The sequence below is a fragment of the Chanos chanos genome, chromosome 3, assembly GCF_902362185.1.
Source record: "Chanos chanos chromosome 3, fChaCha1.1, whole genome shotgun sequence".
Lineage (NCBI taxonomy): Eukaryota > Metazoa > Chordata > Actinopteri > Gonorynchiformes > Chanidae > Chanos > Chanos chanos.
In genome coordinates, this window is record NC_044497.1 from 31,000,993 (window position 1) to 31,061,940 (window position 60,948).

Sequence of the window (60,948 nt, forward strand, 5' to 3'; positions counted from 1 at the left end):
AATATATTTAGTCAATTCAAAGAAGAGTTGATGATCAAAGAGGAAGGGTGGTCACTTGAGCCAGAAAAGGAGAAAACGCAGCATGGAAAAGAAGGTGATTCCTATAATCCCGAAAAAGATACGTGGAGAAGATCAGATACACAAAAGTCACCTGAAGTTGTGAAGACCACAAGTCCAATCCTGGCCAGGCGTAAAAACATGTCAGAACCAAAGTGTGAGGAGGAGACGGATCATCAGCCCCAAATGGGAGATAATTCTGACCCCAAGGAATCAGTGGTCACCCAGAGCCAGCCTTCCTCAGCCACTCCAAGGAGAAAAAGAAGGAAGAAAAAAAGAATGAGTGTTGAGGATGAATATAAAGATCAGTTCCAAGCCAATGAGAGCGATTCAGCTGATGAAAGTAAGTTCCAGAGGACAGAGGTAGACAGAGGCATACACATGTCTGGTGAATGTAGCACAACAAATATAACTGAAATGGGCAGGGAGCCCAGGAGCTTGTCACCACATTGTAAGATTGGGGGTTTGCATGAGAATTTTTCAACACATCCACAATCTGTCTTGGAAAAAGCCAGTTTCCCAGACCCTCTACGGATATCTGCAGCTAACATGTCAAGCGAACCATTAGGAAGTGGTCAGTCTACAAACATTGGAAGTGTTACTCTAAAGAGAGGAAAAGCAGACTTCCCTTTTGGGACCTATGATCTGACAGGGAAACCAGCATCAGCTGCACCATTTATTACAGAGTCTAATCACAACTCTCCAGAGACTGGCTTGCCCACAACTATCAAAGGGATAGAATACCCTGCACTTCAATCTGGTGACAACCAATCAACACCTATTCGTGAAGATAATGTGGGAGAGAATTTGCAGCTAAGTAGTTCTTTGCCCTTGGAGACATCAATTTGGGTAAAAGCTCCTGAAGTTGTATCAACATCCATTTCAAGCTGTCGTACTGGAAAGTCAGTTCCAGACCATAATGTCATAAATACAAGTGAGCACCTTTTTCCCAGAACAGAAGGAAGGAGTGATTCCTTTATACAACATAAGGGACAGACAATACCAGTGAAAAACACCACACCACTGTCACAAATGGACAGTGATGCTTTGAAATCCGAAGAGAAAGCCACTATGTCACACAAATGCACTGCGTTGATACAAGCAGAGCCAATGACCTGCCTTAAAGAGCCAAAGGTAGTGAATCTGTCTCAAAACTCAAAACAAAAGGACAGTCCTCCGAGTCAAAGCCAAGTGGAAAATGGAGCAAATTTACCTGTTATTCAGAAAAGTGAATGTGATGTTTTCTGCTCACAGAAAAACTCATACCCACCTAGTGATTCCAACACTGAAAAAGCAGATGCTTGTGCCTCACCTATCTCTGATGAACTTAAAGATATCAAAACAAAAGAAACTTCAGTTTGCCTACTGCCTGAGACAACAAAATTTAACACTGGGCATATTTCCCCAGTCAGAGAGTCTCTTTTACAGGCATCTTCTTCTGAATCCTTGGCACAAGAAACTGGACCATATGTACCAGAAAACAACAGACACACTGAGGCCTGTCCAGTTCAGTCAACAGAAGAAACCCGCCAAATGACCCAGAAATGTCCCTCAGATGCCCAAGGGGGGGTAAAAGATGCAATGGACATACAATTGCAGATGGCACAGATTTATACAACTTCTAAAAATACAAGTGAAGTCATGACCATGTCAAAAACTGAGACAGAAGTTGACACAGGTAGTTTTCCTGTTTCTGTAAATGGTGCCCATTCAAATGTTTGTGAAGATGGTGGGCTCCCCTCTCATCCTCAAAAAAAAGATCAGACAAATACCAAATCACTCACAGACTTAAAATCTGTAACTGCTACACCTTCCAGCTCTGAGTCAGATTTGGCCATAGGGCCTCTGCATAAAGGAGGTGTGTCTAATGAAATTTTGGATGGGAAATGTAGGAATTCGTCTGTTGTCGCTGTGATCAAAAAAGAAAGCCATTCACTTAGTGGACAGACTACAGGAAACCAGTCTTTAGAACAGAATGCTAGCCAGAATCATACAAATACAGAAGTCACAAGAGTAATAGACCCTCATTCTGATGTGAATTTTACTCTCAATAAGAAGATCACTACACTGCCCAGTGAGGACACATCACTGCAATGTATATCACATGTTCAAAACCTGGTACTTGAAACAAATGTTGATCTTCAGAATAGCACATCTTCTCTTCCTGAGTCAATGAATAGAGCCATAAATCCAGAGAGCTGTGTTGTAGGTGCCGTAGCTGAACCCACACGTCCTGTACATGCTATTTCTTCTTTTTGGAATGAAATGGAGAAGCTAACTATCAATGACATTTTACGGCTTCGTTTGGTTGGCCACGCCCAACACTCCGGTGTTCTTATTCAGCCAGAGGACAGTAGTGTAGTAGACTCTTCAGATGCAACTGACTCTGGGTACCTCACACCCCTAGATGAATCAAAACCTGACCGATCAAGTGGGGATATGTCCCTCATCTCAGATTTTGATGAAGATCTCTCACAGCTCATAACACACAACGGTTCCAAACCAGGGGAGCTGTCACCTGAACCTATCAACTCTGGAGATGTCACATGGGAAAATGACCCTGATACAGTGACCATGGGGCCTGGATTGGAAGATGCAGCATCACTGAGTTCTGAAACTTCCTTTCCCAACTCACTGTATATTGATGATTCACAACAATATTTCAGAAAGATGTATAAAAACATTAGTGTTCAAAACCTACAAGCTTTGGAGAATCAACCACTCAGACAAATATTGAGAAATGTCTCTCTACACTCCATTCACTCAGAAACTGAGGAAGAAAATCTAGAGACCTTCTGGCATTTGGACTCTTCACCACCAGGATGTCTCTCAGATGATGAGGAAATGGAAAGCTATGGCATCTCTTTTTCTGAGATCGTTGATTATTTTTTTGGCAAAGATGAACCAGAGCGCTGTGTATCACAGACAGACAACATTGCAGCCTCTTATATTGATTGCTCAGCAACTTCACTACCTGAAACGTATGATCATTTCTTCTCAGAGTTTGAAGCTGGAAGCTTTTTCTACCCTCTTGTTGAAGAATCTGTCAGCAATAAAGATGAGCTGGTTCCCATTTTCTCTTGCTCAAGGTCAACAAACAGGAACCTCCAGTTCCCAGAGGCCTATGATTATTTCTTCCCAGATGATTCACCTGTTCACTCAGACGAGGATGAGGACCGTGACCAGACCCCAATTCGGGTGGTGACAAGGTACAACAGCCAGGCAGCAGTCACCAAAGATGCTGCTGAAGGGCAGGCCATATTCCAACAGTTCTTTTCTGAAGAAGGCTCTCAAGGAAAAATCTTTTGGAATAATCCCCTTTCTTTGAGGAGAGTCCGTCGTACTGGCTTCCAGCAACCCACGTGGGGATCTGGCTCCTGGTCTCTCACTCCTTTAGCAGATAAAAGTGGAAGGTTGTTCAGGACAACCATTCAGCCCATCAACGCCATGGGCCCTGAGGGAAAACCATTTCCAGACCCACTGCTGCTTAGCCTTGACAGTCGCATCTTCAGACAGTTGACTGAACAGCAGAGGAGATGCCCTGAGATGCAGACCGCTGTTGCTGATCCACGTAAGGATATTTTGAAATATTTTAACTGGGTTTACTGTGTGATGTTTCACCCAATGAAAATATTAAAGACCCACTTTATTATATTATTGGCAATGCAGTGGGTCTTGGATTCCTTACAGTTGCAGTCCTCCCGTGTTAAAGAGTCAAGTCCCTGTGTGTTGTAATATTATATGGAATTAGCAACTCTCAGTATTTTCATTTAAGATTTTATCCCACAGCTCGTGTGTGTCAGCAGACTTAGATGAAATGTAATATTTGACTGTGTTTGAAGCCCCATTCACATTTTCATTGAACTTTAATGGAGTAGGTCTCCAGTATTGTGGCAAGTTAAAGCTATGGGTTAAGTTGCATTCATTTAACACCAAATCATTATTTTTAATACCAAGTGAAGACATGTCCGAAACAGAGACAACATACAAGCATGTAACAGTTCTTTAAATGAAGTTGCTTTGTTGGAAACTGCTCACCTTTGGCAGACCTGTAATTTTTTTCTCCATTATGCTCCTGGTTGACTCATTTACTTTAGTTGACAATGGATCCTGACTCTGAGCACGTAGTGACAGGCAGTGTGGTTTTCATGCCAGCAGAATAGCCATACATGAGAACTTGCTCTTGGCCACTCTTCTGAAAGCTGCCATGTGCCAGGAATTATTTACATATTTCACTTTGAAGTGCAAGTAAAAATAGAAATGCCTCAGTTACTTAAGGTTACACCTACTGATGTATATTTCCATCTGGAACACACCAAGTTGTTCAAATCAGGAGAGCAGGCCTTTTCTGCAAATGTGTTCAATAATTCAGCTTTTCAAAAATTTGGTAACAACTGCAACTTATTTATAATGTTTATATGAAACATGGGTTCATGTAACAAAAGAGACAGTGTGTTTATACAGCTTTAAGGTGTCCTGTTGTGTTCCTGAATGTTTTGAGTCTGTCCAGGCAACCATGTTCTCTGGCTGAATCTGATGAAGTCACACAGTGTCAGTACAGGAAATTTGCTGGCTTACAGAAAAGTAGTATGCAGCTGGCCAGGCATAAAGGCAACCTGATAATCCCATTGATCTTTTACCAGACATCCTTGCTGTGATCAGACTCACAATGATCCCATTTCCTCCGCTCTTTGCTCATTCATGTCTCATCCGCCAGAACTGGTCTTGTCCCTGATCCTGTCCCTTATCATTAGTGACACATCACCCCTTTTGGCCTGGATTGGCCTGGATCAGTGTAGACAACTTTCACACAGCAACAAGGAAACATACTGACTCAAGTGCTGTGTAGCCCTCTATGGTTGCTACCTCTGCTTTACCATGAGAACTTTCAGCTGCTAAAATACATAGCAATGTAATTTTACCTTTACCTTTACCGGGAGTCATTTTACTTGTGATCTCAATGAAGTTAGACTTGAAAAAACAGTATAGTGATTATTTTGAATTCTCTCTGTTCAATGGTAGGTGTGGATGCCCCTCTGTTGCCTCTTAAGCAGGCAGATATGGCCTTAGTTTGCATTGCTTTTGCCTCTTGGGTGCTGAAGTCGGCAAACCCTCAAGGAGTAGACACTTGGAAAGCTGGTATGTACACATTCTGCCTCAAAATCTTTGATGTTTGACTTGCAACCTTTTTTGTACAATCCCCTTTGTCTTTTGGTGAGATCCATCAAATTTTCATGAGTTCTAGCAATAGGTGACCGACAATGGCTACAATGATCATAAATACCAATATTTTCAAAGTAATGCTCATGTAATCAAGTGTTGAAAATGGAATTATACAGGCAACATGTCATATAAATAAATTAGGTTAAAAGAAATCAAATCAAACAATTTATTTTGTTTTTGAATTTCAGCCCTTCTGGCAAACATAAGCGCACTGTCTGCCATTCGATACCTAAGGCGATACATGAGGGAAGAAGCAGCTGGAAAAACGTCACAGTCTCAGATCCATCCTGCGTAAAGCCTTTTCCAGGAGCTCTGTTCCATTACGTCTCCCTGGCAGATGCCAACTTTCATTTCTCAACTCAAATTAACTCTTCTTTTTCCATCACGTCCCATGAGTGGGTGTGGTGAATGTATCATACATATTAGTGTGTGTGAACAGGATAAACACAGTGAGAATGTTCTCATTGTAATGGCCAGTTTTGTGTCTCAGGCTTATGTTGTTTCCTGTCATTGAATATAAGTAGGAGAACTCAGATTTTGAAAAATGTATACTGTGAACGTATGAGTTGAGCTTCAGCTACAGAGATGTTACATCTTGTGTTTTTTTCTGGTTGAACTGATTCAGCTGTAAAAGAAATAGTCATCCTGAATCAATCCAGCTGCATGTCTAGGCAAAAGCAATGCAATATGAAGAAGTGAAATGACCAAAACATTTCCCTTTATCGAATGTGTTTTATAATAGAGTAATATAATAGAATGAAAAAGGCAGTATTTACAGTATGTATGTGTATTCTTGTTGGAGAGAGCATTAGTAAGTATTTTAAAGGGTACATGAATGTGAGAAGAAAGTGCATTGAATAAGAATGCCACTGAAAGAGTTTTGTGACTGATTGAAAGACATACTTGGAGGTGACGATATTCAGTAAAATATCAAAATGATGCTAATGGGTCCAACAATAGAGAAATTATTATTTTTCCTGTTTGATTTCCAAAAGAGCAATCTTTTGAAGTACTTCACAAATTGAAATATGGAAGGGTAAAATGTGGATTTTTTTCCTAAATAAGTGAAGACTATCCTTTGATTACCAAGAATACTGTAAAGTTCTATTAAAGTAAATTAAAGTAATTACTAAACATATTAAGGCTTTCTTGTGTGCCCTTTGCAGCCATGCAGGGTTTTTTTTTGGGGGGGGGGGGGGCGGTTGGTAGTGAAACAATTGTGAACATTTGAAAATTTGTTGTATTTAAAAATAATGAATTAATAAATTTGTGCCATTTTTGGTAAGAATTGTGTTATTTTGTCACTTATTTTGGACTTATTTTGCAGTGTCACTCTCTGTCCAGTAGGGTGTGGTGGGTAACAAATCTCACCATTATTAGTGCTTTCCCTGAAGGAAAAAGGGTGTGATCTTTTGTAAGAGAATGAGTCTAGTCTGGGCACATTTAACATTTTCATTAGACAGTGACAGACAAGTGGTACCACACAGTTGCACTATGTAAAATGCTAGTATTCTCTAAAGACTTTTTTTTTTTTTAATTGACATTATTTGTGTACTGCGATGGAACCTGCCCAGGGTGCTTCCCCGCCTTTTGCCCGATGAGCACTGGGATAGGCTCCAGCACCCCTCGCAACCATAATTATGATAAGCGGCTTAGAAAAGGAATGAATGAATTATTTGAGTACAGATACTATTAATCAATCCAGCTTCAAAGTTCATGAACAGGGACAACCAGCAGGTGGCAATACCACACATGACCACAAAGCACAGCAAAGCAGGTCAGGTTTTTTTCTTTCTTTTTTTCTTTTTTAACATTAGTCTAGTTACAATATGGTGGCATGTTACTAATGTAACCAAAAATGATTAACAGTATTTCCACAACACAAACATGCACCATCAAAATGTTTGGTTTTGCTTGTACTGTTTGTGAAAATGATAGAATCTACAGAACATTATCTCATTTAATTTCAATGTTAACAAGACCTTCCCTCAGTCAGATACAGATACAGGCACTTGCTGCCTCTGTAACTTTTAAAAGAAAAGAGCTTGAGTCCCTGGCTTGTCTTCCTCATGATCATCACATCTAGAGCAGGGATATTCAGTTACAAATTTAAATGGGCTGGATTTCAGAAATGGGCAGCCTATTTACATTCTCATATTTACATTTATTTAAAACCATTTTTGCTTTACACAAATTTACATTTGTTCACAGCTTGAAATTGCCTCCAGGCCACTAGAGGTCGCACTTGGGCCAGATTTGGCCTTTAGGCTGTCAGTTGAATAAGACTGATCTAGAGAATTTAGTGGGATACAAAGTCTGTCCTTTATCTAATTGTTGCATATAGTGATTTGTCCATGTTTGCACTGATGTTTACAGAATCAAATAAAACTAATAGTGAAAGCTGTTGAAAAGTTTGTTGTCAGTGTTCGCTCACAGTTTTAGAGGAGACATGCTGCACTGCCGAGAAGTGCACTGCAGTGCGTCACGAGTGGCTATGTAAGCAATGTCAAGAGAATTTGACCAACAGCTTGTGTGAGAGGGTTCTACTCAATGGTGTATAAACATAGATCAGAATAAATTTCAGTGAATACAGATCTTGTTTTTATTCACATCAAACCAAAACCACTCACACTTTTTGACAAGTTCACTAAGACCAGATGAAGATGTTGGCATTTTGGCAACTGTTCTACTAAAATAATAACAAAGATGTTGATATTTTGGTAATGGAATGCGTATGTTTTCCGCAAAGATATGAAAAGAATTTGCCAGTTATTCACATTCATGTACAGCGAAAACAGCAGTATGTCCTATTTATTCCAGCAAAACTGTATAAATAAAATAAAATAAAAATAATAATACAATAAAATAAAATGCAAACAACAAATAGAAAGAGAACAAAATACAGTGCAAAAAACACACAGTAGTACAAACAAGCGCTCAGTAAATATTACTTACATTATGTACATTTTATGAAAACAAATATTTGACCATTATTTATAAAGGTTATGATATAACTGACAATGTTCATAAATGAAATCCCTTGATTTTAATGCCACCAGTTTTCATGGTACCAGTAAAGAAAATGTTCTTCTTGTTGGGCGCAGTCACACACCTGCATAAATATACTGAAGTTTTCAGATTTATGTTTCCATCTTCTTTTTCATTTCTAAAGCCTGGGTCAGTATACAGCTCTAACAATTCTTGTAATTACGTCTTTAATGTCTGTCTTTAATGTTTAAAGCTGTAGGTTTTACTCCCTTTCTTTTCTCTTTCTTTCTCTTTTTCTCTCTTTCACTACATCTCTCTGTATGTGATATTCCGTGTGCAGTGAGGCTCAGATTAGTCTGCTATGTGCACAAGTCCAGACGAGCATAAACCCATTGTTCTTTTTTATGACCATCTCTGCTGTGTTGCCACGGCGCTGAGGCCCCGAGCACCACAGTCAGCTACCGTCCGGTGTGGCGAAATTCCAGGCAGCGAATGTTGAATCATCCCATTATTGCAGTCCAACTCCCAAATGTTATCATAGTCCATTTCCTGGTCATCTGGCTCAGCTGGTTTAAGGTAGGAGTTGTCATCTGTGGAGACAAAAAGCTGTTAGTTTTGTGCGCTGGAATATCCGTTCACAGAGGAAGGCAAATGACACTTGGATATGTTTGTCATGAAATAAGATTCATGGTTTAGATTGAGCAATACTACAAGCATTGTTGAACAATGTCCAATTTTTCTCTTTGCTTTTTCAGAACAAGTACAGTGAGTAGCATGCCTGTGCCCGACTCCACCTCATAGCACAACATAATGAACTGAGATTATAATAATTCTCAAATATGAGGAAGTTACATTTCCCACGGGATCGACTCTTTTTAAGTTATACACAGCTAAATCATGTGGCTCTACATACACAACATGCTGAGATTTGGAAGATTTGGAATGAACTGTTGTGTGTTCTTTTTACTACAATGATCTTCTAAGAGAGGCATACGCATTCTCTGAATGATTTCCCAGTTGTGAGCATTAAATCATTTTTCGCAGTAACTCTGTCCCTGCCCTGGTCTTCCCCTCATATGCCACCTGTAGTCCTGTCATGTAAAATGAAGCAGCTAGGGCTCAGTTTCACACACACACACACACACACACACACACACACACACACACAAACAAGCACTTTCCCTAACTCTTATTTCCGCTGACTTTCACTGCCCATCCCTCATGTACAGTCTTGAGCTGCCACTTCCCACTGTGTGTGTGTGTGTGTGTGTGCAGTAACTTGTTGTAAAAGGTCAGTCTAAAATCATCGAGTGAGCTCTGTGTCTGAGTGGATGGTATGCCCGGCATATTGTCACCATGGAACCTCGTAAGCCTGAGAGCACTGACATCAGTAAACATTGCGGCAAAAGCAGAGGATTATGGTGTCGGTATTGTTTGACATATTCAAAGTCAGATGTCATATTGGTCGGCAGACTTCAATGTAATACAAATCTATAACATTGCATCATAGTTTATACATCATAGTTTATACTTTACAAACAAAACATGCGGTTTAACCAACTGGTCGCACAACTTGCGGTACGTATTTAGTTTCAGGCCGAGTAGATAAAAGTGTCATTGTGACACCACACTGCGGTGTAACGTTCACATTCTGGAGATTCTCACCTGGTGAGTAACCGTACGACATCTGTGTTGTATCCATGGCAGTATGGGGAGGGAAAACTCTCTGCGAAGGACGAAAGAACACAAGAGTTATTTTGCTGTATTGACTTAATCCTGGTTAAACATAGTCCGGGCATGTCCGTTCGGCGCTGAGCCGTATTTTCAGTTGTTGTGTGCTTGTGTGCATTCATGTAAGACAAATATGTAGTTCTTTATATTGAGTCTGTTCATTTAACCACGCCTAATCTGACATATTCCCTCTTATTTCAACTGTACACACTCCATTTATCTCTGTCTTTTTTGACCGTGCTCATTTGGAACAGAGCGGGTACCTACCTGTTGATAATTGTGCTCTGACACCTTGTTGGGAGGAGCTAACAGTTTTAGTCTGGACACGGCTTCAGCACGTTGCGCTGCGGCATGCTCGGCATTGACCAGCTCCGACTCCTTTGCAGGGTTGCCCCTGTTCTTACGGCCTAGAGGAGGTGTGCGTAGCTTGAAAGACGAGGGGAGAAGAGAGCCAGACTGTTGCTGTTGTGAGTGCTGTTCAACAAGAGAGACGCATTCAGTTACTGATCCATCAAACCAATCTGCTCATAATTTAGCGTTACTGGATTTAGGTTAATCTTGCTGATAAATTCACTAAGTGTAAAAAAAACGAAAAAGAAAAAGAAAAAAAGTTAGTAAAAGGTCATCGCAAAGTGTATTGTGTGTTGTACTGAGACAGTTCTCTGTAGGTAGATGTGACATAAAACAACACAGGGTATATCACTCTTTCATTCACCCTAGAGCCTTCTTAATTATGTATCTGGATTAATCAATTAGTAATCAGGGCTATAGGGACTTTCCACGGCATGGCTCTTCAAATCAGTGTACTTGTTCATGGGCTATTAGGTCACATCAGACCCAGGTGTAAAATGAGAGAGCAGATCTAATATCCTGACCCACTTACCACCGCCTTAACCACGTTCTCCTCCAGCGGGTAAATCCCGGGGGTGGTGGGGTCGTCATAAAGGGGAGAGAGGGGCTTTCGCAGGGCGTACATTTCAGAGTGACGCTGGGGGTTGGAAGGCTGATACTTTATGGATGTCTGCGGGGTGCTCCAGCTGTTTGACTAAACACAGAAAAGCAGACAAATCCTTGTCAGTCTTGTGTTTCCTGGAATGATTAATACTGAGTAAGTCTTACATTAGTTTCAGTCACTCCTGCTTAATACTGAAATTTGATGCCAGAGATTCTGGTGGCTGAAATAGGGAACAGCAAATTTATGGCGGAAAACTACAAATTGCCATCTAACAGAAAAAAAAAATGTTTTTCAAGCCAGGTCTACTACATCATCATTAATTTAAATCAACCTTACCACTAATTAAGAAGTGAGAAGCAGTTACCTTAATGAGTGGGGCTTTGACCATGCGTTGGACGGGGACATTGTGGTGAACTGACGTGTACGGGGTGTTATAGACAGGAGACATGGGTTCCTCGGAAGACAGATAGGAGACACGTTGAGGAGAGGAGTAGCGCAGTGATGGGGGTCGGAGGTCATGGTTGGGTCTGACATGAGAGGATAAACTGTTACTCCTGCTGCTCAGCCGAGCAGAGAACTGTGTTTCCGTGGAAGTGGGTCTGCTGGAGATGTACTGCACCAAAACAAACACAGAGACAACGTCAGATTGAAAGGTTTAACTTCAAATAATAAAGGAGTAAGAAGGGGTTTGGACACTAAAAATTTGATATTCCACAACTATTGCTGGGATTAAAACTCACTCTGAATCTGTTTCATTGGCATTTGTGAAACTGAGTAAACATAATCAAAGCAAAGAGCTTACAAGCAGTATGTCCTGCAAATGTACTACAGTATCTGTCCTGAATTTAGCCAATGCTGGTTAGGAATGAAAGATCCTACTACAATACGATAACGTGGCAGAAAACGTAAGATTTTAATTCGTCAGGTCATTTCTTGCGCAATGCTATGCCATGTGGACTTGCTATATCTTGTTTTGGAACATTTAAAACTTTGATGTAGACTTTAGGGATGTTTGCAAATCAGCCCAAACAACTTGCACCAAAAAGCTGCAAATCCTCAGTTAACTCACAATTCAAACATGAACATAAATTTTCACAGGTGAGCTCGGTGATTTTGCGTTATTAAGGGCGAACCATGGTTCGAATTACAGGGGGGATTGGGGGTGTGTGACCTCCCTGATTAAGAATTGAACCCCCCCCCCCGAAAAGAGGTAAAAACAACAGTTTGGGGGGGTCAAAACATTTATATATCCTATGCTATACAGCCCTGGAGGAAAAGTTGACCCCTCTGATTGTCAGTGTATAATTCGCACTCTGGGAAGAGCTAAATGAGGAACGGTTTCTTAAGATCTCTTCACAACACGATAACCTGAGTGTTTTTTTTTTTTCTTTTCATGGTAACAGGAGAAGTGAGGGCAGGGCAGGAGTTAATATTTAACTACCAAAGCTGTTCCTGATCACATCTTTCCATACTGCACCTCCAAAATAAACACATTTTCATCAGATAAGCATTAAGTAAACACACCACCAACTTGTCATGTTGGATATACAACACTGCTGCTTAAAAACTAGCCCTAGTGCAGAAGGCGACATGAGTTTCTTTGGTAATTCTGTGTGTTTACACAAACTTAATAACACGATTCTGAAATTCAAGGGTCAAAAGATGTTAAGGCTTACACAGAGAGGTTCAGTGTAACCAGGGGACATGGGGTTATCATCAACACATGGCAACTGGAGCTCATGGGATCTTCTTCCATTGTAAGAATGTTTAAGAGGGTCAGCTCCACTTCGACTACTACCACTCCATCTATCAAATTCTGGAGCCTGTGAAAGACAGAGGGTCAATTCGGCACTTCAAACAATTCACATATCTCGGTTATGACACAAAACACAGACACATTGGAAGAGTTTCTGCTGTGTCTTGTATGGAGATTTTATACCTCTCTGTGTGTTGGAGTGTAGATGATGTCATAGACAGGTGGAGGAGGGCTGAGAATGGGAACGTCGGAGGCTTTGAAATGCTGGATCCAGTCACGGAACTCGTTCATGTCCAGGCAGGTCACGATGATGGGGTTTATCAGTTTTCCTGACAACAAATACAAGAAGAGTGAGTCTTACTGCAGCTGAGAAAATTGTATTGTGCCGATTAGGAAATGTGTCGATTTCAGAAACATGATGTGCAGATCCAGGTACTTTAGACTACAGGTGATACAGGTGATGTATAACATCACCCATGAATAAATGTGGTCTTGCAGCTGAAAGAAAAATGGATTTTTTTTTAAACTTACCCTCAATCATGAATGTATTGGGCTTAACGTCTTGGCACGGGGTAGTTACTGTAATCATATCGAGAGCAAGTTTCCCCTGGAATCAAAATACATGATCATTGGCACCACAGCGTTTAGTTCATTAAAATCTCTTTAGAGGAAACCTAGCAGTAGTTTACACCTGTTTTGTTTGAATTGGGAGATGTCCTGCAAGTTACCTTGTAAAAGAGCCCATCGCTCTCCTCAGACAAGATGATCAGATTGTTTGGATACATCACCAGCAGTCTATCATACTGCTCCTGTGGAAGAAAAATATTACTCCAGTTACACTTCTGGTCTTATTCCATTTCCATCAGATATATATTTTAATGCACCCAGAATGGACAAATTTTTTAGCTTCAACAGGCTATTTAATTGACAGCCATGTTTTACTTTTCCATGTCTATGTCTTTACTTTTCCATGTCTTTCCCATGTCTTTCCTTATGAAACTACTGTCACATTTTTATTGTAATACAGTATATCTGAGACTTCTCATTGCGAGATACGCATTCTCACTTTTGAGACAGACAGCAGAGCTTTATATGATAGCAGTGGTTTTTCACAGCAGTTCTGTGTCTTGACTCTTAAGAGGGTGTGTCACAAAAACAGCTGTAGGGCGAGTCAAGTCAGTGCGTGAGCGAAGCAACTGGTTTACACACCCAGTTCACAGGTTGACACGCTTTCAAACCGCACTTTAAAAAAAGATTCGCTTTTATTCTATGCATGTGGACATTTTAGGGATCTGGTTACCTATACACAGTTAGGTATAGTTCAGATGAGCTGGTTTTATGTTTACACCATGTTTTTTCTAAAGAACTGAAGCAGTCTTTGTAGAAAAAATTATATTAGGCTATGTGCACTAGAAGATATAGTGTAAATAACAAAGCTGTTAATCTGAGCTGAAGTGAACAGCTTACTTAAACATTCCTCGGAATACGTGTGATTTATACCCTCCTACATGGGTACCAGCAGGTAACATGTATTGCTCACAGAGATGTGATGTAATTTCTGCTTGCGCAATGACACACTGTAATGTGTGTCACACTGTGTTTGTCTCAAAGTGGCATCTGAATTCTGTTATTCTCTCCCAGTTGTAGCTTACTGAGACATGATGTTTAATAACTCGAGCATTTACCGTAATATTCCATAGGGTTTTGTGTCATAGTGTGAGGATTATAAAAATAGAAACTGTTGCTTTGATCCAGCAGTTTGTAGACCATTCTGATCAGTCGTTAGGCACACTTCCAAACTAACTAATGAGTCTAAGTGAGGAAAACCTATTTAAAAAAACATCAAGTAAATTTAAACTTACTTGGCAAGGCATGTGCTGTAGCTTGACCTTGGTCACATATGTGATTGGTCCCAGACTCTCACGCTGGGATCCTTCCCATTCATAGATGGTTTCTTTACTGATGGAATTTCTCAGCTCCTCTTTCCCCTCTGTTGACTTTCTCAATGTAATGAGCCTTTTAACATCAAAGCAATATAACATTTAATTAGCTGTTAACACTATATTCACATTACACAGGCAGACTGCCATTACGTAGTTTACACAACGTTATTATAAAGCAATAAAGACAGTTACTGTCATAGAGTAATGATGCAATGACAAAGGATCAGACACTGTAATATTCTGCTGTAAGGGAGAACACTGATTTATGACCGCTGACTAGGCTAATTGTTGGCTCCAAAATGTAATCTGTTTCTTTTTTCTTTTCCATTTTGAAAGAAGTGGTGTGGTTGCAGTCCCTGTGGTCCTAGCCACTCCCTAATTAAATTTCCACATAAGGACAATAATATGTGTACGGCCCAAATTTATTGAGTGTTTCCTGCAATTAAATTGTTTATTATCCTCTGTTTGGCCATAGTTGTGGCACTAAAGTCAATGTGTCAGTAACCTATTACAAAGTCTTAGTCAGAACAAAGGATGAGCCATACCTTAACCCTGGTATATGTATCCGGCACTATAGCCGTGCCTCCATTGGCTTCTATGTTTTCCTTCAGCAAGCCAAACCAGTTGTCCATCTCCTCTTGGCTGGAGCAGTAGACGATAATGGGGTTCAGGCTGACACCTGCGGAGTCAAAGACATGAGGTCAGAGGCTATGGCAAAAAGCCACACAGGGAACGACCTCCCTGGGTTTCCTACTCTGTTACTCACGGCACTTTCAGGGCAGTTCCAAATACTTATAAACCTACTAATTAGTACATCTTTAAACAGAACTTCTCACTGATCCAGGTCATCTAGGTTTCTGGAAATATGGTGAGTGTTGATCTTAAAATAAAATAATATTTTAATAATAATTAATAATATTTTTGTAATATTTAACTTCCCATGTGGGAAGAAGTATAGTTCTTGGTCTTATACATCTAATCTTCCTGGACTCTTAACATTACTGCATTCCCCACTTGAGTGATAAATCAGGCCCTCAGATCTCCAGAATGCACCAGCCTGGAATCTCCCTTCTTTATCAGACTAACATACCAACGCTATCAGAAAAGTTATCAGCCTTCTGTCCTTCCCACCTTCGTCACTGCTTGAAAAGCCAAACTTATCTCCCGTTAGAGTGCGCCGACCTTGTAAGCTGACTCCTGATTTCATATTTCTTTCTTTTGTTTTTGTTTTGTTTTGTTTTTTTCCTTCGAAGTTTTTTCTCACAGTGCCAGAGGAAGATAATGAAAGCCAGTAATGTCTTTGGCAGATTGTAAATGTTCTCTCAGTTTGACCTTTTTGACCTGCCACAGAAGTGTGGGCAGGACCGTGAACACTCAGTCTGAGTGTAAATGGTGGTAGATATGACCTCTGTGATCACAGGTTTGACTGGAAGTTATACGCTTCTCATGCTATACCCTAACAGAAAATTGACTCATCCGTCTGGACAACAGAAAGTATTCATTTTGTCGCAGACAGAGATATGAATGTGCCAAGTTATTCTTTTGACTCATGCCTTGGTCATGTTTGCTCTCAACATTCCTTAGTAAGCGTGAGCAGCAAATGTCCTGACTGAATAACCTGGATTATCAGTGCGTGCTATCTGAGGAAGTCTAGAATCTTAACATTAATACTTTGCACATTTTTGAGGTTAATTGTTAATTTCTTGATATTACAAGCGTAGCACCACAACATACATTAAAAAAAAACCCAACCCGAAACATCAAATCCAACAGATGGGTACTGCAAAAACAATATTGTCTCTCCCAATTTTATATTAAAGATGTACTCAAAGGGTCTGTAGAGAATAATGTAGTACTATGATCTGTTTGGCTTGAGTGAGCTGGAATGCACAGCGGCTGAAGCAGGCCAAAGAGGGGACTGGAGCACTGACTCTCAGTGCAACAGCTGAGAGGGTTCAGGAGCACCTGTCATATAACAAGAGGGGCCTTGAAGGGTCATTTCACCGCTCTCTGACCGGTGGCAAATGGAGGCCCCTCTAGTTAGTCTTAGATAGGTGGCAGGGCAGGAAGGTCATGGTACTTTGGTATCACTGGAATGTCTCAACATAGGAACTGTCCAAAGCTGTGAATAGTGTAGCTGTCCAACATGTGCTTGTAGAGCACATTGATAAAACGGAGAGAGATTCTAATCACATTCACGTTCAGAAATCTCTTTGTCCCGAGCTACTTACCATTTATCTGGAATGCAAATTCCTGTGGATCCCCAAAGCTGTTCCTGTTTTGCACTTTGCAAATGGTGAGTTCTTTAAGTGGAAGAGTTCCCTGTTTTTAAACAAAACACATGAAAAATTCTTTTTTTTTTTCCTTTCTCTTTGGCACCGATGTCAATCTATCACCTACTTGGATATTAAGTTTACGCTCAGTTTCAACTCTCTGTGATGACTGTGAGTATTAAATCATCTGTTTCAGATTTACTGTCACTCCACTATCATTCTGGTCCTCTACATCACATGGGCCATACAGTGTTTTGCAATACCCTCAAGGAGCAATAAATATTTACACCATCGTCAAGTTACAGACACAGTTCTCTTAGTCATTAATGTCTACCCGAGTACAGGGAGAAGGAGCTGACTGGATTTATTACTGAGAGTAAATCCACAGAAAGAACGTCTGAATTATTTAACAGTCACATAGCTGAGGGATAATGATACATCTTCGTGTAGATTTTTACTGTCAAAGACGATTCAGATTCCTAACTGTGTATGTAAAAGGTGAACTCCCTGGTATCGCTATTTAAGAACTTGTACTATGTTTGGCATGCTTTCTCTTTTTCATCCAGGTGAATGGGTGTTTTATGTGCTTTATGACAAATGACTTACCTGGTAAGTGAGTCCAGTGGTGTTGTTTGAAACAAAGTGAAGGTGTGTTTGAAACAAGTCCAGGTAGCAGTCATGCACATCCTAAAAAGACACAAGACAATAAAACATCTCTAAACATCTGTTTAAAAGAATCAAAGTGATTAATTTTGTAAAGTGGATATTGACTGTGGAACATTCTTTGACTATTCTTAGGAAAAGTTTTAAAATAGCATTTTCCCTATTAATTTCCGAATAATAACTGACTTCCTGCTTTTCTGTGATATGTGAGCAAAACCTATCAGCTCTTTATCTCCTTTGATTTCACCAACAGCACCTGTTCCTGTTCTTCCCCATATTGTTCTATTTCAGTCTGCGCAACTATTTCATTCTGAACTCCCTTAAGTCATTATTACTCCAGTCATTATTACCCTAGATTACATACTGCCATGATGAGAGACCAATTACTGGAGCGGCTTAGTCTGAGCCTTTTTGCTGACAGCTATGGGCGATGATTATGAAACAATCTAATGGTCTAATGGTGCACCTACTTCATGGCTATTATCAAGACATTACACAAAGGGCTCTCATAGACTTATTACAGGTAGATCATTTCTTCTTGTTTAAAAGCACAGGGTTGGGCTATGGTCCCCAGCACTTGACTGTCAAGATGAAACAGGTAATATTTCCTTTTTGTCTTCTTGTGGGAATTCCACAGGTTGCAGAACAGTATGTTCTTTGAGTGACTTCATCCTGGTCTGTTTGTTACCTTACGTGTGTGTGTGTGTGTGTGTGTATGTGTGTGTTTTTTCTCCCTCCACTTTTTATTGTAAGTCACAGATGAAAAGTGTAAAGCAGATTAAGGTTCCCACGCTTGAGAGCAAATGAGTCCCCTATCAGGAAAAAGATCAGAGGCTGTCTCCCTCAAGGCTGATACTACAACACTGAGATGTTTCATAACCCTCCCAGCAAGCTGCATGTTCAAACAGAGCCAGAGGTTCACTCGCTGTACCACACTCGATTAGTCAGCCACAAAGAGTCATATAGAAACATAAAGTTTCTCACAGTCAGAGAGCAACATTTTGGTATCGAGTCTACTGCATTTCACACATCCCAGATGAGTAACCTGTAAAGTCATGGTTGGTTAGACCACCCTTGTTATCCATATGATAGCCAAGGGGTGTAGATGTGCAAAGTGCTTTCTTATCAAGTTTGTCCTGTTTTAAAGGTTTTGTCAGGAATGACGGTATAATGATAGTATTGTTATTGGTGTGGCCAAAGTTCAAAATATGACCGTTTGTGTTTGGGTATACGTGTGTTTGAGTCTGCGCATGTGTGGGTGTGTGTACGCTGAGGTTAACAGTTATATCTTACCTGGCAGTGGAGGAAACGGAAGCGTACTTTGGAGCTGTGGACCATCCGTCCATAGTTCTTCACGTTAATGCTACTTTTTTTCCAGCCACCGTTTGGATCATAGAGAAATGGTGGATCCCATTTAATATTCTCTATTGTCTCCAGATCTTTTGCAGACATATCCTGCAAACAGCAGTTTCAGAGTACAAACACTCAGTAAAATCATCACTTTTTATTTTCATCATAAAATAGTGTTATGTACAGGATATAGCAGCAGTTGAATCTATAAGAATGTGTCACTGAACAAAAATTTTTAAAAAATTTGCTTCTTGTCAGATTGCTCACCTTCCGTGGAGTGACAGTACAGAGAATGTTGATTATGCTGTTGGATTTCTCCTGTCCCTCCTGTGGGTTCTTCCTCCGGAACAAACGACTGCTACTCAGAATAAGGAAAGACAAGTGTCAAGATTTTTACAGTTTTAAACATCAATCTTAGTGCCCGAGATTCAGGGCCTGTACTTGTTTTAGGAAAAATGTATCAGTACTTTATATATCAATACATAAACACGTGTATCTCAGGAAGCCTATGTGCACATGCAGACAGCCTGAGTTTGTAGTATGTCTGATAAAGCAAAGTTTTGTCTCTGAAACCTTTTCAGTCAATGCATCAAGCAAAGCACAATAATGCCACTGTATGTCTGTTCTGTAGTTGGTTATTTATTTGTGAGCAGGTCATAGTCAGTTCTACTCTACACACAATTTGAACTGAGAGAACAATGGCGCTGCTGTGTCCAGACGCATCACTTGGACAGTGAAATAAAGCTCAGATGACATCCTCTGTCACCCATGACCCTCATTCGTAATCATTAGTGTCAAATCTTGATAATAGCCCTTCCTGGACATTGATCAAACAGGATGTTAACCTCAGCAATCCTCATCGTTCGTTGCTCTTTATCTATCCGTCTTCATTCTGAATACAATTAGCATAACAACACATGGTTCATTCATGCGGACAGTGATGGGAAGCATCCGTGGTATTCTTTACAAAGCTAAATGATGAGATGTGTAAGGCATCCGGAGAATGCAAACTGACAAAAGAACACGGTTAATAATCTGGTTGTTTCACACAAGATCATGATCGTAACTTACTCATACATTTGTCTTTGCCATTCAGTGTTAAAGCTTTACTTCAGTTTAGAAGCTCCCATAAAAAAAGAAAGAAAAAAAAAAGAAAAACTCCACTCTCTAACTGACCAGGGAATTGATACAGGAAAAGAGAACACTGAACGCATTGTTCTTGATAGACAAGCAATTCACCTGTCTTTCTCTCTCTCTCTCTCTCTCTCTCTCTCTCTCTCTCTCCCCCTCTCTCTCAGTTCTTTTTTTCACTACTCTCCTTCTCTTACAAACTTGGGAGTGGGTTGAACCACTGGATTTTGAATGTTAATGTCTTGTTTTCATTAAAACTGCAACTGTCACTTGTTTCAGTGATAACTGTTAAACATCTGTCACTTGTTTCAGTGATAACTGTTAAACATGTGTCCTATTTATCTCGTATCTGGGCACAGTATATGCAATAAAACATAATAAACTGAACAGACTTTGTCGTCTGTGAGGCTCTGTAATGACCATAACATTTTGAAAACAAACAGCTACTGAATAAAAAGTATAAAGCCCTGATTTAATAGAAACAAATAGCGTGTGTGCATTCACACACAAACTCACACACACCCATGCATTTAACACAGTTTACTAACATTTGTTCAGGAAAATGTACTCAGTGCTCTCCAGTGCTCTTAGACTAATAGGTGAACACAGGCATGTTTCCATACTCTAGAGATCAACATGGCAACAGACAAGTAACTCTAACTTTCTCACAGAGTTGAACACATCACATGAGAATGCCAATCACTGAACTGTGATCTTATCACTGCCCTAATGAGGTCGACACACATCCGAATCAAATCACACCATGGTTCTCATCTATACAAGCCATCATCTACCATTTAAAATATTTATATAGCCTATTCATACCGAAATGCAAAACTGACATGTAAATTCCAAGAGACTGAAAAAGTTGACACTAAAGTTGACATATTTAAAGGCAGAGCCAAAACATGAGCCAAGAAAAATGTACCTTTCCAATACCTGTCATGCACAGTACAGACACTGAGGGCATATGTTAGTAATTCCAGAATTCTTACCTGTTCCTGCGTATGAAACTCTTGCTGGAAAATGTTAAGTTGTGTTGAGGGACACATGACATACTACTCCCCATGCTGATCCTTTACAGTTTACAGTTCCTGTCGGAATGAGAATGTGTGTGAGTGTCTCTTATTGAGACAGGTCGTGAAGTATTTCCGCTCTGGCTTCTCTCTGTAATCCAAGCTCCGCTCTATGTGAATAGGTGTGTTCGTCTGTGAGGAGAAACTAACACTGAGAAAAGAGGGCTGGAAGAGGACTCTTTAGCCAGACAAGAGGGAGTGTGTCAGCTTGTGGGCGGGGACATTATGAGGTGTGTGTGAGTATGCGTATGTGTGTGTGTGTGTGTGTGTGTGTGTGTGAGTGTGTGCGTAAGCATGAGTGTGTATACAAGGCTAGAGAGGGGGAGGAGAGAGTCTGGGTCAGAGGAATGGAGTTGACACGTTGAGTGGGATCTGTCTACTTAATCAAGCCCCACGGTAAACAGAGGGGAGGTCATTAAACCTGTGGCTTTTCACACCTAGCATAAGGCAAATGGCACATGTATGAGTGTTTGAAGATGACCGTGAACCATGGTTAAGCCTGAATAAAGACTTGCTGGTGTCAATTATAAAGATTCTCAGAGACATGTTAGGACATGAACAGACGGCACGTGTTACCAGTTGGATGACAGATCACTTTAATGCTTTAAAGCCAATCAGAACAATGTTTCCGTTTAGCATTAGTGTATTTCCCACTTGTTTAGGAATACATAAAAGAAGTATGATCCGTATCACTCATTTCCATAAAATACATACAAAGAAATTAGTATTCATTATTTTGGTTCTCTGACTGATTTCATCTGAATAAACCCATACATAATAAATGCCTGTTTCACCAATAAAAAGTGTTTATCAAAATGTCACCAGCAAATTTAGAAATTCAGGGCTTGTTTTTAGTAAAGATTTGATTCCACTTGTCTCCACCTGATATACATCCTGCTCATAATAATGTCTCCCCAACATTTATATGACAATGAACGCTGATCACTAGTTTGTCCAGCTAAAAATCCAAGTTTCATGTTTTTGTCAAGCTTAATATCACCCTAACAATGTTCGCCCACAAAAAAACAAACAAAAAAAAACTTGTAATATGTTGAGACTGTTCAGCAATTCATGTCAAAGTATTTCAGATACCAAGAAATATGATTACCTTCATTATCATTACCTTCAATTTCTCCATTGTCCTCGATTGCTGATAACTGATTTATTGTTAAGTGTTGATATATTACCAAAGATCAAAAGGATGCTACTATTTGAGAAATGGGGTTGCGTTGTATTCACTCGCTCTTATATTTTTACAATACTCCGCACCTCTGTTTTTCTCATTGTATGTGCTCTATGCATTTTCAAAAATTATACACATCATCTAATCACATCGCCCAACATTACTATGGGCAGTCAGGAGGCATGCACAATGTAATCTGATCCTCTTGTGTATTTGCTCCAGAAAGTCCACTCTTATATGTCCCAAGTCATATGTGCATAAAAATATTAAAATACTCTCAGGAACAGCACAAGCATGATGTTATTCTGTGAAACTATGTTGCTTGTTACAGTATCAGCTATGTGGTCTGATTAGAACAACCTGTTTCAATCAATATGTTTAACAGCACTTCAACACTACAGTTTTTTGACTGTGTACTAAATGAATTACAGACAGATGTGCTGAACTTGTGGTTTCTCTCATTCCCCACGTGTTAGCTTGATTCCTGACCTTGTTCCACAACTTTCTACACAGGGAAAGACAATAATGTTCATGCCCAGAGCAACAGTTGAAGTGTCTGAAGATGTAAACTAGCTGAACAAGGATATGGAAGCGAGGTTTGCTTGAGGCAACCAACAGCCACAATCCTCCTTTCATGTTAGTATTTCCCAAGTTTCAGAAATGTCTAAACAGTTCCTGCTTTCAAACTGTCACTAATGTCAGTTAATGTTAAGTCAGTGTGGAAGTTTTACAGTGTGGAATTTGAGTTAAGCATTCAAGTCATGACAGCCAACGTTTCTGGAATGTCACATATTCCTTGGTAAATATGAAAACAGGAAACTCTGTTCCTGAGAAGAGTAAAGCTGGTATGTGAAGTGATATTTCTTTCCTTCAAAAATAACAACAAACAAATATGATCTATTAAATGACATGCAAACGGAGAGAAAAGAAAGAGGATATGATTGTGGAAGTAATCACACAGGGAGAACATGAAAGCAGGTTTTAGTGTTAGTCATATGGATTCATGGGAAACTCTTTGTCTCCAGAAAATCCATGAAGGTTAGGTCAAGAGTTGAGTCAGACTGTGGTTATCCCTCTATGTGTGCTGCTGCCATTACAGGAAGTTACAGTTCCCTAACAACTCATGGAAAACTCTGACATAGTCTGGGAAAGTTTCCAGTTATGTTAGTTCCTGCCTGTTTTTACTCTCCTACATGCAGTTTCGATACATTCCCAGCCAGAAAAAGGTCACTGGTTCAAATCCATGTAAAAATGAACAGGTGCTGAGAGGAACAGAATCTGAAAGAAAGAAACCACTGTTTGAGATTGAAACCAATGAAAAGCTCATTGCACCATTATGAGTGGAGGGAGAATTCAATCCCTGACTATCAATGATTGATTATGCTCTCTTAACTATACACAGTTCACAGAACCTTATTCTAACTTGTAATAATATGTGGTGAAAATGCTGGGAATATGGAGTGTTAATAATGGGTCACTAAAGACTTCTGATGGTTGCCTGTGTTTGTAGCACAGATAGAGTGAAAAAGCAGAGTGAAAAATAAAGATAGTGTGGTTGATCCATCATTATCTGTTACTCGCAGGGTAGCACTAACGTTGTTCACACTGTATGTAAATGCAGATTTGTATCTCGTGTCTGACTTGGAGATGTTTCAAAAAGAAAAGAAAAACAGAACAGAAAAAGAGAATCGAGTTAAAGTCTTGGTTTCAATTACAGCATATTTCCTGAAACACTGGGTGAAACATTTGGCTCTTGTCTCCAATAAAATATGATTTATGAATGATTTATGTGATTATTAATATGAAGAATTAAATGTGACATACAATCTATCACCCTGTGACACACACACACTAAATCATATATCTTCATGATAAATTTTCATAAAGCAAATAACATTAATGATAATATTCCAAAAGAGCAAAAGTGAAAGGGGGTCTTAAGGAAGGAAGAAGGAGTGAGCCATAAAAACAATATCATTCAGTGTGGTTTGACAAACATATTCTTCAAAACTGGCATTTCCCCCCACTGTTGTCTGAGTAATTTCCTTGAAACACCACTATATGTCTGTTGTTAACCCTGTAGGACTGGCAGCATAGCATACGAATACATAGCTTTTCCCTCTGAATGAATGAATGGAAATATATTGCCTGGCAAAAAGAAACTCAAACTCTAAGCACTCGGTCAGATTTCTAGACTTCTAGATTCCCAACAAAATATTTGCTTCTAGAGGAAATAAAAGCAAAGTTATATCTCAAGACATAATGATCATCCTGTCAATGGTCAATGGTCATCCTTCAGTGGTCAAATCCAAGAATATTCTATAGCATTCAAAGAATAATCTTTCGAGGAGAAAAAAAGAAAAATAACAACTAAGCAATGTTGCGAGTCATGCATAACACAGTTACACATTACAGATCATGTGCACACTTGTTATTTGATCTTCCCACTTTAGTCCCAAGAGGAACTGAAGTCTTCAAATGAATTTCATATTATTTTCTGTGTTGACACACTGCTGTCATGAGGCTTTGTGTAAGCTGTGAATCATAGCTTAAGAAACACACATCTATCCAAACTGTGCATCCTCTTAGCCGCTGAGCGCTTTGGAAATCACCCCTCCTTTGTTTTTCCAGACTCAGCAGGTGCTGCTGGGGTGCTAAATTCACACCTTTGCTTCTTTTAGTGGCCAGTATGTGACGAAGGCCCACCATCAGGTGTCGTAGAGAGAAAAACCCTGTGCCAAAATTCTCACACTACAAAAAAACCTTAAGTGCCCCAGATGGACTTGGTATTTCTTTGAAGAAAAGATCAATAAGATCCAGCAACACTCACTTTCTTTTTGAAAAAAATATTCCCAAATTTCTACTGAAAGGAGCATGTTGTGAAAGTTAGTTATAGGACTAAGATCTTGTTGCCCGGACATGTTGCCCTGTTTGTGACACACACTTTCTTTTTTCTGTTTCAGGAAGGCAGTTTCTCCCTCTTACGCACGATGGATTCGAAGGAAGTTCATTTCAAATGATTGACAAGCCACACCTACCAGTTATACACTGAGTCATTTTAACTGATGGATGAAGATGTCTATTTTTAGCAAAATGGTTTATAATCACAGTCAGGAGAAGAAAAGAGGTGAGAGTCCTACAGCTGGACAGATACATGAGAATATGCAGAACTTCAAGAGTGCTTGTTCATGGTCTACCCTCACCCTTCACTCTGACTTCTTTAGTATCTTAAAATGAGTTACCAAGCCTTTAACCAACTCTCCTTATACCATAGCTCCATTCACTGTCCTGTCTCTGATGACTGATTTATGTAGGCTTTATGACAGCAGACAGACAGCTGCAAGTGCCCTAGGCCCAAGGGTCCAGTGTGGGGCAGGAAAAAGACTGAGGGTTGTGTAGGTGTCCAGAGCTTTGAGAGACACATGCCTGAACCAGGGGGTGGGGGGTGGGGGGGGGTTTAGTGTTAGATGAAGGCTGGGAGGGCTGTGTGGTTGTCCTGTCCCTCCCGCGTGCAGTTGCCTGTCCAGGCTGTAAAGTCATTACATGCACATGTATCAGCGGAGCGGAGAGTGCTGCAGGGTTTCTAACGGGGTTGAGACGCTCAAAGGTATGCCAAAAACCTCCACCCCAGTCTCCCCCGTCTCCTCACGAATCTGCCCCTGTGAGAGAGGAGCAGACAGAATCCAGGCACACGCTCATTTCTAAAGGGTTAGAGAACCTCCTTTTACACGTTACAGAAAACTTCCTAGAGCAAACGACATACCTGATCTCTGTGTCTGATGCCACGTTGCTATCATCATGAGAGTGTGTGTCTGTGTGTTTGTGTGTGTGTGTTTGTGTGTGTGTGGGTGTGTGTTCGTATGCGTGTGTGCACAGGTGCGCATGCTATGTGACTGAGGTCATGGAGGGTAAAGTGAGAGTGCCCAGCTGTCATGCTGGATCAGTTAGATGGAACTGCAGGGAGAGTATGAAATGATACTGCGATACAGATTTGCACTGTCCTATCCACGCTTCCCATGTCTACAAATTAAAACGTTATTTATATATTCATATAACTATTAAAACAGTATTTCAAGTGTTCAGTTAAGTGAAATAAGAGGATATGAATAAATAAATGAATGGGCCCCATTAACTGACACTTTGATTTTGTATAATGTTGATGTTTAGTCATTTAGTAAAAAAGTAAATACATCCTGTCATTTTTAACATTAAATTCAGCATCAAATTCAACATTAATACTCGTAACTCAGTTTTAACCCGTAGTGAGTACATATTTCTTTTAATTCACATTCAGGATTTTCTCTATTTCAAATAATGTCAAAAAGCCAAATATCACACCTGAAAACAGCTTTATTTTTTATACTGTAGTGTATTGCTCCATTTGACAATAGTGCAAAAAATCATTTTAAGATTTTTCATAAATATAACAAACATAACCTGCACATTATAAATAAACAAGCACAACACATTTAACAACACTGAACAAAAATAAGCCACAGTTACAGTTCACCAACATTGCACAAGTGTTTCATTTGGTTATTTACAGTTTCTCTCCTATCATGAAGGCTCTGTGGTCCAGTGTCCCTGTGCAGTACTTATTCATATTCTTAATACCTATACACAAACAGGCCTCGTAGACTTTAATACCACCTGAAACCCTCAGAAAACATATTTCTCTACTCTCTCCCTGTAGCTTCATATCTACAGACCTGTACTGTGTTATTTTAAACAAATACACATACTTCTCTACTCTGTCCCTGTAGCTTCATATCTGCAGACCTGTACTGCGTTATTTTAAACAAACAAAATCCTTCAAAAAAAGGAAAAATTGTAACTTCTCAGAAGTTTGCAACCTTACCATGTTATGCTACATTTTGTGTGTGTGTGTGTGAGTGTGTGTGTGTGTGTGTGCGTGTGCATGTGCGTGTGTGTGTGTGCGTGTGTGTGTGTGTGTGTGTGTGCATGTGCGTGATGATGAAGACTATGAATAAAATTTGTTTACTGGTTTTACAAGCCTGCTCTTGTTTTGATGGGCCCCTGTCTTTATTCAAAAGCAATGCCTGCAACACACACACTCAATGCAGTGGGAAAGAATCCATCTGAAATCTGAATGGTAGTCTTTCCTGCCACTTTTAAAATAGTCTGTCCTTTTTCAGATCAACACAAGCACTGAAATGTAGCAACAGTGTCTAGGCGTTAATATGAGAAAAATCCACCAAAACACTTACAGCAAAGTTCAGGTGAATAAGTTACCTAACTTAAACAGAATCAACCCGTCTGAGTGCCTAGCATATAAGTAATCCATGTGACAAGACAAAGTATTTCAAACACAATGTGAAATCAGGACAAAACAAAAACTGTTTAAAAAAACAAAAACAAAAAAAAAACACTAGTTTTGGATGAATGTAATCAGAAACACTATACAGCAACTGAGAGGCTGATTTGCACCAAGAATTGAGAATGCAGGAGAATGTGTTAAAGTTAAGGTCACATTCACCTTTGTTTGGCTGTTGTGTTCCATATGGGAGCCTCTCCGATCTCACAACGCAGAAAAATGTACTTAAAAAAGACAGATTATTCCATACATCACATTAATGCTGATAATGTGAATAATCTCTGAGAGGCTTTCGCACATGGCTGTGTAAATATCAAAATTAAATTCACCATCTCATATAGATCAAAATAATCATCTTGCTATCTCATCAAACGATTATATTTTCTCTCAGACTCTTCTGTGCATCTCCATCACTGATATGTAAATAAGTTAAAAGAATATGACTCCTATCTCAAGGGTGGTAGAGGTCCGTCATCAGATCGTAAAACATCTTTGAAATAAGTTTTATATGTTATATTACATTTCATTAATAAATAAGAAAATACATTACACATATACTTTGTCAAAATGTTCTAACCCTAAAATGTATATAAGTGTCTGACCTCAGTCCACTTCTTTCAGCACATTTCTTCTTCTGGGTTTACTTCTGTGGCGATGGTGGGAAACATTGCGCATTACTGCCACCTAGTGTGGCATAGCGGCACTACTTTTTTTTTCTGCCAAGACAAAATCTCAGCAAACATGCATGGCAGAACCAATCAAGAGCTACATTCCTAATGATATCATTCAGTTTTTCATATATTATTGCAATATCATGAGCTCTTAAACACAAAACAGACAAAATTTAAAAAAAAAGGAGTTACAGTGTACACCATACACAAAATGACAGTAAAATGGCAGAGTGACAGTTATTCTGCACTTTCAAGCACAGAGGGTGCAAAAAGTGAAGTAGGACAGGAATAAATAGGGTTTTTTTTTTCCCTTTTTTTTTTTTTTTTTTTTTTTTATACCTCTCCTTCTGAGAAGAACATTATAGTGCCGGTCCGGGAAGGGGGCGACGGCTGCCTCGCCTCCATCAGGCCTCCTGCTAGACCTCACACCGAGCAGTTCCGTCTCTTCGCCACGCAGGGCAGGCTACTGGAGCTCAGCCGAGTCTTGACTCTTTGTCAAAGGCTGGTGGAGGAGACGGAGAGGGTGGGGGAGGAGGGTGGAGGGAAGTTGAGCAGCTCTAAGACAGCCACTCCCACGCTGCTGCGTCGCGTAAACATGCAGGATGCCGCCACCCACTTGTTGCTGCGTGGGTTGTACTTCTCGATGGAGTTGAGACTGGAGCTGCCGTCATTACCGCCGACTGCATACAGCCAGCCGTCCATTGCAACCAGGTCATGGGTGCTCCTGAATATAAACAAAAACATCAACGCTAAAGCGTTACGTTCAACCAACAAGGCACACTCCATTAACAGCATTTCAGGATTGAAGCTTTGAAAAGTGAAGTAAAAAAAAACCCCCAGCTCGGGGCCATTTCTACAATAGTATGTCATTCACAGTAAAAGGCAACATTTTTATAAGCATGCAAAGCTGATTACAGCTATGGATTATTTAAACTCTGGCTCCAGTCTTGTTGCTCTGTTTGCCGTCAAGTTTATTTGATTTCAGAACATTCAAAAGCACATGAGAAAATGTGAGTGCTTATCAGGCTTACTCCACGTCTTTGCACGCAATGATCCACCGACTTGACACTGGGGCTTTGTGAAATACGATCATGATACTTTGGCATTTTGTGGATTGAAACGGTAAAAAGTCGAGCCAAAGATTCCCAGGCGATGCTCTTACCTGCGGATGTTCATGGGGGCCACTCCTTCCCACGTGTTGGTTTTAGGATTGTACCTCTCTACGGAGTTAAGACAACTGGTTCCATCGTTGCCCCCAGCGACGTAGAGCATGCCCTCGAGCACTGCCACCCCTGCGCTGCTTCGCCGACTCAGCATGTTGGCTATGGCGGTCCACGAATTACTCTGAACAAGCCCACAACACAGCACGGCCAGGGTCAGTGAGAACCATCATGAACCAAGCAGGCAACTCATTTTACCTGAATCATCATTAGCAGAGTAGCTCTTACACAGATTTTGTCTGTCAAACTTGCAAAAACATCACACACGTAAGTTAGCCAAGAGTTCTGAAAATAAACTGCATTGTTTATTTAAGGGCTACTCAGGAGGTGCCACTCTTTAAATCTGTGTAAGAGCCAACCTACAGCTTTGTTTGATGATCCAGAGTCCAAGTGTGTCCAATAATTACGTACAACAGTAAAACCTCTCCATGTTAGCTTAGTAAAGAGAGGTGGGTATATACCTGTGGGTCATACTTCTCTACTGTAGCAAGATGTGAGGAACTGTCGTATCCCCCGACTGCATAAAGACTGCCATCTGAGAAAACACCAGGCAGACACAGAAATGTGGTTGTGTGTTGGGTCTGTGTCACAGCACCAAACTTGTTAGCAAGGTGCTAGAAAAGGGCAACTATCATTAGATAAGCTTTGGGACTTTGTAATTTATTGTAGATAACGTGTGGTTGACTGGAAATTAAATATCTACAAAACAAATACTGTGTGCTAAAAAGTCAGCACTTCTGGCATACATGCGGTGAATTGATTTGTCAGACAACATCGGAAGGTCTGAATGGTGCCTAGAATTTGCTTGTTCTCAAAGGAACACTGGGAGATGGTTACCAAGGAAGTTACAATTTACAATTCATCAATGTAGCAGTGCAGTTTAAGGGAGAGTGAGTAATGCGAACATAGGTAAATGAAGGATCTAATGCTGTGATATTTTTTTTAAGGATGCTACAGAGGGAGCGAGGAGCATGACTGACCCAGCGTGGCCACTCGGACGTATCTGCGCCTGGTACTCATGGCTGCGATGGAAGTCCACGTGCTGGTCAGTGGATCATATCTCTCAGCACTGCAGGCAGGCAGAGAGGATTGTGAGAAATAGTCAGAGTTCAAGTCATTAAACATATAAAAGTAAAATGACCTTTCAGATAAGATCACGTCTAGTCTTTACATACCAAAACAAAACCTCTAACTTAATGTTAATCATAAAAGGTTTATTTAACATTAAATGCTTTAGTCTTCTAGGGACAAAAAGGTTTCTGGGTTAAAGAAAAAAGAAAAACAAAAGGAAAAAGAAAACGAAAAAAGGTTCATGTGACTACCTTCCCACGGTCCGTAAGCTGTCAGGATTTACTACCTGTTCAGACATGATGCTCCATCATAACCTCCTGCTGCATACAACAGCCCATGGAGAACTGCCACGCCCAGACAGCTACGCCTGGTTCCCATGGAGACTTCTGGTTGCCACGCGTTGGTGACGGGGTCGTATGACTCAACGGTGGCTAAATCCGAGGTACCGTCATACCTGAGAAGGGAAAAGTGCCATGAACAGGACCATGACTGAGGTCACAGTCAGTCAAACTAACTAAACATAAGTCATGAGAATTTCATCAGAGCTAATTTCATCAACCACTAATTATGACAAGTATGACCGTTCACCTCATGATACTTTAACTGTAACTCTGAGGTTCAAATGTAATAGCTTTCTACACAGTCCTGTTAGTGCAGTGATCCTCCTCTTAAAATTTAAAATAATAAAAACATTGCTCCAGTACTGCTGATAAGCTTAGAGAAACCATTCCCTAATGTTTAACTGAGCTTTTCTTTTTTTTTTCCCTGGAGAGGCCCAGGGAACCCTTACCCGCCAACAGCATAGAGCTTGTTGCCAATGGCAGCGACGCCAACCCGTGCCCGCCGTGTTGACATGGATGCCACCATGTGCCAGCGGTCTGTCCGTGTGTCGTAGGCCTCACAGTCTCCATGAATGGCAAAAAGACTGCCCCCACCTGACAGAACACCACAGTGCCTCTGTTATTAACATCTACAACAGTCTTCAACGAACCAGGTATCAGGAACATAACAAAGATTCATTCTTTTAACAGTGTGCCTGACCTCTCCAGTATTTCAAACAAATAAAACCAACAGGTGGTTTACTGACCCACAGCGAAGAGCACAGGGCTTGCCCCCTCACAGCGGCGCGGGCGTGTCCGGCTGTTGCTCAGGACGCCCCTCTGCTCGGGCATCAGGTGGTACTTGAGCGCCTCGATCAGCAGGTCCTTACATTCTGAATGATGTCTTACCAACAGCTCCGTGTCCACGTTACTCATCAGGAAGTCTCGCGTCAGCAGGGGTAAACGGACACACTTCATTAGCTACAGAGAGAGAGAGAGAGAGAGGGAGACAGGGTGGGAGACAGGGAGGATGAGAACGGAGGATGAGGGAAAGGGGAGTGACAGGCAGGGTGAAGGAAAGAGGTAATGTGAAAAAAGAGCGGTATGTGAAGGGAGGAGAAGAGCGGAGAGATAAATGTGATTAAATTTAACCTTAGTGCATTTTTTAAAAATGATTTTGCTGACTGACTTGTTTCGACAGATGAGGCCATCCTTACCCTTGGTACATGCTGCCTCCGCCCATCAGTATCATGTTTGACCCAGCACAGCACCGCCCGGTATACCTCCTCCTCCGACGCCACGTTCAGATTGTCACTGGAGATCAGGTCCAGCACCTAAAGGGCCCATAGGAAGACTACAGTTTTAGTCTGCACAAAATTCCATTGAAACCCATATAATTTTCATAAGGTTCAAGAGTCCAGATCTATAGGGCTCCTCGAATCATTAAAACAAGTCGCATGTAAGTCTGCTTTATTTTGTACATGTGAAGTACAATAACTTTGAAAAATCATGTCTCAGCAGTTTAAATGGGTCTAACATCTGACACCAATAATCTAATAATCTTCAGATTGGTGTGGGCAGCTAAGCTGACACGTGCTATAGAGTGAGATTTAAAGTGCCTTAGCTTTTGCCAAAGCCCCACAGCTGCTGAGATAAAACCCTTCAGAGCAGAACAGCTTCAGTTAATCCACAACTACTGTGCTCTGTGTGGCCAGTCCCTACTCGCCCTGCCTACCGCACTGTACAAGCCACTGCAAAGTCTGGGCAGCAAGGACTGATGAATATGTGTGTGTGTGTGTGTGTGTGTGTGTATACGATGTGCTGCCAGGAGAGCAATCGACATGGATGTGAAGAGACACACACATGGTTTTCTCAAATGTTAAATCTTACATAATTGGAAAATTTTGGGAGGGATACATAGCCATTAGGCAGAGAGGTAAATCCCAAATTGCTGCAGTATTTACCCAGACCAGATGCTGAGAGAAAGAGATAAAAAGAGAGAGAGAGAGAGAGAGAGAGAGAGAGAGAGAGAGAGAGAGAGAGAAAGAGAGAGAGAAATGTGCCCTGCAGTGCATTTCATCAGCTGTAAGTCTCTGACGCTAATGATTCACTCCAGTCAATCCCTAAATGACAGAGTGTTTCAGCGAATCAAGCTCCTTTTCAGACCAACAGAAAGAGAACTAAACACGAGAACATCACTCATGAAGCCACACGGATTTAACAGATGATTCTGGTTTGAGGTTGACACAAAACAAAAGGAAGGACTATATGCCAAAATGAAGTGGTGTTTCGTTATTTACATAAGGTATGAAAGACGGTTACGGTCTGGCAGATGATTGAGGCTATACTGAAAAATGGTTTGTGACGCTGAATGACACAGCGTGCTGACATTTTTCTTTAAACGAGGTCACTGGCTGACACTGTTGTTTAACATTTTGACATTTGAGATTTGAAGATAAAGCCATAAGGTAAAGAGAGCTTCTCTTTTTGAAACAGGGAGAAGGCTGGCTTAAAGGCCAAGTCACACCCAGCTGGGCCACACGCTACTGAGGGAAGAGAAAGAGGGAAAAGGTGGTAGCACAAAGGTTAGGTCAGCGTCGGTTTTACATTAAAGGAAATTATGGCTTTGATTTGCAGGAAACAGCCTCGGCTTCAAAGGCGATACCCACATGACACTCCCATTTTTGTGGCACCCACCTCTGTCTGAGGGAACTATCACCACTGCAATAACAGAAATAGTACTATTTAAGAACTTTTTTTTCCCTCCAATAAATGAACTCATTTCCCTTCCTAACCTAAACACTACAAACTACATTAATAAACTGTGCTACTGACTGAAATAGCTTCATCAGCTATGAATTTGTAAACATTTTTCAATGGTCAAACGGGTAAAGAAACAAAGACTTATGACAGCATATCATTTTTTGAATGATGTGTATATGTGTTCGTTGTGTTCTCATTAGTTCTCAAAGAGGCTAGGATGAAGCAATGTCTATTACTACTGGTCTTTAAAACAGGATGTAAAACTGTTTTTTCCCTGTCACCTGCGTCCTGATATACCCACAATATATCAAAATGTATGGCAGAGAAATTGGTAAATATTGGTCTGCTGAAAAAATTGCCTTGGACAAACATCTGAGGATTTACCGACAATCCTGCATAAATCAAACTTGGTCCATTTGTCAGCTTTAATAACTGTTTCATAAGCTCATATCAAGCAGTTTTGCTCGACCTGTTTCAGTGGAAGCAGCATGAACTCCTCAGTCTTGGAAACCTCCACAAAGTGTTGGAGGACGTATTTGTGGGCGGACTTGAGCAGGTCGCTGCAGGAGTGTGTGTCGGCGAAACCCCGGATGCCCAGGCAGTTGGAAGGGTCCAGCTGGCTGAGGAGGAACTTGCAGCAGGCATCTCTCACTCCGTTGAGCTGGAGAAGACTGGCCGCGGGCAGCAACGTCTGGACGCAAAACACAGCCCGGCATGTCACATTAAGAGTCATGTCTAGAGATGACGCAACATGGCGTGTGATTGACGTAAAGTCCAGATATTTTATTTGGTAGACCTAATGTGAAAACGCTCTTGCCCAAACTGCACAGTGTTTGGGTAAATTTACTGCAACAAGACTAAATCAGCCTGATTTTTTTTCCCCAGTTAAAACACTACACAGTCAGTGGGTAAAAAAAAAACAAAAAAAAAACAGTTTTGCTACAGCTGGCACAAACACTCACATTTCTTGTTTGAGTGTGTTGGATTTGTGGGCAGAGTATGGCTATATCTGCACTTTTTTTAGACCTGAGGAGATGCCATGGAATTGCTTATGCTTGGAACAGTCTACCAACCTGCAACAATCTGCAAATCTCAATCATGATGTCTAGCCACTTAAACAGACAGACTGAGTCTACCAGTGATTATATAATGGATAAACTCCAGTGGATATGTACATAATCCAGTTTTTTTTTCTCAAAGCAAAAACAGTGTGTTCCTACAAGTCCAGTAAATACTGAGTTATACTTAGAACAAGAGACAAAATCTGAAAGATAACATATTGTGTGTAATCCACACAGATTTTTGACAGTGTTGCAACAGAGGCAAATCATTATTTCCAAACTTGTTTGTGATAATCGCAGTTGAGAAAAAATAATATGTAGAGAGTGGGCGTACCTGCACGTTGCCTTCCCCCACCACAATCTCAGCTGTGTAGGCATATTGCACCAGCTGCTCCAGAGCCTGAGGGTCGATGTCGTGCAGTGTCACATGGGTTTGACGACTCTCTGACATCTCATCTGTCCAATCAGAGAGACCATGTAGATCAATAGTGACATGTCCTCAGACTGAACCATGCACACAGTGAGTATGCAGCATTAAAGAGGAACGAGGACTTCAGGATACGAGAACAAGGAACCGTGCTGCCGGAGATTAGATGCACTGATCCTTGCAGCTGAAGCAGTTAAGATTGAGAGTGTGATGCATAAACTCACCACATGATTGTAGCCCTGGGGGGGAAGCTTGCAAAGTTAGTTAAAGTTTTAATTTTACTTCCAAATCAATTTCAAAAGCACACCATACACAGACTCTTGAGAATCCTGACGCACTCTGTTCATTAAAGGGCAGCTTTCAAATGAATGGAGATCTAAAGATTTTGGGCACTAGTTAGTCCAAAATAAGACGTTAATTTCAGTTCAGTCAAAGCCACACATTGGTAAGGTCAAATCGGGCATTGCAAGTTAATATCCACACTGTCCTAACACATACCATCACAGTCTAGTCTGAGATGCAGGAGAGAGGAGAATATATGAGAAAAACACATCACCTGACGACCTAAGACCACAACAGGAAAGAGAATAAGACACAAACAAAGGACAGGATATGATGAAACAGAACTGGTGGCAAAGTGTTGGTACAGGAAGAAGAATTAAGGCTGTAACGGATATCATTTGCTTTTTATGGTCCAGCTGTGGCTAAATAAAGTTCAAACACGTAAAATGGAAATCGCACGACTGAACAACAACCAAGCTCAGTTAAACACCGTGCTAATGAAACAGAATGATCACTGTGGTGCATAGATCATTATTAAAACGATGAAAAAAAAAAACTGATTCGGTTGCACCATAAACATCAAAGAGTGTCAAGAGAATTTTTTCATAAACAGTCAGTAAATTGAACTGCGTGGAAGAAACACTGTGGAGTGACTGATAGACAGGGTAGAGCAAAAAGGGTGGGAGGTGACAGAGGAGACAGGCAGCACGAGACGGACTGACGCAGTGCTGGGGTTACTTGTGGATCTCCGCATTTGCAGGCAGAGATCCAAAGATGTGCATCTGGCCATTTAACACACTACAGCTCAATGCAGCTAATGTGGTTAACTGCATAAGAGAAGGAACCACCCGTGCAATCTAATCAATAAGAACATTATCTATTTTTAATTAACTATATCCTGCAAATACCTTTTACTTATGAGTCATGAAAAAAAGATCACGTCAATGTCGCCGGGATTTTTGATTGCCCTCAAAAATGTATGTGGTGTGCTTGACTCAGAAAGGCACGTTGTGTCTCATTCCTGGCATCCCGGAATAGGAGTGGGAGTGAATAACAAACAAGTGTAAAAGATGAAATAAAGCCAAAAAGATCACCTACTTGTGAACATGGCATGGAAGTAGGGGCTGCAAGAGGCCAGCACCACCTTGTGTGCCTTGATTTCTTTGTTTGACACATGCAGCACGATGTCGCACAGTAGGCCACGTTGCCGCATCCTGTTCATGGATACAAAGGAATCGTGGTAGTGACGCTTGGAGTTATGCGAAATGCTGTGGCCATCCCGGTTCAAAAGCTGCATGCCTCCCTCCATCATGGTGCTGTGTTCGACGGCCTGTTCTTTTCTAGGCCTCAATCTAGGAGACTGCAAACACAAGAAACACTATTTAATAATGAACAAGAGAAAAAGGGCTAGCGCCAGAGCAGCGGTGATGTCAGTTACACCGTTAAACCCTGTTGTTTTGTCTGACTGAAGTGATGGTATGTTTGTACTATTTTTTACCACCCTGTTATACTTGATTGTGTAATGATCTTCACTGTTACATCATCTCAGGGAATCTGAGGACAAAGACAAATGATTTAACAATACACTTATGTACTGAAAAAGAGGACAAGGGTATTACTCACTAGACCAACATACCACAAAAACATTAATCAAACCTAAAAAGGTGAAAACCCTTTCTGCAACCTCATAGCATTAGTTCAGAAAATCTAATATTAGCATTGTAGATTATTGTAAACATTTATATCAGAATATGACATGAAAGATTTACAGCTGGAACTGAATTAGGAAATGATTCCTGCTGTTATTGCATTTTCTCCACCTGATCCATATTAACAGACAGTGATTACATTCCTGAATTCATACTTTCATTTGGCATCCTCTTGTAATATTTTTCATATTTTCTACAAATATGACTCTATCACAAAGAACCTATTACTTGTCTTAAGCAAGTCCTGTTATGCATTAGCCTGGAGGGGGCAAAAATGCTTTCAAGCAGTAAATATCATGAAAAGTGTTCAAAATATCACTGCACAAATGCAGATGTTTTCACTTGCTCACTGAACCTTAATTTTCATAGCAGCACTCAAAGCTACACACAGTTTGTTGTTGTACAGATTGACTGTACACACAGTTTGACTAATTGTATGTATTTTATATACATCTACAAAACAATCTTCACAAAGATTCCTCTATAAGGGCCTCCATACAGGATTATAGGCTTTAGAATGTCATCTATCACAAGCATGAAGAGTTCACTGAGAGAACAGTACTTTTCAAGACAACCAGTACATCGATGAATAGGCCCAAACAATATGAAAATGACAGGCTAAACTTGATTTCTATAAAAGGATGGCATGACTAACTCTGGAAGCCCCACTGTGAGGTGGCCTCCCACAAACTGCACATATTCATTAATCCATTCCATCAAGAGCATCACTATGGAAACTACAGTGGCAAGAAGAACATGTGCTGTCGAGATGGATCTGCCTTTGAGAAGAGGGTGCTGGACTTAGGGACATGACATTAAAGTTGAGACAAAAGAGGGTGCACCAAAAGAACAGTTTTCAATAGAACAATGTCCTGTGGATAAATGGTCAAAATGATAGAAACACCTGCCTGCACAGCAGGTCTCTCTCGGTGGAGACAGATTACAATTAACTCTGAATTCACAGTAGGTCAATACACTTGTTGTGGTAGCACTTCGGTGATAAATTTACTTACATATTTGCTCTGTCTCTACTTCTTTGAGTAATTACCATCTGGTCAACTTAAAACAATAGTCTATGTCAAATTTCACTCTATGCCTTGACAGCTTGCAAAGATTTTTGTTATGGCAACCAACTGTGTGGTCAGGACAATATGGCAGGTGGGTTTCGAGTACACTGTATAAACATTTGGTTACAATGTATCTCCATCTCAGAGTGAAACATGATAAAACATGGTTAATAATGTATCTATTGTTTCAATTGTTAAGCGGCCAGATGGCACAACTGCCCGCGTGGTTAGGATTTCTATCGCATTCAGTTCGCTTGTGTCAAGCTGATTCGGAAATACTTTGTACAGTGTACTTACGCCTGCCGAGTCTTTTAATTTATCACATACTGAAAGGGAAAAGGACCGTGAAATTCACTTACATTTGGTGCTGTATTGCTAGAGAATCTGCCCTAAAGTTCTTATCAGGTGACGCGTCGTTAACGATTCGTATATTTATAAAACTGGCACTGTCCACTTGGACACCAATTAGAACTGCGAATAAACGCAGTCATATTTGAATACTTATTCTGCAGCAAGGAGGCAAATACACTGTTACCATGCCAATATCCAATCTCAAACGAGCGTTATCTGACTCAGCATACTGTATGCTTTCTCAGACTGAGCTGGCTACAATGGTTGCATGCAAATGTTGTTTGCGTTTACCCAGCAAGCGTTGCTACCTTACTATTTCGTGTATTACTTACATACATGTATGTCAGGGTAGACCAGTCATTCCTTGAATGTTCCTCTGATCAAAAATCCAGGGAACCTCCTCTTGCAGTCACCCGCCCTGCACCCAGTTTTACATACTAGTTATCAAAGACAAGCATTTGGAAATAGAATTACCGGTTTACACTGGATACGGCTGTTTACCGTCTCTTCTCCCCTGTACGATAATTAAAACAAAATTTAGTCGTCCTTTTCCCCTCGTCCGACGGCAAAGCCGCACCAGGCATACGAAAAATGAATAAACGCTTAGTTTGGTGGGGTTTGTATGTTGTTGACGTAAATGCAAACCGCATGAGCGCTGAGTGCTGACATTAATTTTTAAGGTAGAATGGCTTCCGCAGAGGCTCAGAAACAGGTAATTACATCGAAACATTTTTGTTCTCTTAAAAACATTACGACGTGGATATTAACAGATTACAGAGCAAATTAGCTTTGATGCAATCATTTAAACAACACACCGTTTCACCCTGTGCTACAACACCGTTGATACCACAGGGCGCCACATCACCTTAAATACGATGAACTCAATTTATTGTACGGTCAGAGGAAATTTGTCGTGCATCCTCGAACAAAAACAGAGGAAATCGCTACGGCTGCAATCGCAAACTAAATCACGTTTGAGGGACCATTAAATAGTATTCATAATCACATGGGAAATTTAAAAACGTACTCCATCTGTGACTAGGAGGTGTTAGTAAACGACATCCCTACCAACTGCACTAACATCTGGCTCGTTAGATAGCTGAGTTCATCTAAGCATTATTCAAAACATGAGAGATGGCTTAGTGTGGCATCAAAGTATGTTCGTTCGGTCAGTGCAAGTTAAGAGTGTGTGTTAGTTAGATGACACGATTAAGTTAGCATTATTAGCTTGGCTTCGCCTTGACAAAGAACCTGACACAAGAACAAACATACACGGACGTTTATGTTATTTGTTATGACTAACGTCGATGCTGTATTTTTCACGGGCCTTTAAGATTCTTAGGTTAACCTTTTCTTTGGCCTTTAAGTCTATGAGAGGCTATTTGATGCGCTGTCATCACTATATAGAGTGTGTCAGACCAAATCACACCTTTCGAGTAGAATCAAAACTCACCTGCCGTCTTCTGTAGCGTAAAGACAAGGCTTCGTTCTTGCGGACAATAGTGATCTCCAGTTTCGTCAAAAATGGAGGATAGGTCCAAAATGATGTCTTCTCGCTGGCATTTGAGTCGACAAACTGACAATCCCTTTACAAATTACCATCACATGTCACATCAAAACAGTCATTTTTCTCAAAGCTCTGTCTGTTGTGTGCTTGCACGACATCACATATATTTTGTTTTCAATATGCCGCCTCAGTGTCTTTTTATTCCCTCCCAAATTTGCAGGAGAAGTACCTCACATTGTGCTTTTACGTTTCACTGTCTGATCTAAGGGTGACTTCAAAACACCACAGGGATAGTGCTTCTTTTTTAAAAAAAAATTGTGCGTGTGTGTGTGAGTGGCCACTGCAAAGGTTTTATTGCTATTACATACGTAATAACATCAGTTTTTTTCCATTTACGGCTACAGAAAGGAGTTTTCAGTTGATGACACTTGAAATCAGAAAATCATGTCGATGGGTAACTTAGAAATCTTACACTACAGGGTGTCATGCTTTGCGCATGTATACAGGAAAGAATTAAATAATACCTTCATTATACTAGGGTAAATGAAAGAAAGGAAATAAAATTCATTGAGAATATATCCAAAATAACTATTTTGTGGCAAATCGATGTACATTCCCCCGTAAGCAATAGAACGAAAACCAAAACCGAATGTTTTTCTCGAACAGTTTTCGTGCTAAATGTTCCGTCAAACTAAACATCACCAGTACTGCGTTCGGGACAGCGGTGCATTGTGGGAGTTGCATCTGTAAGCAGGCACGTTTTTGATCAAGCATGGCAGCAACAAGCAAGAGGTAAGCCCTTTAAAATGTTACTACGCTTATCCTCTGAGAAACGAAGCATCAGTATATTGTTTATCCAACTGACCTGAAGTTATTATCTGTGGTATGCGGCCACAGTATTTGTTTGCATTTACTTTGCTTAGTAGAGCTAAGTCTGAATTGAATTGATAGCACATGAGAGCTAGCTACATACTATTAATCATAGTTAACTAATTATGAAGGGTTTGAAAGTTCCTGATAGTATCAGGAAGTTGTAACAGCTGGTCGAATTGATACCTTTGCTAACTGTTGATCATATTCTTTCTTCCTAATGTCATCTACGTAGTAGCAGTAGCTAGCTAGCTAGCTCAGTTTACAATAAGAGTAAGGGTCTGGGTTCGGCAGATGGGTGCACTACTTTTCCGCTCTGATTCTTCTCTGAATTCTGTGCTTGTTGGATCTGTGGACAACATGTCATCTAGGTTTAATGTGTTCCTGCTTTTGTGTTTTCACAGAAAATTAGAGGACCTTAGTGTTGACGAGTTCCTAGTTTCTGGTTTTGATTCCGGCGATGAGGAGCACTCTGAAGAAGAGATTTCTTTTAAGCAAAATGGGAAAAGTAAAACATCTGAAGCTCAAGAGAAGTGAGTGTTATTTTCATCCTACATGCACGGGAACAGTTGAAATGTACAGTTCTGACTGTAGTGTATATCTTACACACATTGGTAAACTGATGAAAAGTGTGGTCTTTGCACATGGATACCTGAACTAACATGAAATAGCAGACAATCCCGTAGTTCTGATTGCTCTAAATCCTGTGGATCTAATTGGCTGCAAGTACCATACAACAAGGGCAGAGAGCCTAAAAGCCAAAAACGAACGTAGATATCATGAGAGATTCTGTCTCTGTAAATTTCTTTATATTGGAAATGGGTCTATCTGGGCAATATTCTAGTGTCTTATTTTCAGTGTGTCACTCACACAAAATACATGCATCTTCATCATCGATACACCTTCAAGCATGTTACCAAATGGTAAAATTGCATGCAGCTTGGCACCCTAGAAGTAAAAGACAAAATTCCCGGACATAATTTTTGACAAAGCTAAAATCACGTTAACTTATCCAAATAGTCTTAACCTCACAAACCCGCTCTTAATCTGGCTATAAATGGCATAACCTTCTCACCCTCATCAAACCCTCCACAACTGTCAGTCACCTCACCGTCATTTTTGATTTTTTTTTTTGTACCTTTCCTTTTTTTCTTTCTTCTTTTTAATGAATATTGCACGATGCCATCTGTCTCTCAGCATGCTGGTTCACGTCCTTCAAACTCCTGCCATAACTACTGCAGTGGACTTTTCACTGGAACCACTTTAAAAGACTCCATTGTGTCTAAACTAAATGTCAGAATTGTCAAAGACACTTACCACACATCACACCCTTTTTCTACCAGCTAAACTGGTTACCCACCTTCTTACACATCTGGAGCAAACTTCTCCTCATCAGCCTTCAAAGCACTGTAGGGTCTGTCTCCACCCTGACAGACAGAGTTAGTCTTCCCATACGCTCCTACACACACACACACACTCCTACACACACCCTCCTGTCAGTCCATCAGACCAGAGTCTCATCTTTGGGAGGAAGGCCGTGTCGGTTCATGGCTGCCAGACTCTGGAACACTCTACCACACCTCAGCGATTGCATTAACATTGCATCCTTCAGCTCAAGTCCCTCTGAAGACCCCAAGTGTCTTCCATTTCCTCAGTTGCCTCTTTGGGGTTTTTTTTTTGAAGCCTATAAATGTATTTACCTGTGTTTTTATATTGTAAATTTGACCTTAGGTTTGCGAAAGACCTTTTATAAACAAAATATATTACTGTTTAAAGTACCTGTAGGGACAACAGATATGATTCACCGCTCTGCGTGTTTCATTGTGTTCTTTTACCATCCTTACTTCTAGCAGAAAAAAAAGACTATTTTGTACCTTTGATCTTTACATTTTTGTTTTTCACCGAGAGCTTTCTGTTCTGTCTCTCGCTCTGTAATTTCTGGCTCTGGTGGCTTTGTGGTATGTTTCATACAGTATATAATATTCATAAGTAGGGTTTTGGTTCTTTGGCCACTCTTACTTTCTGACTCATGCTTCTTGCTCTACGTCCCAGGGCTGTCAAAAAGAAGGGTAAAGCTTCAGAACACAAAGACCAACTGTCCAGACTCAAGTCCAAAGATCCTGAATTCTACAAGTTCTTAGAGGAGAATGACCAGAAACTACTTAATTTTGAAGACTCTGACACTTCAGAGGATGAGGACGAACAAAAATACCACACACTCCCCTCTCAGTTGGAGGTATGTGTTGTGTTATTGCCTTGTTATGTGCTTGAGAGTGAACAGTGCTTTGATAAAATGCTCGCTGAATTAATCTACAGTGAAGTCAAATATCCTGCTACTTTTCGCTGCTTCGGTATTTTGCTGTATTCTGGCTGTGTGTGCACTTTTCCACTTTGCGATTCTCTGTCATTGATTTTGTTGTTGTTGTTGTTTTTGTTTGTTTGTTTTTGCTGTGTTTTGTTTTAACACCAGGAGGCCAGCTCAGATGATGATGATGAAAATAAGGATTCAAAAAAGAAGTCAAAGAGTACATCGATCAAAGTCACTGAAAAAATGATTGAGGGATGGAGAGCAGAACTCAAGGTAAAACTTTACTTTTACTGTCAATATTCCTTTCACTTCAGTTTTACTGTGCTTTTAACCCTTTATAGTACAGTGCCTTTGTTGCAGAGCTGTTCATATGTCATAACTGAATGTAAAAATATTAATTATGCTTCATATAGCAACACATTTCTCATTGTCAGTAAGCTTTAGGTTGGTTGATTTGAGTGGAACATAATTGTAGTGGCTGTACTAGATAAGAATGGACAGGTTTTATTTTGGACCCTAAGAATAACAGGCCCAATCAGTTTTATCTTTGTTTGAAATTTCTCCATGCTCAGTAACTCATCACTGTCAATTTTTAAATGTATTTACTGCCCTCCATATAAAAGGTGTGGTTGTCCCTCACAAGCCAGCAAAATCTACCATCAGAGTTTAACCATGAGTAACATAAAATAAATGAACATCCAGAATTTTCATTTTGGAGATAACAATTAAACCCACTCTTGACGCACACAGTAACTGGTCCTCAGAAAATCGCAGCTAGACTATACGTAGTCATTATTGACGTCATCATTCTTTTTTTCCTCTTTTTTTTTTTTTTCCTCATGACTAAATATGTGACCACACATGACTGTTAATGTAATATAGTACCAAAATGACAACAGTACTGGAGTGATCCTGTATAATTTGGCATTTCCTCCAGAACGAGCCCACTCCACGTTTGTTCCGACAAATCACGCAGGCCTTCAAGGCTGCCGTGGCAACCACCAAAGGAGAGTCTGCAGACGAATGTCGCTACTCAGTTCCTGACAGTGCAGGTACCTGTTTGTTTTTACTGGGTCTTTTCTCTTTATTTGAAGGTTTGGTTTGACGTCATCCATATGTCACTTTGCCAAGCCGATGCGTTTTTTTAGAGTACCAACAAAGTACACTAGGTGTCACTGCAATTGTAATAAATCTTAGAGTAGTTGTTTGGCTGCCAAACAAACAGTGGTTTCACAAACATCATCTTAAACAGTTGGAGGAATTGAGCTTTCTCAAGGCTCAGTATTTATAGAAGTATGATTGCATCGTGTAAAAAATTAGGCTTAGTTTTAGGATATTAGTCTTATCCACAGTAATCTAATTTTGAAGCTAACAGACCTCTGTTTTGTGTTTGTCTTACAGTATTCAATGCTCTGATTCTATTTTGCATCAGAGATGTACAGCCAGCCCTTCATAGGATCCTGAATCTGAAGGCTCTAGAGAAAGACCAAAAGAAGTAAACACTTTGTCCTTGCCTTCTCTCACTCCGAGCCTCCGTATCATTGTCCTGTTCACATTGTACAACAATAAAGTTCTAACTGTTGAACGGATCTTTATAGATCCAGTGGTAAAATGCCAGTGGTAAAATACCTTGTGTTTGTTTGTATTTTCAGATTGATATTACCATCATCCAGCTCTAGGTGGCAGAGAAATCAGCTGGACATTAAGATGTACCTGAGTGGTCTTGTTCAGGTATATGTTTTCGATGTTCTGTTTGTCTACATATCAAAGCACTGTTTAATGTAGGTTTAAGAAAAAAAAAACAGTTCAGTAACATATGAAACTGCTTGTTTCCTTACAGCTCCTGTCAAGTTTAACACAGTCAACAGTTGTTGCAGCAGTTTTGCGCCATGCCAATCAGATGGTACCGTTTTTCCTGTGTTTACCCAAACAGTGTCGACAGCTACTGAAGGTGAGGAAAAAAACCGAGATAAACCTGTGTTTGTTACACCCTGAATAAAATTTTAGTCATCATTTTATTGTACAGTTCCTTTTTTAGCAAACACAGATGAGGCAAATTTTTAGTTTATATTTTGAAATGCATGGCTTGTTTGTTTTTGTTTGTGTGTGTGTTTGTTTATTTGGGCTTTTGTACCAGTGTACAGATTAAACTTAAAATTGCAGTGAATATATCTTCATTCAGAAAATGAGTAATAAGTTGGAACTTTGCAGGGATTTACATGCTGGTTTATGAGTTCCTTGTCAAGTCTTGTTTTTATCCTTACTGAAATGTCAGTGTTTGCATACACAGCTGTTTCTGTGGCACTTTCTAATGAAATGCTAAACATCAGTTTTATGGGTAACATTAACCAAAATGCTAGCATGTAATTATCAACCTGTTCAACCTGAATCTCTCTCTCTCTCTCTCTCTCTCTCTCTCTCTCTCTCTCTGTGTGTAGCATCTAATAAAACAGTGGAGCACAGGAGAAGAGACAGTTCGAGTATTGGCTTTCCTTGCTCTAAACAAGATCTGCCGTAACAAACAGGATGTCTACCTAAACCAGATTCTTAAGGTAAACCAATGCAGCTGAACTGTCAATATGTTTATCTTCCTCAACCAAATGAAAAACATGTCAGCAATCTTTGCCGTGCTTACACAGTATACACTGGAATGTAAACTGCTAGCTGTTACATTTCAGTGTAAAAAAATAACATGCACTAGGTCATAATCTACTCAAACGATTGTTCATCCCTCTTTTTTTTTTGTCTTCTTCAGAGCATGTACATCGCATACGTGAGGAACTGTAAGTTCACTTCACCCAACGCCCTGACCATGATTAGCTTCATGCAGCGAACACTGACAGAGATGTACTCACTGGACACACAGGTGTCCTATCAGCATGGCTTCATGTACATCCGCCAGCTGGCCATTCACCTCAGGAATGCCATGAGCATGAAAAAGAAGGTAACACAAAGGCAGAAATAAAGCGAAAATTCAATTGCACGGCTCGGTGACCACCCGGGCCTATTCGTTTGAAACTGATATTAAAATCATCCCTCTCGAATTTTCCTCTGTGTTGTGTCATTAAGGCCCAGCTTTCTCTACATCCCTAACAAATAAAGAACACGGCGTATTTTAAAACCAAACTCTGAAACCACATCATATTTGTGTGTGTGTGTGTGTGTGTGTGTGTGTGTCTGTCTTTCCTGTGTTTTTTTTTGCCACAGGAAACATACCAGGCAGTGTATAATTGGCAGTATGTACACTGTCTCTACCTCTGGTGCAGGGTGTTGAGCACTCTTCACCCCAGTGTGGTCCTAGAGCCCCTCATCTACCCCCTGTGCCAGGTCATCATCGGCTGCATCAAGTAAGCAGGGTCGTCCCTGGAGACCAGTCTGGAGACTGTTTCATCTCTGGTTCTGTTAACACTGTTAATATAGTGTCTAAAAGCTGTACTTGGCTGTTATTAATGTCCTGAAATATAAGTTGAAAACTTCTGTTATGTCCCTGAGGGAAGACAAGGTTTACCACCAGCAGGTGGCACTGTTGACCACTGTTGCACGTACAGTTTGTGTAACTGTTGAACATTTGCCTGCCCAGAGGAGGAGAATATCATCCAATATGTGAATTTGCTTAAACTCAGTCATGGATGTTGTTCTTGAAATGAATTTCTTTTTGATTTAAAAAAAAATATGAGTAATGGTGGTAAGGTGTCGTTAGTATGTCTATAATTGTCTTTACATTAATTAAATAGTCAATTACTTTAGTGGGGACTAGAGATTTTTACTAATTCAAATCCTTGTGTGTGTTTGTAGGTTAGTACCTATCTCACGGTACTACCCATTGCGGTTTCACTGTGTCAGAGCCCTCACCTTGCTCTCCGCCAGCACAAAGACCTTTGTGCCTGTTTTGCCGTTCCTCCTGGAGGTAAGTCCACACAATGTAACTTCCTGCTGGCCCCCTGGCTTGATCGTAGACAGCTTTTGGCCCTGTTCTGTGGTGTGCTCAGTCAACACACAGATGTGAAACCGTTACAGTTGAATATGACGACATTTGGAAACACAGTTTTGTTTTGTTGGGGTTTTATTTCTTTTCGTGATAACCAGTGGACACAACGAAAGCCTAAGGTTAAATATAAGATTCATAAAGATGTGCTTGCCTTTGATATCTGACCCATCTAAATATTTTTTGAAATCAAGTGCACTCTTGCTAAGCTGACGCAACGAAGGGGGAGCCCAGTTTTGGTTTTTGTCTTTGTCTGTTGCTTGTGGGGGGAAAAAGAATGCTAAACAACACAAAGCAAAACAGGCAAGCTGGCCTTAGCGGGTGGTGTTAACTAAGCTTTCAGCTTAGGAGAGGACCAGCAGATAAGACCAAAAAAAAAAAAAAAAGAAACTTAAGACCAAATTGGGGAGGGGGGGTGTTGGTGGGAGCACCAGGCGTGTGTGTGTGAGAGACACCTTCGTTATCAGGAGAAGCGGAGGTCACAAACTGTCAACATTTTCCATGGTGTGAGGCAAGTGACAAAGAGAGAGAGTGTGTGTGTGTGTGTGTGTGTGTGTGCGCGTGCGCGTGGCATGGGCCCCTGCGGTGGCAGCTGTTGTGAGAATAGAAGCGTGGAGGCGGCAGTAGTCAAGACCAACGGAAGAGAGAGGACCATGGGAGGGGGGAGAGGTCACTGCCTGGCTTCAAACTCCCACCAACCCTGACCAGAGCGCGATAAAGCCAGGGTGTGTGTGCGTGTGTGTGAGAGAGAGAGAGAGAGAGAGTTGGGGGGGGTGTATGTGGTTCACGCTCTGCTCAGAAGGTGCTATGCAGACCACATCCTCTCTGCCTGTGGCACCCCCCCCCCCCCCCCCCCCCCTTCTTTCTCCAGGACCCCTTCTCTGCTCCCTGAGTTTATTTGTGATACAACACTTCCTGTTTTTTCACCCTCGTTAAAAAAAAAAAAAAAAAAGAGGAGAGGTGCGCAGCCGCTTGGTTTAATTAGAGAAGCAGACCCCCCCCCCCCGGCTCATTTGGCGCTTCCTGCTGTACTAAGCCCTGAGCGTATCAGGACGGGACCATGCGCCACCACTTCCTCTTGTGTCCCGCAGGCCGACACCACATCCGATGTTTGTACAGACTGGCCGCCCGAGTTCACATTAGCACTTGCATGCGTGTACACACACACACGCACACTCACACACATTCACCATGCAAGATAAGAGTAAATGACCTTCTCAAGCTCTTGAAGTCTCAACTGTCACTGGCTGTGAAAATCTAGTGGATGTTGTGAAGCTAAAACATGTCAGCCAAACTCAACCAAAGATGTGACGAGGGAATGGAGTCACAGAACTCGTGTTAAGTTGACTTTTATATTGATACTTCATATCACTTCTCTAAGTCACAGAGCTGCTGTTGGTGACTGGTTCTTACCATGGCCTTAGTCTGAACTTTTAATGTTTATTCTACTAATCACAAACATAGGAATCAAAAAAATAATTGTGTTTGTTCATGATTTTGATGACATCCAGTGTTGTGTAAAAAAAAAAAAAAAAGAAACCCTTCGTTAATAAAGTAATGATAACGTATGACGTTAAACATTCTTCTTGCTCTCCTAATTGTTCTGTAGGCTTAAGTCCTTTGCGCTGTGTGTTTGCATCTCTCCTCAGGTCCTGCAGCAGGAGGATTTCAATAAGAAACCTGGTCGCATGAGTGCCAAACCCTTCAACTTTGCTGTGATCCTGAAACTGAGCAAGACCAACCTGCAGGAGAAAGCTTACAAGGTGAGGCTTGCCTCCATGATGTATGGCAGGCTGTCTGTTTCACAATGAAATAAAACACTGAAACGTCAGCTGGTATATTCAGAGATGAGCCCTACAGATCTTGCTTTTGTGTCATCTTTTGTAGATCCTGGGAAAGTCATTGAATATGAGTGTAAAGACCCACCTGTTCATTGAATTAGCATATGTATGACTGTTATGTCTGCTCATTGCTACTGTATATTACGTCGCAGACTCTTAAACAGACCCAGTGAACTGGTAAAGCGGTGAAGTGTGAATTGTTTTAATGCCAAAAAGAGGAAATTGGAATACGCAGGTCTGTTAGGTTGAGTCGAGGAGAGGACAAAAATGGACTTAATTTTGGTCATTCAGTGGGTAATAGAGGTGGACGATGAAGCTTTGCATGCACATTACAATATTTCTGGAGTTCTTGACAGTCTCCATGTACACGTTTGTTCTCGAGTCGTCGTGGCACAAAATTTGTAGAGGACGCGTATTACACAACATATCGTCTGTTAAGGTCAGGACAGGTTCAGACATGGGCTAATATGGGCAAAGGGAAAGTAGGTGTGCAGACTTGAGGCAGTGAAAATAAGCTGTTTGTTCAACTTCTCAGTGATGGCAGATTGCAAAATACAGGCTTTTGTCCAAGGTCAAATGTTTTGACCAGTCCCCGATGATAGCTGGACCTAGACTATGCCTATTTTACAAACAAATTCTGTCAGAACCAGTTACACTCTCACTCGTTTTCACTCATTTTTGTCCCTTATTTCACTCGATTAGGTCCATCTTTCATGGTCTTTGTCTTTGGATGTAAGCGGCCAGCTAAGTCAGATGTTAAAACTTATCAGCAGCTTGTTGGGTTTGTGGATGAAGTGTGTTGTTCAGTACCTGTGTATGTTTGTAGGACACACTTGTACAGTAAGTGTGCTTCTGTCACAGACTTTAGCGAGTTTTCTCCATTTGGAAATCTCTTGTATCAACTACGTTTAGACGTCTGTTTTTTTTTTTAAGTCAGAATATGCATTTTTGTCAAAGATATAGCAGTTTTGTAAAAATCTATCATGGTATTCACGTTTCACGACGCATGTGTGTAACGGACATGGGAGTCTGTGTGTACAGGTGCATGTGAATTCCTGTCCTGTTACAAGTAGTCAGTTTATACCAGTGCACGGTCCACTCTTCGATGCGATCGACATTAGGGCTTGGCTGTAAAACTCTAAAGAAAATAGTAACATACAAAATCAAAGTCACATTTACCAGTGGAAAAAGCGTGTACTACCTGGGCTTGGTTTCATAATGATGTATGTTGCACTGGTGTGATTGTAATACTTCCACATAAATATTCAAAGGTTTATGAAAACAAGCTAGGGGTTTCTAAGTGGGGTTTTTTTTAGTCTCTGGTTGACCATGTTTTATGTACGTGTAGAAAAACTTAATACTTGTGTTTTACTCTATGAGGTTGAGTTAAGGTTGAGATCAAAAACTTCTTCAGCTTATTCAGCTGCTTCAATTACTTAACCCTCAAAAACTTCTCATTGTCTAATCAGTGAATATGTGCAGCGTTGAGGGGTCAAAGACAAATATTATCCATTGAGAGGAGGTGCCGTAAATGTTACGTTTCTGTCCAGTGCTGCGTTTCTGACTATAATCTGCTCTCAGAAAGAAACTCAAGTTTTTTCCAGGAATTACTACTGAGGCTTTAGTGATACTTGGACGTTGTGGGTGTATGAGGTTTCATACTGATCATTAACTGTACCATTACATCTAGTCAGTATTCAGGACAGCATTAGTGATGGAGATAGGAAATCTTCGTCTCTCTCTCTCTCTCCCCATTCCTCCACTCTCCGTCTGTCTCTTCTCCCCCCTTTATGCTGCCTGGCTGCAACTGGATTGGTTTTTTGAGATGAAAGCCAATCCGCGGAGGTACACAGCCTAAATCGCCGCACGCCAGGTCACTGCCAAGAGGATTGCCAAACGGGGTTGGAGGGATTATCCTGCTCTCCCCGTTGGCAGGGCCGTTTGCCCTCACGCCACCCAGGACAGGGCGCGTCTTACGCCGTGCCGCGGAGGACACCTCCCCAGGTGGTCTTTGATACCTCCATCCTGTCTAGCCACTCTTACTCACAATAGTCGTCCATTGGGGTGAATCAAGCAGCAGATCTATAGTTCTCAGTGAGAAGCCTTGTCCACTGAGGGCCAGACCGTACATTTGAGTTATGGTAAATGCTGTAAACCTAGTGCTGGGCTCAAATCTTGCCAAGGTTAGCACACGCACGCAAGGCTCCGTAATCTAAAGTACATGAGGTGTCTGTGCGGATCCATCAGGGCGAGGGCAGCGGGCGACAGGTGTGGCATAATCCGATTATGTGCCAAGCCGCTGCTTCCGAGGGTCGGACCTTCCTGGAGCAGCTGTCGACTGCAAAGTGTGTTTGGGATTAAATTTGAATAATGGTGTTGGGAGTTGAGAAGGTGTTAATACGATAGTGTGCAGGCTTTTAGAGGCTAAGCTCTTCTTTTTTTTTTTTTTTTTTGTCTCTGTTCCAGGACGGCCTTATCGAACAGATCTATGACCTTATGCTAGAGTATTTCCACACCCAGGCCTGTACCATCGGCTTCCCTGAACTGGCTCTACCCACCATCATCCAGGTATCTTCACATCTCCACTGCCTGTCTTCACTGGTCTCGGCATAACCACCAACACACAAAAAAAAGATGCCCCCACCCTTCAAGTCCATTTAAATGCATGTGAACCCAAATACTTGGGTATAGCATTCTTACCCAGCGAGAAAAACAGTGCTGTACAGTAAGTGTACTTTTTTTTTTTTTTTTTGTGTTAAATTGCCCTGGCGACTGCTGGGCCCACATCCTGTTTGAGAGGCGGCAGAGGGAAGGCCGTGCTGGGACACCCAGCCGCAGGCCACGGTCCAGCTCCTCCCAGCAGCCTGGCCCTCAGACCTGTCAGAGACTGGCCACATCCTCCCCATGCAGGCCAACTCCCCACTCCCTGCCTCGCTCAGACACACCGTTAAAACACACACACACACACACACACACACACCCAGAGCGCTTATTCTTTTTCACTCATGTGATTCAGCCAGGTATTTTTTTTTTTGTAGGGCACGCCTGTGGTTAATCTGTGGTTTTTAATTGTTGGTATTTGTATTTTGGGTGTTGATAACTGTCTCTTGCTTTCTGAAACGTACTGAGGGCAAGATAACTGAGGCATTGTTTTTTGTTTTTGGTTTGTGGACTGAGATGTGCTCTTTATTTTGCTGCTCTTCTCACAAACGCACACTGCTACATGGTTTAAAAGGAGCGTACTCTAGATGTTTCTTTAGTTTGACATCTTCTCTTTTGCTCCTTTTTTCTCTTTCTCCCTCCTCTACTATTCCCCTCTCTCTTTCCTCTTGCTATCTTTCTCTCTTTCTCTGTCTCTCATCCTCACTCCTTCTGTCTGCAGCTGAAAGCTTTCCTGAAGGAATGCAAAGTGGCCAATTACAGCAAGCAGATCCGGCAGTTGTTGGAGAAGGTACAGGAGAACTGCAACCACATCACAAACCGGAGACAGAGGGCTGCCTTTGGCGTGGCTGACGCCACGGCTGTGGTGAGTGTGTGTGTGTGTGTGTGTGTGTGTGTGTGTGTGTGTTTGCATGCGCGCGTGTGTGGGTGTGTGCGTACGTTGAGCAGACCATCTGGCTCACTGGGCTGTATTGGAGCCCTCATTTCACCTTTGCTCGAGACAACCCTACCTCTGTCTTTCCCATCAGAGATCTGTGCTTTACATCCACTCGCGCTCATTGTGCCTGCGTTGCACACGCTCTGACACATGCGTATTTATAACACATCAAGTTTTCGCCATTCGCCTACAGCAAAGATATTTTTGGTTTGTAGTCTTGTTCACTTTACCAGCAGTGTCTGTAAATGTTGCCCCGTGTATATAAACGCCAGTAGTGTTTGATGGTTTGCTGATGAAAGAATTTTTTTCTTTTTTCAATTCTTTCTTTGCATGATAAAGTTTTGCTGAAGTTACGTCCTTAACATTTTTCATACATTTTGTTTGATTTGTCAGAAGTTGATTCTTGTTTTTACGAATGAACATAGTAATTTCACAGGCAGTTCATCTCTACAGAGAAGGGATGCTCTCTTCTGGAGATGTTATTGCTCTGTGGTGTTTCGTCTCATGGAATGGTATATGCCGTCACACCGCATGACACCAGGTTCTAGACAGAGATATTTTTGTGCCGAAAAGTCCTCATTACTGTTCACCGTCCACTCCAGACAGACCCGACCCGACCCGACCCCGCCTGACCCAGCCTAACTCAAGCCACACAGGTGTCAGCTGGTCACCACCCACAGTCTCTCTTAGAGGACGACATTTGGTTACACCTCTGCCAGATGAGGCCTTAATGTGGTCATTGGCCAGGGGGGTCGTTCTGACCACAGCACATGCAGTATAGTTCACAGACCAGTACAGGAAGAGCAGTCCCAGGTCTCCAGACAGACAAACACACCACAGAAACAGCAGGGTTCAACTGCCTCCGGGGCCTGAACTGGGTCTATGCACATTAAAACACAACAAACAGATAAAGCCTCGTAAAGGTAAACTGGAAACTGCTCTCTCACTCGCAGAGAGGCCACAGCCCAAACAGGTTGTAGATAGGCTTTGTAGTGCTGTGCCATGACACAGTTGAAGGTGGAGATTTTGCAGTAATGTCTAAGGTTTAGTATGATGCTTTTAAGCCAAAATTCATAAAGGATGGTTGAGAGAGAGGGAGAGTGATGTGAAGCAGGGGAGGGAGGGAGGGAGGGAGGGAGGGGTAGGGGGAGGTTAGGAGTTGTTTCCTCTCTGGGGGGCAAGCCATCTCCACTCTCATTCATCACCTCTGCCTCAGTTCATCCAATCCCCACCAGGGCCCTGTTCTCTGATTAATATTTAAGACAGTTTAAGAGTGAAATGGAGGGAGGGGGGGGTTCTCTCTCTCTCTCTCTGTCTCTCTTTCTCTCTCGCCATGTAATGTAGACCAGAGGGGAGCCATGGTAGCACGGTGTCGGCAGACAGTGTGGCACCGTGGCGGGGCTTCGTCTGTCGCCGGTGCTCCCTGTCGGCAGGAGATATGTCCTTCTGTTCCTCCGCCGACACGGCCACCTTGTCACCAGCAATTCTGCCCGGCCGTCAGAAAAGGACATCCTCTTGGCCTCTCGCCCCACAGATTTGTCCAACAAACGACTGAAATTTAATTACTGTCACCTTCGCCCTTCTTTCTGGCACAGGTGGTCTCAAGTCAAGCTAGCACGGCTCGCTCAACTGTAACCGCAAACTAATGAAACGCTTTCCTGGAGCTCATCGCTGGTTTGAGATGCGGGACTTTTTTTTTTTTTTTCCCTCTCAATATCTTGATGAAGTACATGATTTTTTTTTTCGTGGTATCACTTCATTATTATCTTTTTCGAAGAAATTGTTTGATGTAAAGCATGTAGTGTATGTTCATTTTTAGCTTCTGTTTATCTGATGCTGTTTGACGATTTCGTCCTCTCGCGGACAGTTTTCTCCTTTCTTGAATGCGGCACAGACCTTTGACTATTCATTTGACCAGTGTATGTACTGTGGGGTCAGTAAACTGCCTTGCATGGGCCTCTGAGATCCTCTTTGGGGCTTTATGGCATTGTTTGGGTTTTGTTTCTGGATGGTCAGTCTGGTTGTTCACTTTCTAGCCTTGATCATTTTTCACTATCCTACAAACCACTGCAAATTGTTATAAATAAGTTTAGTTAACTGATGACTGTAGCCACAATCTATTATCGTCTATTGGATTTGGAGGTCAGATAATCTTATTTTACCTGATCAATATCATCCGCAAAGACCTTTAGGGGAAGACTGGCATGGATCCATCGGTCTGGCTGCTCTTTCCTCGCTCTCACCCGCTCTCTCCCACCCTCCCATGGTTATCTCGATCAGCAAGATTACGTTCCATTCATCTTCAAACCAGATGTAACATTTAAATTGTTACATCTCCAATTAAACACATTTAAGTACTAAGCGAGAAGTTTCTGAATTTTTTTCTTTTTTTTTTCTTCATTTTCGCCCAAGTCTGCAGCATCCTTTACCTGTTTCCAGTTGGATCAGTCTAACGCCTGTTTCTTGCATGCTAATTTTATGGTTTCATGAACTCTGTGTGTGTGTGTGTGTCTCTGACAGGTGGCATGGGAGAAGCAGACCGCAGAGGAAGGTACTCCTCTAACTAAATACTACAGCCAATGGAAGAAGCTTCGTGAGAAGGAGATACAGCTGGAGATTTCTGGAAAGGAGAGGGTAATTATAATTCATCTTTAGCAACAGAGCATCAAAGCTAAGCAAACCATGATGAGTTTTTTTTTGTTTTGTTTTTGTTTTTTTAAAAGATGAGAGCGACCTCAAACGCCAGAGACAAAGTCAGAGTAACGCTGTTTCATTCTGCTTTTAGGCTTTTTTTTTCTTCTTCTTCTTTACGGTACATTAGACCTGTCTTGATGTAGCACTTCAGTTTTGCCTAGTGTAAATGAGCCTGGAAAGAGAGGCGGTTTTGTAACTGAATGAATGGAATCCTGGGTGTTATTCTTTGTTACGGAGAATTGCTGCTCACAATAGCCATAAGTCTCAATCTTGATGAAGTTGCTGTAGTTTTATAGTTGCAGTTCAGCGGTGCGGTCAGGCCACTCGCGGTGGCTGTGAGCTTGTGTGTTTGTGGTGTAGTGTAGCCTGGAGGACTAATGGAGATGACACCAGGCGCGGCGTTGGCGTCTAGGAAGCGGCAGATTGGCGGAGTAGGCGGCACAGGAAGGCTATTAAAGTGCTCAGCCCTGCGTCCCAGGCTTTGATCCGCTGGCTCCCTAGGCTGAGATCTGATTACAGCTAGTAGCCACCTCCTCTTAGTGTGTGTTTGTGTGTGTGTCTGTGTGTGTGTGTTTGTGCGCGCGTGTGTGTGTGTGTGTGTACACGTGTGCATGTGCTTGTACATTTATGTGTGTATGTATGAGTGAATCTACAAGAACTGCTTTTTATTGTAGTTCATTAAAGTGGAACCATTGTCATATCCTGTGTGTTCTATTGTTGAGAACATTTAAGTGTAATATTTAAGGTAATTCTTTTTTAGAAATTACCCCCAGAAAGAGCAGGAAAGGAAACCACACCCTTTAGCCTAATAAAGGAACATAACATTTTTTACATATGAAACCAGTTTGACAAGGTCTGATTTATGTTTTGGCAATATGTGAGTGTCTGTTTTAACTATTTACAACTAACCTCCAAGAGAATATTGATTTATAGATTTTTGTGATATTTATTCTCATGGAACTGAGTGCAACCACTGAAAATACATAACTACGGTAACTTCTAACTTTTTTTTCTTTAGGGTGGTTATGAATGTTTTTAAAGATCCTGTTCACTGCAACTCACAGGCTATTAACTGTATTTGTTTTTTCTTTTCTTTTTTTTAAGATGGAAGACTTGAACCTCCCTGAAATCAAACGGAGGAAGCCTCAAGAAAAGATGGAGGACAAGAAAGAATTCAAGGGTCTTTTTGAATCAGACAGTGACTCTGATGATGGTGATCTAATGCGCAAAGTTACAGGTATAAATATATATCACAAAAAAAGACTGGATTTTTATTTCTGCATTTTCTTTGTATTTCTGCATTTTATGTGTTTCTTTCTACTCATTTAATGCATGTTTTTGGAGAATGTTTTGTTACTGTAGTTCAGGCAGTTATTTTGTGGAGAGCATATCAGCTGCAGTACCTTTGTCTGTCACTAGGAGGCTGTAGTCCATTGCTCTGTTCTGTCAACAAACCCCTCACAATCACAACTGTAACTGATTTGCGCCTTTGCAATTTAGATATGCACATTTCTGTGTTTAGTTTTTTTGTTTGTTCGTTTGTTTTTTTTAAATAGTTCTCATGAACCACTCCTCCCTAAGACTATCCACTGTGCTAACCAGAAAACTGCTATAAAACATAACACTCTGAATATCAGATCTTTGTGCCACCACTGTAACTCCACGTTTAATGATTTGTTTGTTTAGTGGGTGACCTGCAACCCTCTCTCTCTCTCTCTCTCTCTCTCTCTCTCTCTCTCTCTCTCTCTCTCTCTCTCTCTGAAGCTCATACATTGTGTGAATGAGGCTGGGAAGAAGGCTGTGCAGCTGTCAGTCCTGCCCTCTCTGTCTCCCTTTAACCTCCCCATATCTGTAGTTCCGCATCAGGTCGAGTGTCAGACACAGCACAGGCAGCACTTGCCGATTTTAGGAGCTTTACAGTCGGACTGAAAAAGAGTCCTGCAGGGGTGGGAAGCAACGGGAGGGGATTTTTATTTTGGCATCTGGTATACATTGTGTGGAGTCCCCGCAAACGCCAGGGCAACTGCCTGTCTCTCTCTCTCTCTCTCTCTCTCTCTCTCTCAGGAAACGTTTTTCTTTTCGAAGGCTTGGAACCCAGTGGGGGTTCGTAATTCAAAACAGTTGACTGGAAAGATGTCAGTGGCCGCTCCCTCCGCATGTGGCGTAACCAACCTACCCCCCCCCCCCCCCCCCCCATAACCCCCTCTCCCAGCCCAGACCTAGAGAACACCCCCACATGCATACTAACACACTAACACCTTCTCACTCGTACATACATATTACACACACCGTCTGAATTCCCTTGCCTTGCTTTGCTCCGTTTTTTTTTTTTTAAAGCGCCTGTTGGTACACTCACAGTAAAAGCTGATTTTGTAAAGTCAGTGAACAGTTACTTGCTACTTTTTTTTTTTCCACGGTTACTGTAGGAACCATTATAATACTCGTCATTTTATTGATTGTAGGGTTCTTCCCACTCAGTTTAATAAGGAGATAGTACACACTAACTAGTTTGCCTGACCTTTGTATAGGATTTGAGTACATTTCAGGAAAAGCAGGAAGACAAAAGCTGAGCCATGCTAGGAACTCTTCCAGCAAGGTCTCTGAAAACAATTAAAGGCTTAAAGAGCTCCTGGAGAGAGGGCCTGGCAGTGCCGCTGCTGTAGATGGCTGCTGCCAGTGCGGGTGGCACTGCATAATTAGGTTCTGGGGTGCAAAGAGGATGAGGGGAGGGTAAGAGTGGATGTAGGTGGAAGGAGAGGTGAGATTAGCTATTTTAAGGGTGTACAAAGTCGCGTACAGTTATGTTAATCTGCACTGATACATGTTTGTTGTCCTTTTCGATTGTCTTGTGACTCAAACGTGTTTCATCTCAACCACTGAGATGGAGGGTGCTTTGTCATTTTCTGTCGTTTCCGTTTTGATGTGATTACTGGTGTTTCAGTAAGTAAGAAAGTGTATCTTGTGCGTGTACAACCCAAACTTTTCCTCTCTCTCTAGCCGTCCTTGGACTTTTTTTCCGCTCCTGGATGTTTGTATTTTTTTTTTTTTTTTTTAGTTATTTAGTTATTTTTTTCCTTTCCTTATTTGCCCATAAGAGCCAAAGCTGCATATGTGTGATTGCCGTGTGTTAGTTACCCAGGTCTGCGCCTTTTTAGAAGTCTGGCTGAAGAAAATGCATTGGTATATCAGCGCTGTTCATCTTTAGCTGGAGCTGGGGCCTGCTCTGCTTTCCTCTCACACTGTCTCATCTCTGCTCCGGTAATTAGGGTGGTGGGAGCGTGGCTGGGGAAACGGCCGCTATGCCGCCGCTCACCTCCCCGCCAGCATCTAATCAAATCCCACTTCAAAGCCTAGGGATTTCTCCCTGTTCCTCTCCACGGAGCACAACACGCTAGAAAAAGCTCCCACATCCTCAGATTAACAAGAGCAAATTTGCAGCCATCAGAAGCTAACGCGCTAACCTTATTCTCTTTATATTTATGTAACCAATCTTTAAAGGGGGACATTGGTTCGATGAATATCAAGATAATATTTCCTGTTGACTTTCTGGCACAATCTTGTATAAATGTAACAATTTTGTAGAAATAAACCCAAACTCTGTGAACTAATACCTTTCGGGGGGGAAAATGCCACAAACTAGTGCCAAACCCCATTAATATGTTAAATGTACCACACATTTTTCCCATTTCTTTCCCGTGTTGGCTTAAATACTGTGAAGGGGTACTGAGCACCATGCGGACTGATGTGGATTTGCAGTGAAAGCTGTGTCTTGAATTTATAGTGCCCTTCTGAACAGGATGTTGGGTCTTGGAGGGAAAATAAACCCATACTGTGTTGTCTGTTTAGTCCATGTCTGGTCTGTGCTTTACATTCATTCCAAACATGTAGCTCATAGACAGTTTGATGTTCTCTTCACAGAAAAAGATGGAGATGAGAACTCAGACGATGATGACGAGGGACTAGAGGACCTCTCTGACCTGAGTGGAGATGAAGATGATGATGACGACCTTGAGGGAGAAGCTGATTCAGGTCAGAATGCCCTTAATTATGTATTAATTATGGTTTATGAAGAGTGTGCACATGTTTCTGTCTTAAAGCTAAAAGTTGCTTATGGGAAGTCCATAGCTCCTAACAGAATTCTCACCGCTTGTTTCAAAGAGTACAGTACAGCATATGCATTCAGTTCAGGAATGGGGAGTACAGAGTTTTCTAGCAGAGACTGTGCTCCCCTGGGGAGACTCTCTCAGCTGCTGCTTGGGTTGCAGGTGGGAGTTCTGTAGAGCATCTGAGAGGAATACTTCATTCCAACAAAACAAAAGAGTTGAGCTGGAAAATTTTTAAATACCAAAAAGTCCAGGAAAGGGACATTTCCCATCTCAAAGTGTTTTGAGATATTAAACTCAGATTTGAAGAACATACACATTGTTTGCCTTAGGTAGTTTTTTTCATTTATGAGCTTAGTGCAGGCTGCTGCTAATATCTGAGTGAGAAAAAGAGAGAGTAAAGGCCACAGCTGAAAACTATGGTAACATCAGACAAGGAGCAAGAACCCATCTGCCCAGACCCGCCTCCACAGTGTTATTACTGGATCCTACACTTCTGGTGGGTGGGGAACTTCCCTTGCCATGTATCTCTCCCTTCTGAATGCAGAAGATGCTGAATTCCTCTAAAGCCTATCAAAACCATCTTCAGATCCTCTCGTTTCCCACACCTCCTTACCTCATCTCTCCTTCTCTCTCATAGATGGCAGTGAGGGGGACGAGGAACGGAAGAAAACATCTCATTCGAAAGGAAAAGCGCCCAAGAAACTGTCCAACGAGGACCTGAAGGAGATTGTAGAGGGAGATGAGGACATGGTGGAGGATTTGGAACTTTCTGATGAGGACTAATCTGCATTGCAGCAGCGGAGAGGAACGAATGAATGAATGAACGAATGAATGAACGAATGAATGAACGAATGAATGAACGAATGAATGAACGAATGAATGAATGAATGAATGAATGAATGAGAGGAAAGGAACAGATGCCTCTGCCACACCACCTGTGTGTCTGAAGCAGTTTTGGAGCTGAATTATTCTCAGTTCAGAAAGCAAACACCAGTTATGGGAGTTTTTTTGTTGATGGACAGTTTTGTTTCCTGCAGTTTAAGAATCGTGAATATTTAGTATACGCTTTGTGGTAACACTGAACAAAATAAAATATGGCATCAAAAATTATTTCAGTCTGCTTTTGAAAAATGTGTGGTGTTTCATATTACAAAAACATAATTAAAGAACTTTTCTCAATTGTGAGAGTTGGTTTTAATGTTTGGAATTACCTGTTTAGAATAATTCAGAAACCTTGTGTTCAGGTCTCCAGAGCTGCAACAACTACAGTTTCTTGCATCGCAAAATCCATAGTTTGACTCCACACACAGTGAGCAGTGCAGTCCTTTATATATAAAAGTGTTTTTCTCTCTCTCTCTCCCCCTCCCCCTCTCCCCCAAGACATTTGTGAGCATCAAAACCTTTGCACATGGTGCATTGTGGAGGGTTTTTTT

General features: G+C 41.2%; 3 protein-coding genes across 4 annotated transcripts; 1 reads left to right on the forward strand and 2 right to left on the reverse strand.

Moving 5' to 3' along the window:
* Positions 1–8,670: 8,670 nt before the first annotated feature.
* Positions 8,671–21,144, reverse strand: plekhn1 (pleckstrin homology domain containing, family N member 1). Its single transcript, XM_030770196.1, is given in 16 exon segments — positions 8,671–8,858; positions 9,934–9,994; positions 10,267–10,473; positions 10,883–11,044; positions 11,319–11,567; positions 12,631–12,777; positions 12,894–13,039; positions 13,242–13,317; positions 13,439–13,519; positions 14,573–14,707; positions 15,166–15,332; positions 16,885–16,975; positions 17,533–17,613; positions 18,883–19,044; positions 19,207–19,297; positions 21,066–21,144. Coding segments are annotated over 16 exon segments (2,118 nt in total). The 5' UTR covers positions 21,140–21,144.
* A 7,585-nt stretch (positions 21,145–28,729) lies between these two features.
* Positions 28,730–40,076, reverse strand: klhl17 (kelch-like family member 17). Its single transcript, XM_030768663.1, has 12 exons — positions 40,060–40,076; positions 36,578–36,839; positions 35,105–35,226; positions 34,179–34,400; positions 32,164–32,280; positions 31,714–31,927; positions 31,417–31,561; positions 30,913–31,080; positions 30,536–30,624; positions 30,017–30,090; positions 29,498–29,679; positions 28,730–29,059 (listed from the first exon to the last, which is right to left on the reverse strand). Exons 2-12 carry the CDS (start codon positions 36,789–36,791, stop codon positions 28,831–28,833), a joined length of 1,776 nt encoding a protein of 591 aa, XP_030624523.1. The 5' UTR covers positions 36,792–36,839; positions 40,060–40,076; the 3' UTR covers positions 28,730–28,830.
* Positions 40,077–40,846: 770 nt separating this feature from the next.
* Positions 40,847–60,578, forward strand: noc2l (NOC2-like nucleolar associated transcriptional repressor). Of its 2 annotated transcripts, none has more exons than XM_030768576.1 (19): positions 40,847–40,905; positions 41,388–41,516; positions 43,036–43,219; positions 43,454–43,564; positions 44,229–44,343; positions 44,693–44,786; positions 44,944–45,022; positions 45,132–45,242; positions 45,730–45,843; positions 46,047–46,235; positions 46,499–46,638; positions 47,087–47,198; positions 48,926–49,039; positions 51,584–51,685; positions 52,500–52,643; positions 55,236–55,349; positions 56,514–56,646; positions 59,328–59,438; positions 60,153–60,578. In XM_030768576.1, exons 1-19 carry the CDS (start codon positions 40,886–40,888, stop codon positions 60,296–60,298), a joined length of 2,262 nt encoding a protein of 753 aa, XP_030624436.1. In that variant the 5' UTR covers positions 40,847–40,885; the 3' UTR covers positions 60,299–60,578. The 2 variants fall into 2 exon arrangements, with proteins under 2 accessions (XP_030624436.1, XP_030624437.1); XM_030768577.1 differs by having other exon boundaries at positions 56,514–56,622; positions 59,298–59,428; positions 60,173–60,578.
* The last annotated feature ends 370 nt before the right edge of the window (positions 60,579–60,948 follow it).

Bases quoted from the DNA above. Each gene is read 5' to 3' on its own strand.
- klhl17 (XM_030768663.1), bottom strand. From the start codon at position 36,791: ATGATGGAGGGAGGCATGCAGCTTTTGAACCGGGATGGCCACAGCATT. The intron at 31,928-32,163 runs GTAAGGATGGCC...CTCTCTCTGTAG, and splicing joins GGAGGCAGCATGTACCAAGG to CTAATGAAGTGTGTCCGTTT. The intron at 31,562-31,713 runs GTCAGTAAACCA...GTGTTCTGTCAG, and splicing joins CCCTGTGCTCTTCGCTGTGG to GTGGGGGCAGTCTTTTTGCC.
- noc2l (XM_030768576.1), top strand. From the start codon at position 40,886: ATGGCAGCAACAAGCAAGAG. The intron at 43,220-43,453 runs GTATGTGTTGTG...TTTTAACACCAG, and splicing joins CACTCCCCTCTCAGTTGGAG to GAGGCCAGCTCAGATGATGA. The intron at 49,040-51,583 runs GTGAGGCTTGCC...TCTCTGTTCCAG, and splicing joins TGCAGGAGAAAGCTTACAAG to GACGGCCTTATCGAACAGAT.